The 71,742-nt window shown below is 53.0% G+C and overlaps 5 long non-coding RNA genes across 6 annotated transcripts; all 5 read right to left on the reverse strand.

Annotated features, from left to right (window-relative positions):
- Positions 1 to 286: 286 nt before the first annotated feature.
- On the reverse strand, positions 287 to 6,492 carry LOC142077146 (uncharacterized). Its single transcript, XR_012671577.1, has 4 exons — positions 4,679 to 6,492; positions 2,386 to 2,629; positions 1,454 to 1,569; positions 287 to 1,337 (listed from the first exon to the last, which is right to left on the reverse strand). It is a non-coding gene; the product is annotated as an uncharacterized LOC142077146 (long non-coding RNA).
- Positions 6,493 to 15,229: 8,737 nt separating this feature from the next.
- On the reverse strand, positions 15,230 to 15,598 carry LOC142077147 (uncharacterized). The gene is made up of 3 exons (XR_012671578.1): positions 15,542 to 15,598; positions 15,382 to 15,444; positions 15,230 to 15,292 (listed from the first exon to the last, which is right to left on the reverse strand). It is a non-coding gene; the product is annotated as an uncharacterized LOC142077147 (long non-coding RNA).
- A 3,805-nt stretch (positions 15,599 to 19,403) lies between these two features.
- On the reverse strand, positions 19,404 to 20,027 carry LOC142077145 (uncharacterized). Its single transcript, XR_012671576.1, has 3 exons — positions 19,967 to 20,027; positions 19,831 to 19,883; positions 19,404 to 19,445 (listed from the first exon to the last, which is right to left on the reverse strand). It is a non-coding gene; the product is annotated as an uncharacterized LOC142077145 (long non-coding RNA).
- Positions 20,028 to 21,195: 1,168 nt separating this feature from the next.
- On the reverse strand, positions 21,196 to 22,553 carry LOC142077148 (uncharacterized). 2 transcript variants are annotated; one of them, XR_012671580.1, is made up of 5 exons: positions 22,478 to 22,553; positions 21,611 to 21,666; positions 21,486 to 21,526; positions 21,349 to 21,402; positions 21,196 to 21,241 (listed from the first exon to the last, which is right to left on the reverse strand). It is a non-coding gene; the product is annotated as an uncharacterized LOC142077148 (long non-coding RNA). The 2 variants fall into 2 exon arrangements; XR_012671579.1 differs by lacking the exon at positions 22,478 to 22,553 and having other exon boundaries at positions 21,611 to 22,430.
- A 119-nt stretch (positions 22,554 to 22,672) lies between these two features.
- Positions 22,673 to 24,664, reverse strand: LOC142077143 (uncharacterized). The gene is made up of 3 exons (XR_012671575.1): positions 24,498 to 24,664; positions 23,867 to 23,988; positions 22,673 to 23,165 (listed from the first exon to the last, which is right to left on the reverse strand). It is a non-coding gene; the product is annotated as an uncharacterized LOC142077143 (long non-coding RNA).
- Positions 24,665 to 71,742: the final 47,078 nt, after the last annotated feature.

The raw sequence follows: 71,742 nt of genomic DNA on the forward strand, positions 1-71,742 counted from the left end.
CAATGCATGCAAAAAAAAAACCACCCACACAACCCCCCAAGGCCAATACAGAAAATTCCCTCCTCCAACCCCACAGGAAACTCAAAAAAAACACCACACCAAGACACAAACAGAGAGAGACAACAAAATCAAAGACCAAAACAAAGCAAAACAACATCAATGACAAAAACCAGAGAGACAACATCAAAAGACACCAGACAGACACACAAAAAAACCCCCTAGAGACAGAGAAAAAAAAAACCACCAGAGACAAACACAGACATTAAAAAAACACAGGAGACACAAAACAGATCAAAGAAAATTTTATTTAAACTTTATTGCAAAATCATTTTCTTTTAAGATACCTTAGAACCCTATTAAGGAGTGGTTTAACTACCATAATTAGCTCTTTCTGCAATTAAGGTAATTGAACACAGCCATATTACCATTCCATCTTTACTGCCTAGTTTGATATTTTCCTTATGATACTACTCAGATACAATTCATGCCTGCTAGTGTCTTACTAAGATCAGTGTTTCAATTGCACATCATTTATGCCGAAGTAGTATTCTACATTTCTTTAAAACTACTCAAAGTAATTAAAAAACTTTACACAATTACTAATAGTTTAAATATACTTAGGAGCCAGTAATGCACATGCTTTCTTTTAACCTGTCAATAGCTACATTTATCTATAGGTATTGACAACTCTCCCTCTAATGACTAATTCTCATTTAAATTATCACATACAAACATTATTGCCATAATAGTCCTCAAGCAAGAGCTGTCAATGCCTGTAACAATTCCCCACCACCACCACCACCACCACCCTCCAATTGGCAATTTTGGTTAATAGGTATTAACAACACCCACTTAGTTTTGTACTTTCATTTGTTATTTCAGTTTTTACTGTGATTCCAATAGGGATACATTACTGCCTGTATTTTGTTTTTATAATTTTCAATTTAAAATTGGTCCATTGCTAATTCCAGTAGATTTTCCCATATTATTTTTTACATTTCAATTCTACAATATACTTGTACTACAGAGACAAAAATTACTCTCAGGTTGATCAAATACTTGCTACAATTACATTTATTCACTTCTCACTCTTTGAAATTCACTCTTTGAAATGCATTTGACCTCTAAAAATTCATCATTACCTTTACAGTCGGCGCAAGTATTTAGTGCCTGTGATTCTATACCTAGTAGTCTTTTCCACGTTTCTCCCTCCCATTACATTCTCAGTCTATTGCTTTACATCTCTGTTTGCCTCTTCGAGGCGACATCGTCTCCACAATTGGGATTCCTAGGCAGAAAGTGACCGAGCTCCGCTCATCTCAATGGGCGCCCTACTTCTGTGCTTGCGCACAAAAATAAAAAAAAAAAATCATAAAGTGTCATTACATCAGAAACTACAAAGCCCCTCAAAAGAATTTACAATCCTAACAGTAAACAATAAAGTTTAGCCCACCTGCTTCACAAGCTGGTCCTCTTCAACACTGACAACCTGCTCCAATTTCCCCACACCCTTCAACTGCAAGATCATCAATCATCTTCCCATGACCATTCGCTACACAACATACCCCCCTTTGCAATGACAGGCAAATGCCACATTCCAGCACAGCGCTCCCCAGGAATGGTGTTCCCAGAGGCCTTGAAAAAACCACCCTCTCTGCAAAAACTTCAGCCCGAGCCCAACCTCCACCCAAACATTGGCAATCAACTCCCTTACAGAGTTGCTGGGACCGGGGCAGGGGGGGAACACAACACACACACCCAACATACACACCCCTAGACGGGGGGGCAGGAGGGGTGGTGTGGAAATCCCTTGTCTAGGTTTTCATATAATTTTTTTTGTAACTCTCTGAACACAAAAAAACCACTCAACTCCACACACAACCTGCAAAGAAACATAAAAAAACACCACATAATGAAACAAGGTTATATACATTCAAAACACACCGCTCATTCAGCTACCACACAAGCTACCCCTCACTCTTGCCGATCCATTCTGCGACCAGCCTGCCACAATGGGACATCACCCCGTGTCTGCGCCGCTCCCCAGGAACAGCATTCCCAGAGGCCTCAAAAATCACCCTGCCTGCAAAAACCCCGGCCCAAGCCTGACGTCTGCCCAGACATTGGCGATGAACGTCACCTTGCAGAGCAGCCGGGACCGGGGGAAAAAAAAACCCAGCTGGGGGGGTAAAAAAAAGAAAAATCCCCCAGCCGGGGTTTTTTTTTTATTATAATTTAAAAAAAAAAAATACTACTCTCAACATTAAATACAACCTGCGATAAAATACTTCACACATACAAGATTAGGCACATTGAAAAACTAACACTCATTCAACAACCACTTGCTTCACCCCTCACTCAAAACACCATTGTTTCACCACCCACCTGCCACGATGGCATATTGCCCCCATTCTAGACCCATCCCCGGAACTGTCTCGCCACACACTTCAAAGCAACGTTGCCGTTCCGTACAACTCCAAAGTTTCAGCCTTCTTAACAGCAAGCCGAGGAAGACGCTTCGCTACATTCACCGGGCCTGCTCCTTCTTCACTTAATTTGGACGCTCTGGCAAGATGCGCTCGAGAATTTTCTCCACGGATCCAAATCACCCTGGGGCACCTGCAAAAAACTACAAAAGGGACTGTACACCCTGCTTAGCAATACCTACTGGCTATACAAAAAAACATCCCAGACAACCTCCATCCAAACAGCCTGTGCTAATCAAAGCATGTAAAGCAAGTCACCTGGATGCTGACCGATAGCTTGACATGACTAAAAGCCTGTCTTGTTTTGCATATGCCTTCTAACTGCAGATGGAAAAAAAACCACACCAGATATTAAGCCCTACATAGACAAGTTAAGGCAAGTTCAAGATACAGTCCACTCGACTACCTTGCAAACTGCCACTCCCAAGAGGCCAGAGTGCAGCCTCTAGCACCCACAAAACACAACGAAAGTAACTGTGGCCGCTCTCTAGAGCTACTTGCCCAGAGATGGACTGTACAGTCTTTGCCTAAAGAATCTGGCCAGATCAACATATAACCATATCACCATAAAGCTATAATATATTTATTATTGCTACGCTCCCAGGCAGCGCAGCTCCAACCCTGACACACAGACAGAGACTGCACGCAGACGCCACAATGTGATCGTGAGACACGAGAAGACCACAAGCGAGAATGACTGCCGTAGGGAAGATGCCTCCAGCACAGAAGCCCTAAGGTGCCACAATGGCACAAATGCTCTATAGCGCCCCAGGAAAGAGAGTCAACTGCCACAGCCCATGAGAGAAAACTACCATCAAACCCAGAACGATGGATGCATGAGAAGCTGGGCTTTAAGACCGTTAAGGACACGGGGGTGAAACCTCTAAAGACAACTGTGGAAACAGAACTCCTGAGAGCAGAGCTGCTGGCACCACCTGGCTCACCGCCGCAAGAGATACCCCTCAGAAACATCTATGATGCAATGCTGACCAGGCATGTCCATGCTTGAAGCTACAACGGCAAGATAAGAAGGGCTCAACAGGCACTATGCTGATGAGACAATGCATTTGAGACCCTGGGGAGGGCTACCGAGGCGCCTGCTGATCTTAAAGAGCTATGGAGACATCAAGGCCTGAGAAAACTACGGTAGAAGACACAGAAGAGAGTCCTCAGAAACTACACAACACCACAGACGCAGGCTGGAACTGCCAAGCCCGGCACACACCAGCATCATGCTGAAGAATAACCCGCTCCCTTTACACCTTCCCAAAAGGGACTGTTGCTGGACAGTTCTCTCCCCTACGCTAACTTCATAACTCCTTCCTGCAATTCCCAACCTTGTTCCCTCCCCAGCCCTGGTCCCTCAACTTAGTTTTCAGAGGGCCAGGGATCTCAATCCATCTTAAAAAAAAAAAAAGAAAACAAACCCAAAACACTAACTAGGATGTTGCTGCACTCACCTGGTTCCTCTTTATATGCAAAAAAAAAAGCCACACCCACACCAAAAAAAACCCCACCAAACCACAAGAGTACTAGTATTCAGCATCACACTAGCCTCCTCCTCAAAAGCACCATAGTGCTCTGCTTACCTGCTCCACACTAATTCCAAAGTCAGATGCTGCAACTGTCACTCGTCGCACCCAAGATGTCAAGAGACACAAAGTTACCGTTGCGCTTGGGCGAAGTCACCAGCCCCACGCTCCTCCTCGCCAGCACAGCTCCCGCAAAACCAAAAGGTAAATGGTTAACCGAGATGCCATGTCATACTTGCTTATTAAATGGTGACCCAGCCGACAACCTCCTCACCTTCTCCGACCGCTTCTCAGTGGGCAGCTATGCCCCTCTGAGGCTACCTGCGGCATGTGGAAAAACCCAAACTAAAAGCACAGCCTGCCTGCAGCAATTCTCATCTTCCCCACCTTTACCTTGGCCTTTACCTGCACACCCAGCCCCCATCATTTGGGGCTGCCATGTTGAAGCTTGTGTACCACCTGTAAAGCCCAAACAGCAGGTAAAGCTTATAACTTCACCGACAATACACACCTGAAAAGTAACTGCTACTTCAGCCCACGAGTCATTGTTCAACTTGCCTGAGTCAACTCCCACGCCCATATCCCACTTGCCTCATTGCTTTGCATCTTTGGGAAAAAAAAACCACAACATTATGCAGTCATACAACCAACAAGACTCACCTTCCCTCCAACACCAAAGGCTGACGCGCTTTAATCACAGAATCACAGAATACCAAGTTGCAAGGGACCTCAAGGATCATCCGGTCCAGCCTTTCTTGGCAAAAGCACGGTCTAGACGAGATAGCCCAGCACCCCGTCTGGCCAAATCTTACAAGTGTCCGATGTTGGGGAATCTGCCGCTTCCCTGGGGAGATTATCCCAATGGCTGATTGTTCTCATTGTGAAAAGTTTTCCTCTTGTGTCCAATCGGAATCTCCTCAAGAGTAACTTGTACCCATTACCACTCATCTTTTCCATGTGACTCCTTGTAAAAGGGGAGTCTCCATCATCTCTGTAACCACGATTTACCTACCGGAACATGGTGATGAGGTCTCCCCTAAGCCTTCTTTTCTCAAGACTACACACAATTCTCTCAGCCTTTCCTCATGTATCAGGGTTCCCAGTCTTTTGATCATATTTGTGGCCCTTCTCTGGACCCTCTCCAGCCTGTTCACATCTTTTTTTGTATAATGGGGACCAACACCACACACAGTATTCCAGGTGTGACCTGGTGAGCGCCGAGTAGAGGGGGATGATGACTTCTATCTCTCTGCTGGTGATGCCCTTGTTGATGCAATCCAGCATCATCTTGGCCTTCTTTGCTGCAGCAGCACACCGTTTGCTCAGATTTAGCTTGTTCTCCACCGGGACCCCCGGGTCCCTTTCCACAGCTGCTCCCCAGCTGGATAGTTCCCAGCCTGTACCGCACTCCTGGATATGCTTTCCTAGGTGCAAGACCTAACTTTTGACTTTGTTGAACTTCATAAGGTTCTCATTAGACCATTCTTCCAGCCTATCCAAGTCTTCCTGCAGAGTGGCTCTCCGCTCCAAAGCGTTCGCTTGCCCACTCAGTTTGGTATCATCATCAAGCTTCATCAGGGTACGCTCGATCCCATCATCCACATCACTTATGAAGATATTTAACAGTGTTGGGCCCAATATCGATCCCTGGGGGATCCCGCTTGTGACAGGTTGCCAGTTTGAAAAGGAGCTATTTACTACCACCCTCTGGGGGTTGCCTGTCAGCAAGTTCCCCACCCACCAAACAGACCGCTTGTCTAGACTGTAACACATCACTTTCTCTAGGAGGCTGTGGGAAACCATATCAAAAGCCTTGGAGAAATCCAGGACCATGTCCACCGCTCGCCCCACATCAACCAAGCAGGTCACTTTGTCATAGAAGGCAATCAGGTTTGTCAAGCATGATCTGCCCTTGGTGAATCCATGCTGGCTTTTCCCAATCATGTGCTTCATTGGACTTGTGGTACCACACAGGAGGATTCAATCCACAGCTTTCCCAGGGACTGAAGTATGACTGATGGGCTTACAATTTCCTGGATCCTCCTTTATGCCCTTCATGTAGATGGCGTGACATTAGCCTTCTTCCAGTCTTCTGGGACATCACCCAATCTCCGCAACTTCTCAAAGATTATGGAAAGCAGCCTTACCACAACCTTCTTACGGTGCTACACTCGCCTCCTCTGTCACTCTTTGGTGTATGGCTCCTTCCTAGGTATCTGCAAAAACAATAATATCAAACAAGTCACCCGGTTGCAGAGCAATAGCTTAACAATTCCAAAAGTCTTGTTTCCATTTAAGAATCAATCTGCTTCACTACCCCTGAACAGCCCCTCCCACACGGCTCGGCTCATCCCCATAAAACACCATTGCAAGAGCTGTCCACACAGCCTGCCAACAGCTACCGAGTCCGAGATGACTGTACAACCGTTGCCTCGACGGTCTAGGCATATCAACATATTAACCATAGACTCTTATGGCTATTCCACCTCCCCCTGACTCTACACTCCCAGGCAGGGCTGCTCCAAGCCACACACACATGCACAGACCAACACTATACAGAACACTACAAACAACGCGCCTCAAAGAGGAGAGAAAACTCTCGGCAAGAAGAATGACACCTAAACGGAAGACGCCGTCGGGCAAGAAGACCTGCAGGGCTGTGACATGACGAGGCTCTATGGCAACACCAGAGAAAGAGTAGAACGTCATGACTCATGACAAGAAGCTGCTTTCAAAACTGAGAAGATGTATGAGCAAGAAGCCTGGCCTCTAGACCTAAGAGCGTAAGGATGCAGGGAAACAATCCCAGTCTGCAAAAATAGATGTCTAGAGAGCAGAGCTGCTCACGCAGCCGGGAAGGCTGCCGCAAAAGAGGACCGTCGAGAAACTTCGAGACACGAGACCGATCCACGCTTTCAGCTTGTAACGCAAGAAAAAAAGCGCCCTATTGGCCCTATGCCAATGAGTACAGGCGTTCAAGATCCTAGGGATGGCGCCTGAGGCATGTGCTGTGCTCCTCGAGCGCAAAGAGGACATCGAGACTCGAGGAAGGCCTAGGACACAGAAGACAGACCACACAAACTGCACAACAACAGACACAGGCTGGAACTGCCCTGCCCGGCTCATACTAACATCATGCTGATAAGTAACCTGCTCCCTTTAACTGCCCAAGAGGGACTGTCCCTGGACAGTCCCCTGCCCTACACTGTCTTTAAAACCCCTTCATACAATTGCCAACCCGGTCCCCTCCCTCCCTCGACCGATCTCCAGCACCAGTGCCTCAACTTAGCTTTCAGAGGACCGGGAGTCTGAATCCATCCTCTACAGGAAAAACCACAATCAACCCACTGGGTTAATCCTGCAGTCGCCAGGTTCCTCTTCATCACCTGCAAAAAACAAACACCAATGCATGCACAACAGTGCCGCCAGTCAGCGTCACATCCGTCAACATGGACCTTTCCCACAACATCCTCCACCTCAGACACACCATTGCATTCCACTCACCTGCTCCACGCCGATTCCAGAGGCGGACGCTGCAGCTGTCATCGCTTGTGATGCCTAGGATACCAAGAGACACAAAGTTACCATTGCACTTGCCAGAAACCCCCAGCCCCATACTCCTCCTCTCTACTACCCAGCTCACCTCAAATGCTCATCCAATTCCAAAGGCAGCCCGCACGGCACCTGCAAAACCACAGAGAAACACTTCAGTTGCCATGTAACACTTTGCTATTAGACGCCAACCCGGCCCACAATCGCCTCACCTTCTCGGACCCCTTCGTCAGCATGCGGCAGAGGCACCCCTTTGAGCCTGCGTGCGACACCTGCAAAAACCCAAGCGTAAAGGCACGTGCTGAGATACTGCCCGAAACTGCAGCCTGCCCACAGTGATTCCTATCTCCCTCTCCTTTACCTTGGCCGCTCAGCTGAGCGGCCTCCATCAGCTTGGGTTGCCACATTGAAGCTTGCGCACCACCTGTAAGACACAAACAACAAGGCTTGCTTATAACTTCACCAGCAATACAACACCTGAAACATAACCGCTACTTCAGCCCACCAATCACCGGTCACCTTGCCCGAGTCAGCTCTGGTGCCCATATCCCACATTGCTCTTTGCTTTACACCTTCAAATTAAAAGAAAAATAGAAATACCATAATGTAGTCGTATAGCCACCAGTCACATCTTCCCTCTAATACCACCCACCAACCCACCTTCTTCTAGTGCTCCGCTCGCCTCTTGACCATCGCCCTGCACTGCTCATCCCTCTGCATCTGCAAAAACAATATTGAATGAGTCAGCCGGATGCAGAGCAATAGTTTAATAATTCCAGAGGACTTATTTCCGTGTAGGAATACTATCTAGAATCTAACTATACATCCTATCATTAAACAAAATTTAGAAGTCAAACATTTAGCCCTACACATACAAGCCTTAACACCTTTGAGACTCAATTTCCTTCACTACCCCTGAACAGCCCCTCCCACACGGCTCGGCTCATCCCCATAAAACACCATTGCAAGAGCTGTCCACACAGCCTGCCAACAGCTACTGAGTCCGAGATGACTGTACAACCGTTGCCTCGACGGTCTAGGCATATCAACATATTAGCCATAGACTTTTATGGCTATTCCACCTATCCCTGACTCTACACCCTCGGGCAGGGCAGCTCCTAGCCACACACACATGCACAGACCAACACTACATGGAACCCTGTTGGAGAAAGTTAGCCAGACTAGGCCGCGGTGGGAAAATTCTGAGTCATGCTGACAAGGGAGAAAAGAAAGTCATGCTGACCTTGCTCTGTGCAGATAAGCAACTTTGAGGAAGTACAGTATAAGAAAAACAGGATGGAACCCGGACCACGTAGCAGTAACCGAAAGTAGGAGGAATATGATAATGTAATTTTTAGAGCTAAGCCAATGATTGTGAGACAAGTATGCATAAGGTAGAACTTAGTGTATAAATATGTGTAGGGTTTTACAATAAAGTTGAAGCTGGCCTTATCACTCACATTGAGTCGACTGCCTGCCTTCCCTCGCTCGTCGCAAGTGGCGCCCGAACAGGGACCCCCCATCCCTGTTTTCCACCGGACAGCGAGATCGGAGAAGCACTGGTAGCAGCGACCAGGGAGCAGAAGATCAGTAGACGCTGTCGCGGCGTGCCTGATCCGTGCTTGAACCCAGGATGATTAAAAGGGGTTCGCCGTCCGATAGAAGGCTACCCGTGGGAAAAGGCTGCAAACGACCGGATAATTAAGAGGGTCAAGAGAAGCGCGCAATGGAAGTAGAGGTAGCCTTCGATATTTTAAAATGCTTTTTAGAAGAGCGGGGAGTAAGCCAATTAAAAGACCTGGCTGGGTTAATTGCATTAGGGAAAGCGAAAGGGTTTTTTAAAGACCCTGAAAGCATGTTTGAAGTAGACGAGTGGCGTTCTTATGGAGATTGTTTGTGGGATCTAGTAATTGATGATGATAAATCAGCAAGAAAATTAATGAAATCTTGGAGAGATGTTATTAATTGTATAAAAAGATATAAAACTGAAAGGCGAATAGCTACAGCCACCTCAGATCGGCTTGAGCAGTCCGATCCTGCCGCTGGACGTCTCACAGCAGAGGGTGAGCAGGGGGTGACTACTTTTCACCTCGGCCTTCGGGAATTCCTGTTCCCGTTGTTTGCCGACCCTCTCGTCCCCCTCCTGATCCGCCGACAGAAAGGGAGGGGGAGAGGGAGGGTCCAAGTGAAAATGAGAGGGTAGACAGTAGCGGACAGGAGACTGCTCAAGCTGAAAGTCTTCTAAAGGCCCCACCCCCCCCTCCCGTCCCAAGCTCATCAACAGCCGCGTTTAGTGCGGGTTAGTTGGGACAAAATAGCACGAGAAGCTGTTGAACAAAAAGATTTTGATTTATTAGATCAAATTAGCCCTCAAGCCTTCCCGGTAATCTACCAGGTAGATAACGCGGGGGCTATGACTGGGGTGCATCAGGCCCTAGATTGGAAAATATTAAATCAATTGCAAAACACAGTTAATGTGCAAGGCAAATGCTAAACTATATCTGGGGTAGCGGAATGCTATGTCCAGAAGATATTAAGAACATAATGAGGCCTATTTTGAAGCAATCACAACAATTACTTTGGCAAGCTCACTGGCAAAGACTTTGTGAAATATCTGCGCACTTGCCCCGAGCCCCAAATGATCATTTAGCTGGAGTAACTGTAGAACAACTAATGGGTATAGGTCCTTTTGCCTCTGTAGAAATGCAGATGCAAACTGGTCCAGACGTGTTGTTAGAATCTATGAAATTAGCACGAGAAGCCTTGCAGAAAGTTAAAACTACACCAGCTCCTCCCTCATATATATCAATTAAACAAGGAAGAGAGGAGCCTTTTGCATCTTTTGTAGATAGAGTCACAGACGCTATTGACCACGCAGATATGGCAGATTTTATGAAAGGACCTTTGCTGAGACAGTGTGTATTAGAGAATTGTAATACTTATACGAAGGGCATCCTTGTCACCTTACCCTTAGACGCCACCATAGAAGTCATGTTAGAGCGAATGAGTAGAGTTCCTGTAGGAGCTCAAGCCATGTTAGTTGAAACAACCAGAGAACTAGGGGAAAAATTAGTCAAGGCGCAGGGACAGGCGTTTGCAGCTCTTGCCCCACTGAAGCCTCCGGATGCCCACCAAAGTAAGACGACTGGCCGACGACAGTATAAGTGCTTCCGATGTGGCTACCCAGGACATCTGCGTCGACAATGTCGGGAGCTGCCAGAACTGTCAAATGAATAATCATAATACTACGGTCTGCCGGCGTTCGGGAAACGGGAAACCGAGCGCCAAGAGCCGCAGCGCACCGACACCAATCGCGGCTCCGGTCACCTTCAGGCCAACGGCAGCCCCCAACCAAACGACAGTGCAGAGATACCAGACGCCATTGCCCAGCTTCGACCAGCAACCCAACTTCGACCAGCAACCAGGGGGAGCCTCGGATTGGATCTGGCAACAGCAGTAGATGTCACGCTAATTGACGACCGGCCGCGAAAAATTGCTACAGGAATTAAAGGGCCCATAGTTATCAATGGACAATCTCATGGAGCGTTGTTGTTGGGGCGATCATCCAGTGGTCTCCAAGGACTTTTTATATTACGAGGACTTATCGATTGTGATTCAAAAACTCAGTACCCACATCGTTGACCGAGCAGTGGATCGTATTGACCCTGACTTACCTGTGGACTTAACCGTTTTGCACGGCCCCACACATTTTATTGGTGCACTCACGCAGTGCAAAAAGAAAAAGGGGGAGACTGTGAGAGTATTAGAATGGATATTTACCGGAATGCAACCAAAGACTACAATTCAAGATAACGACACGTTTGATTGAAATGTGCTAGATTGAATTTATAGCTGTTACTGCTGTTTAGCTATTAATTCGCAGGCTCTTTTGCTTGCCATGGGCCTTGCTTGCCTTAATGTGTATTAGAGTCTTGTGCTCGTTAGTGGCTGCTTTTTTGCTCTCGCTGCTTGCTGTACTGCTGCACTGCTTATCGTCTTACTGTGCTGTGCCTGGGAACATTCTGATAACAGCAATAGGGATGCGCCTGGGCCGGCAGATGGCCAGGGCATCGCTGCTGCTTCTGTGCTGCTGTGCTGGACAGGCTGGAACTGCAGCGTGAACTCGAATCAAAGGGACTGTGACCTGTGGCTGAGTCCATGCGGGACAGGACACCCCGAGGTGTCTGTGACTGTGGATAAGCCCATGCCCAAGCAGCAGGAACCACCTGAACCAACAGAGGACAAACTTTACAAGGAGCAGCGCAAGTGCAGCAGTGACCCGACCTGAGCCGGCTTTGGTGCCCAGTAACTCCATGCAACGCACCACCTCTGCTGACCTGAGTGACCACCATAACAGATGGAGCCCAAAGTCATGGACTAAATGAATGCAGTGGACATTTTGTGTACATTTATGGATATTTTATGGACATTTTACAGGGGATTGTGTGGGCCTGTCCTACGTGTAGCCACCATGGGCCTGGTCTCGGAATCGGCGTGAATCCCAGGGGACTCGAGGCCAGAGAATTGTGGCAAGTGGATGTGACTCACGTTGCTGACTTTGGCAGACTGAGATATATACATGTTACGATTGACACCTATAGCAAATTTATATGGGCCACGGCACAAACAGGAGAACGAGCACTCCACGTAATGCGACATTTGACTAGTTGTTTTGCAGTTATGGGAGTGCCACAAACGATAAAAACTGACAATGGCCCTGCATACACAAGCGCCAAAGTGAAACGTTTTTTCCAAACGTGGGGAGTGCGACATACTACTGGTATTCCACACTCACCCACGGGACAAGCTATCATTGAAAGGGCGCATCAAACGCTGAAACAATATTTGCAAAAATTTAGGGAAATCTCAGATGTACAAGAAAGACTTGTTAAGACTCTTTTTGTGCTAAATCATTTATGTATTTTTGCAGACCAGAAAGAGCCACCAGCATGGGTGCATGGTTATCCTAAAGAAAATAAGGATGACAAGCCAGTTTTCGTTATGTATAGAGATCCAGCAACCGGACTGTGGAAAGGTCCAGCAGAAGTGAAGTATATGGGTAGAGGTTATATGTGTGTACTTACTCCCACAGGGCCGAAGTGGATTCCAAGCCGCTGGACCAAAGCTGCTGTTGCTGATGATGATCAATGCAGCTCTGTCTGTACTGATCCCAGCGATGCCGTTGCCCAGCCGTGCGAACTTATGGGTGGCGTGGGCGAATAAAACTGGGACGACAGACTTTTGCCTGAGTTCAGCTACGGCAACTGAGCCCTTTAAAACATGTCTGATAGGCTTTCCTGAAATTATTGCCAGAGATTTTGATAATTGGACGTCTGTAACAGTTAATTGTATAAATGTTACTGTAGCAAATTGCTCGGTACAACTAATAAGAGCCCTAAATCACACTCTCCCTTGGGACCCCCAAGAAATTGACCTTTTGGGGTCAGAAAAAATTGGAAATGCAACTGATAACGTTACTACTCAGACATGTTTTGTGTTTGGCAGCTTTAGCCGCTTTGCCGCACAGGCCCAGACCTTTCAGTCATTGATCGGCATAAGCAGCCGCACTGATGATAACAACCCTTTTGTTAATACCACCGGTTGGACTGTTGTTTCACCTTTTACGAAAGGATTCGAAATAGGCCAATATTGTGGGAATTATAACGCTTCCAAAACACTCAGTGCCTATGGACGGAGTATGAAGGGAACCAATAACTCTTTGTGGAACAATGATACGGCCAAAGCTCTTCCCCCCGGATATTTTTTGATCTGTGGGGATCGAGCATGGCCTGGCATTCCAAAGAACGCCTTTGGAGGGCCTTGTTATGTAGGTAAATTAACTCTGCTCACAGTTAGCTGACAAAGTTGGCTCAATATAACTACAGTAGCGACAAATCGACACAAAAGGTCTATACATCAATTGCAAGCAGATTGTAACAACAATATAGAATTATGGTCAACCACAGCCAAGGTATTTGCTTCCCTAGTGCCCAACATAGGCACTGAGCAAGCGCTGGCTTGGTATTTTATTAACAATTATAGTTATAGTAAAAATAGCATATCACTGTATTTTAAATAATGTTGTAAAAATGAACCACAATGTACTGGTGGTCCAAAAAGAAAAAGGGGGAAATGTTGGAGAAAGTTAGCCAGACTAGGCCGCGGTGGGAAAATTCTGAGTCATGCTGACAAGGGAGAAAAGAAAGTCATGCTGACCTTGCTCTGTGCAGATAAGCAACTTTGAGGAAGTACAGTATAAGAAAAACAGGATGGAACCCGGACCACGTAGCAGTAACCGAAAGTAGGAGGAATATGATAATGTAATTTTTAGAGCTAAGCCAATGATTGTGAGACAAGTATGCATAAGGTAGAACTTAGTGTATAAATATGTGTAGGGTTTTACAATAAAGTTGAAGCTGGCCTTATCACTCACATTGAGTCGACTGCCTGCCTTCCCTCGCTCGTCGCAGAACCCTACAAACAACATGGCTTAAAGAGGAGAGAAAACTCTTGGCAAGAAGAATGACACCCGGATGGAAGACACCGCTTGGCAAGACGACGCATGGGACTGCGACAGTGATGTGAGGAGGCTCTGAGGCAACCCCAGAAAGAGTAGAACGTCATGGCCCGTGACAAGAAGTTATTCTCAAAACTGAGAGGATGTACAAGCAAGAAGCCTGGCCTCAAGACCTAAGAGCGTAAGGATGCAGGGAAGAAATCCCAGTCCATGAAAAGAGACTGCTAGAGAGCAGAGCTGCTCACGCAGCCGGGAAGGATGCCGCAAAAGAGGACCGTCTGGAAACTTCAAGACACAAGACCGATCCACGCTTTCAGCTTGTAACGCAAGGAAAAAGGGCCCTATTGGCGCTATGCCAACGAGTACAGGCATTCAAGATCCTAGAGATGGCGCTGGAGGCTTGTGCTGTGCTCCTCGAGCACAAAGAGGACATCGAGACTTAAGGAAGGCCTAAGACACAGAAGACAGACCACACAAACTACACAACAACAGACACAGGCTGGAACTGCCCTGCCCGGCTCACGCTAACGTCATGCTGATAAGTAACCTGCTCCCTTTATCTGCCCAAGGGGGACTGTCCCTGGACAGCCCTTTGCCCTAACTAACTTTAAATGCACCTTCCTGCCGTTGCCAATCTTGTGTCTCCCTGCCCCCTCCCCAGCCATCGTCCCTCAACTCAGCTTTCAGAGGGCCGGGAGGTCTGAATCCATCCTTGACAAAAAACACATTGGCTAGCTGATATTTTCCTGCAGTCACCAGGTTCCTCTTCAGGATCTGGAAAAAAAAACACCAACCAACACACACACCAGCAGTAAGCATCATGACAGTAGACGCCACTCTCTTCCACAACACCCTCATCCTCACAAGAGCCCTGGCATTGCACTTGCCTCTTCCACGCCGATTCCAGAGTGGGACACTGCGGCCGCCATTACTTGTGACACCTAAGATACCAAGACACACAAAGTTAACATTGCGTTTGTGAGAAATCACCAGTCCCATGCTCCTCCTCTCTACCCCCCAGCTCACCTCAAATGCTCATCCAATTCCAAAGGCGGCCCACACGGCACCTGCAAAACCACAGAGAAACACTTTGCTGAGTTGCCGTCTAATACTTTAGACGCCAACCTGGCCCACAACTGCCTCACCTTCTCGGACCCCTTCGTCAGCATGTGGCGGCGGCGTCCCTCCAAGCCTGCGTGCGGCACCTGCAGAAACCCAAGCGAAAAGGCACGTGCTGAGATACTGCCTGAAACTGCAGCCTGCCCACAGTGTTTCCTATCACCCTCTCATTGACCTTGGCCACTCAGCTGTCCAGCCTCTATCATTTTGGGTTGCAACATTGAGGTTTGTGCACCACCTGTAAGAGACCCAAAGAACATGGGTTGCTTATAACTTCACCAGCAATACAACACCTGAAGCATAACCGCTCCTTCAGCTCACCAATCACCGCCCACCTTGGCCGAGTCAGCTCCAGTGCCCATATCCCACGGTCCTCCTCCCTTTGCACCTTCAAATAAAAAAAAAATACAGTAGTGTAGTCATATAGCCACCAGTCACATCTTCCCTCTAATACCACCCATCAATCCTCCTTCTTTTAGTGCTCTGCTCATCCCTCTACATCTGCAAAAACAATACTGAATGAGTCACTCGGATGCAGAGCAATAGCTTAACAATTGCAGACGACTTGTTTCCATGCAGGAATACTATCTAGAATCCAACTATACTTCCTGCCATTAAACAAATTTTATAACTCAAACATTAAGTCATACACATGCAAGCCTTAACGCCTTTGAGATTCAATTTCCTTCACTAACCCTGCACAGCACCTCACACATGGCTCAGCTCATCCCCATAAAACGTTATCAAAAGAGCTGTCCATGCAGCCTGCCAACAGCTACTGAGTCTGAGATGACTGTACAGCCTTTGCCTCAACAGTCTAGGCATATCAACATATTAACCATAGACTATTATGGCTATTCCACCTACCCCCGACTCTACACCCCCAGGCATAGCAGCTCCAAGCCACACACACACACACGCACAGACCAACACTACATGGAACCCTACAAAAAATGCACCTCAAAGAGGAGAGAAAACTCTCGGCAAGAAGAATGACACCCAGATAGAAGATACTGTCGGGCAAGACGACCTGTGGGACCATAACGGTGACGTGAGGAGGCTCTGTGGCAACCCCAGAAAAAGGAGTAGAACCTCACGGCCCGTGACAAGAAGATACTCTCAAAACTGAGAGGATGGATGTGCAAGAAGCCTGGCCTCAAGGCCTAAGAACCTAAGGATGCAGGGAAGAAATCCCAGTCCGTGAAAATGGACAGCTGGAGAGCAGAGCTGCTCACGCAGCCAGGAAGGATGCTGCAAAAGATGACCATCCGGAAAGTTTGAGACACGAGACTGATCCACACTTTCAGCTTGTAATGCAAGAAAAGAAGTGCCTATCAGGTGCTATGCTGATGAGTGAAGGCATTCAAGGCCTTAGGGATGGCACCCATGCCCCTCAAGCGCAAAGAGCAATGAGGACATCGAGACCTGAGGAAGGCCTAAGACACAGAAGACAGACCACACAAACTACACAACAGACAGGCTGGAACTGCCCTGCCCAGCGTCATAGTGAAGAGTGGCCAGCTCCCTTTATCTGCCCAAAGCAGACTGTTCCTGGACAGCCCCCTGCCCTACACTACCTTTAAAACCCCTTCATGCAATTGCCAACCTTGTCCACTAAGCCTTATCCACTAGCTCCCCCTGATTCCTCTCCAGCACCAGTGCCTCAAAACTTAGCTTTCAGATGGCCAGGAGACGGAATCCATCCTCAACATGGAAAACCAGTCAGCCCACTGGATTAATCTTGCAGTCGCCAGGTTCCTCTTCATCACCTGCAAAAAACAAACACCAATGCATGCACAACAATGCCATCAGTCAGCATCACATCAGTCAACATGGACCTTTCCCCCAACATCCCTCACCTCAGACATGCTGTGGCATTCCGCTCACCTGCTCCACGCTGATTCTAGTATCAGAGGCTGCAGCTGTCATCGCTTGTGGCGCATATGGTACCAAGAGACACGAAAGCACCTGTCCTGTGCTCCTCCTTTCTGCTACTCAGCTCACCTCAAACACTCATCCAGTTCCAAAGGCAGCCCGCTCAGCACCTGCAAGATCAGGGAGAAGCATCATGGAGAAGATTCACAGAGTTGCTATGTAATACTTTGCTACGAGATGCCAACCCGGCCCACAATTGCCTCACCTTCTCAGGCCCCTTGTCAGCACACAGCAGCAGAACCCCTCCAAGTCTGCATGCAGCACCTGCAGAAACCCAAGCAAAAAGGCACATGCTGAGATACTGCCCGAAACTGCAGCCTGCCCACACCAATTCGTGTCTCACACTCCTTTACCTTGACAGCCCTCCCACCTGGCCTCTGTCAGCTTTGGTTGCCACGTTGATGTTTGTGCACCACCTGTAGACCCAAACAACATGCATTGCTTATAACTTCACCAGCAATACAACACCTGAAAAATAACCGCTAATTCAGCCCACCAATCACCACTCACCCGCTCGCCTTACCCAAGTCAGCTCCGGTGCCTATATCCCACATTGCTCTTCACTTTGTCCCTTCAAATTAAAAAAAAAAACCACTGTAATGTAATCATATAGCCACCAGTCACATCTTCCCTCTAATACCACACACCAACCCATCTAGTTACAGCACTCTGCTCCGCTCTCCTCTGTCGCCCTGTGGTGCGCAGCTCGTCCCTCTGCATCTGCCAAAAACATAATGATCGAACAAGTCACAGGGTTGCAGAGCAATAGCTTAACAATTCCAGAGGACCTGTTTCCTGTTAAGAACACCATCTAGAATCCAAACAAACATACATCCTGCCGTTAAAAAAAAAAACAAACCCAACCGACAACGTTGAAGCCCCACACATACAACACCTTTGAGATTCAATCTGTTTCACTACCCCTGAACAGCCCCTCCGACACAACCCTGCTCATCCCCATAAAAGCTATTGAAAAAGCTGACCAAGCAGCCTGCCGATGGCTACTTGATCTGAGATGACTGCACAACCTTGGCCTCAACAGTCTAGGCATATCTACATATTAGCCATAGACTCTTGTCGCTATTCCACCTACCCCTGACTCTACACCCACGGGCAGGGCGGCTCCAAGCCAAACGCACACACGCACAGACCAACAGTACACGGAATGCTACAGACAACATGCCTCAAAAGGCGAGAGAAAACTCTTGGCAAGAATGACAACACCCGGACAGAAGACGCCATCAGGCGAGACGACCCGCAGGACCATGACGGTGATGTGAGGAGGCTCTATGGCAACCCCAGAGAAAGTATAACGTCGTGGCCCGTGACAAAAAGTTGCTCTCAAAACTGATAAGATGTACGTGCAAGAAGCCTGGCCTCAAGACCTAAGAGCGTAAGGATGCGGGGAAGAAATCCCAGTTCGCAAAAAAAGTGGATGGCTAGAGAGCAGAGCCGCTCAAGCAGCTGGGTAGGATGCCACAGAAGAGGACCATTGGGAAATTTCCCAGATGGGAGACGAATCCGCGCTTTAAGCTAGTAATGCAAGAAAACAGGCACCTGATTGTCACTATGCTGATGAGTACAGGCGTTCGAGACGCTCGGGATGGTGCCCAGGCACGTGCCGTGCTCCTCGAGCGCAAAGAGTAACATGGACACCAAGACCCGAAGAAGGCCTAAGGCGCAGAAGACAGACCACACAAACTACACAACAACAGACACAGGCTGGAACTGCCCTGCCTGGCCCACGCTAGTGTCATGCTGAAGAGTAGCCGTCTGCCTTTAACTGCCTGAAGCAGACTGTTCCTGGACAGCTCTCTGCCCTACACTGTCCTTAAAACCCCTTCATGCAATTGCCAACCCAGTCCCCTCCCTCACCCAGCGCCAGTGGCCCAACTTAGCTTTCAGACGGCCAGGAGTATCGATCCGTCCTCAACAAGGAAAACCACAATCATCCCACTGGATTAATCCTGCAGTCACCAGGTTCCTCTTCAGTATCTGAAAAAAAAAAACCAACCAAACAAAAATCAATGCATGCACAACAGTGCCGTCAGTCAGCATCACGACGGCCAACATCAACCTTCCCACAACACCCGCCACCTCAGATGCGTGTGGCATTCCACTCACCTGCTCTGTGCTGATTCCAGAGTCAGACGATGCGGCTGTAGTCGCTTATGATGCCTAGGGTACCAAAAGACACAAAATTACCGTTGCACTTGCCAGAAATCACCAGCCCCATGCTCCTCCTCTCTACTACCCAGCTCACCTCAAACGCTCAGCCAATTCCAAAGGCAGCCCCCACAGAACCTGCAAAACCAGAGAGAAACACTTCGCTGACTTGCCATATAATACTTTGCTATTAGACGCCAGCCCGGCCCACAACTGCCTCGCCTTCTTGGACCGCTTGTCAGCACACGGTGTCACCCCTCCGAGCCCGTGTGCGGCGCCTGCAAAAACACAAGCTAGAAGGCACATGCCGAGATACTGCTGGAAACCGCAGCCCATGCCGATCTCTGTGTCTTCCGCTCCTTTACCTGGACAGCTCGCCCATCCAGCCTCTGTCAGCTTGGGTTGCCACCCTGAGGTTTCTGCACCGCATGCAAGACACAAACAACACAGATTGCTTATAATTACATCAGGAATAGAACACCTGAAGAATAACTGCTACTTCAGCTCACCAACCGCTGCTCACCTTGCCCAAGTAAGCTCCGGTGCCTATATCCCATGTTGCTCCTCGCTTCGCACCTTCCAATTAAAAAAAACTTTACTATAATGTGGTCATATAGCCACCAGTCACATTTTCCTCCTAAAACCACACGCCAACCCACCTCGTTACAGCGCTCCGCTCTTCCATCACCCTTGGGTGTGCAGCTTGTCCCTCTGCATCTGCAAAACCAATATCATCAAACAAGTAACCCGGATGCACAGTGATAGCTTAACAATTCCAGAGGACTTGCTTCCTGTTAGGAATACCATCTAGAATCAAACTACAGCCTGCCATTAAACGAAAGATATAAATCAAACATTAAGCCCTATGCATACAAGCCTTAACACCTTGGAGGTTCCATCTGCTCAACTACCACTATAGCTCACTCTCCCACACAGCTCCAGTCATCCCCTCTGCACCTGCAAAACACTACAGAAATTGCTTTCCTCACCTGCTGCTGACAGCTACTCAGTCAAGATGACTGCACAACCTTTGCCTCGATAGTCTAGGCATATCAACATATTAACCGTAGACTCTTATCGCTGTTCTAACTACCCCTGACTCTACACCCACGGGCAGGGCGGCTCCAAGCCAAACGCACACACACACAGACCGACACTACACGGAACGTTACAAACAACACACCTCAAAGGTAAGAGAAAACTCTTGGCGAGAAGAATGACACCCAGACGGAAGATGTTGTCAGGCAAGACTACCCATCTCACGGTGACGTGAGGAGGCTCTACGGCAACCCCAGAGAAAGAGTAGAACGTCGTGACCCATGACAAGAAGTTACTCTCAAAACTGAGAAGACGTACACACAATAAGCCTGGCTTCGAGACCCAAGAAAGGTAAGGATGGAGGGAAATTATCCCAGTCAGCAAAAATGGACAACTATACAGTAGAGGTGCTCACACAGCCAGGAAGAACGCTGCAAAAGATGACCATCTGGAAAAATCCAGGATGCGAGAGCGATCCACGCTTTAAGCTAGGAACGCAAGAAAACAAGCACCCGATCGGCGCTACGGCGGTAAGTACAGGCATTCGAGGCCCTAGGAATAGCGCTCGAGACCTGAGGACGATCTAAGACACAGAAGACAGACCACACAAACTACACAACAGGCTAGAACTGCCCTGCCCGGCACATGCTGGTGTCATGCTGAAGAGTAACCCGCTCCCTTTACCTGCCCAAAGGAGACTGTTCCTGGACAGCCCTTTGCCCTACAGGAAATGTAAATCCCCATTCCTGCAATTGCCAACCTTGGCCCCTGCCCCCTCGCCAGTGCCAGTCCCTCAACTTAGCTTTCAGAGAACTGGGAGGTCTGAATCTATCCTTGACAAAAAACAACTCATCTGGCTGATACTTTCCTGCAGTTACCAGGTTCCTCTTCATCATCTGCAGAAAAGAAATACCCGCAACACCAGCAGTAAGCATCATGACAGTAGACGCCAACCTCTTCCACAACAACCTCATCCTCAGAAGCGCCGTGTTGTTCCGCTCACCTGCTCCATGTCGATGGCAGAGTCCGAGGCTGCGGCCGCTGTTATTTGTGGCACCTAAGATACCAAGAGACAAAATTACCATCGCACTTGTGCGAAATCACCGGTCCTGTGCTCCTCCTCTCTACTGCCCAGCTCACCTCAAATGCTCATCCAGTTCCAAAGGTGGCCTGCACGGCACCTACAAAACCAAAGACAAAAGCTTCATGGAGCTGCCGCAGGATACTTTCCTCTCGGACACTGACTGGGCTGACGCTCGCCTCACCTTCTCAGACCACTTGTCAAGGTGCCGCTTTGCTCCTCGGACGCTATGTGCGTCACCTGCAAAAATCAAAGCAACAAAGCAAATAACGCATGCCTCACTTGACTATCCTGCTTATCCTAGACCCGTTACTTAACTGCAAGAATAACTCAAACCACCCACCGACATACAAAAATTACAGTTACTGCCAGATGACTCAAATATAAATAAAGACCGATTGGCCAAATGGCTAAAGAAGTACGGATAGCAAATGACCGTGGCTGGTGTAAGACAGACTCTTCCTTTATGGATAAATAACTCTGTGAGCTACAGCATGGAGAACCCCTCAGTAGACAGCATGCTCAAATGAGAACACTGACATATACGGGACAGTAGATTGGGCTGCCAGAAGCTACTTGCAGACAGAATGCTACTACTAGATAACATTCCACTATAAAGTCTTAAACCAAAACTGCATAGTAGTTACAGGAGAGCTGAGTGCAGACAGATGCCAAATATGACTTGATGGTCACAAAATCTAATGAAGACAGGCACCAAAAGTCTAATAGAGACCGCTCAGAGCCAAATGCTTGATGAGAGATGCTTCTTGCAAAAATATGAGCTCGATGAGGAAAAGCCAAAGGTGATGCAGACCGAGCTATTAAAATCTCAATACAGAAGTACGCATTACTTCAGGTGGCGGGATGGTTCTGCCAGGTTGGTCTGACCCAAGCACTGGGTTCTAACACCTGTCCAGTGGTATACGTGATATCTCACAGCCTCCCATCTAATAGACAGCTCCCCAGTCCAGGACCCTGTTATACATGTCCCAGCCCCCCTCAGCCCCATGATGAAAATCAAACAGTGAAAATAAGGACTCTGCTTCATCACCTTGGCCTCCGAAAAAAGCTTGCTTCCTCTGCTGATGGTCGACACCAATATCCTCGAGCTGTTCCTTGAATGTGGGCTGTACTGCCTTGGGTGCCTGTACTGCCAAAGGAAGAGAAAATAATTATGCTCTTTGAACATGCTCCATCATCCTCTTGTTCTTCAAGAAATCAAAAGAAAACTATCCCGATTGCTACATTATAGAAGTTTGTGCAGGAGATGGCTGAGGCCATCCCCATAAATGGAAAACTCTGCTATGGCCCTGCTTTGCCTGTCAGCGACAGTGTCCACCATCGGGGTGCCACAAACCCCTTCATGAGTCGCTAAGAAAATCATACAATTAGTTAAAAACATCTGGCAAATAAGATATGACCTAAAACCATGTGTACCCCACCTTACCCCAAAACCAGTCAGACAGCTGGCTTCCTCCCACACAAAACTCAAATCTTCAACAAATAGACAGAACAGAACAACATTACATCAAACAGAACAAAATCCTTACCCTCTGACACGCTCCGAAAGGGATTAGTGCACCCACATAATATGTACTCACACTCCCCACCCACGTACCGGCTTCCTCAGGGTCAGCCCTGTAAAGACGGGAGGAAGCCCGACTCTACCTCCCCGGGTGCCCCGGCATGCCACACCCCTCTCTGCCACTCCCATTGAGCGAAAACACTGGTGATGATATCTGGCAAAAAAAGAAGAGCAAAGACAGTCACAGGGACCTGCATGTCAAAAAATGACCTGACTTAACCTGCAGGAATAAACAAAAGAAGTCCTACAAAAAAAATTCTAACTAAAAAACCAGAAAATATTAAAAACCCATGAAGCTCAAAAAGACAGGACATTGTACCACACAGCAACCAAGACTGCTAGACAGATGAAGCCGTGAGGACAAGATGTCTGCCACAAAAACAGCTTGAGCCCAATTACCTATAAAGCCCTTTAGGGAATTACAGCAGCAGTCGGCCAATGGAAAAACCACGACGGTGTGATGTGGTGACTCAGAGATCTAAAATGGACACCCTTTCGCTACAGAAACTGATACTAAAACAAGAACAAGAGAACTGACGACTGACTAGAGCAAACTTCATTGGATGCTTGAGGAAAAAGGCACAACTGGGAAAACAAAAAAAGCTTGTGTGTCCAGGACTGCAGTAAAGGAAACACCCTTGTCTGGAGATTGTTATGAGCACAAACACCACACATCTCCAAGAAATTCTAGGGAAGACAGCAACGCAAGCCTGTGCTGAAAATAAATGCCTAGCCAATACCACAAAGTAACAATGACTGTGACATCCAGAAGGATGCAAAAAATAAGTAAGTAAAAGGTACAGAAGTAAAGACCTCAGAGTTCTGGAGGATATATTTTGATGTACCTTAACATACCTAATGCTTTCCGAGATGAGACTTCTCTGACGTTCAGCCCTCTATGTTGTAATGCGGAGGCCCGGATGGTTTACTCTGCATCTCCCGTGACTTTGTTGTATCTCCCATCAGCTGCAGACAGACTAAAACAGAACAGACCTCATCAACACCCAAATCCAACTGCAAAACCCACCTCAGTAAGGCTCGTGAACACACCTCCCTTTCCCAACCATCCCCTGGTCCCAGAATTTTAGAAACCCCTTCTCTTCTCCTCAACTGTCAGGGAAGGAACTCCACTCCTTCCTGACAGCTCCTGCTCTGTATTTGCACCCCTGAACCCCCTGTGTCGGCCGCTCCTCGGGAGCTGCTCTTCCCAGCTATGCCCAGTCTTCTGCAAGCACCTCCTGTCTTCCATCTTCCCACAGACTCTGACCTCTGCTACAGCCCCACAAAATAAGTGAAGTCCTGACGCTTATAATCTACGAGGGGCTGGCCGCAAGCTGCATTGGTTCTAGAGACAACATGATACCCTGTGGGCAATTGGGAAAGGCCATAAGCCGTTCCATACGCTGAAAGACACTATGTCTTATGTCCCTGCTACTTTCTTGAACAATGCTAGAACTCCATATGCAGATGCATACAAGATGCTCACCTCAACCCCTGCTAAATACTCTCACCATTGCTCCTATCAAGAGATGATGTCAACAGCTTCTGCAACATACAGCAAAGCTGGTGAAAAACAAGGTTCCATCTTCAATAAAGTCAGGAATTCTAAAACAATACAATGCACCTGGAATAAAATAAAAACCAAAACCATATTATTAAACCATCTTTCCACCTCTGAACACCAAATACAAACCTACTGACCTGGAAAAAAAACCCCAACACATACAAGTGTACTTTCTTCTACACATGTAGCTGAACCTTGACTTGTCCTGAAGCCCTTAGCTTAAACAGACACCTCTGCTTCTCTAAATATCAAAACATGACTACCCAAATAGCTTAGACAGCTCAAAAGCTACTTCCAAAGTGGCAATCAGCTGAAGGAACAGCAGACCACCAGCTCCAGAGAAGCCCAGCAGCAGAATGAGCTGCCTGAGGAGAGGCTGTACCTCATATACCCCAGGCCCCGCCCACCACCCTTCCCACAATCACCTGGCAAGGGGGAGGAGCGAACCACCAGAAGGGATAAAGGCAGCCAGAGGAGCAGCAGGGAGTTTTCTCACCTGCCTGAAGTTTACAGCATACAAAGCACCAAACAGAGGAAGCCCCCCTTACAGCAAACGACCATACCTGCTCTTTTACTACAACTGCATCTATTGCATCAGCAATGTGACCAGGTAGGGACTTAAACTTAATTTTTCTGGGGCGCAGATAGAAAAAGATAGATGTCATACTAAGCTATGCAGGAAAGTAGATCATTCAATGCAATAAAAATATCATTATTAAGAATTATGTGCTTTGGTTTCCTCTGAAAAACCCAAAATGCTATGGGGTTAGACTTAATTTCTAGCAACACCATGCATGCTACCTAACTTTCAACATACCTGTATTCTGGATAGGACTGAACGACAAAGCAGAATTAGATCCTGTAAGAACCCCTTCTCAAAAATATCTCTAGATGCAAAGCAAATTATTTGATGTAAATCACCAACAATTCAGAGACCCCCCAGGGGCACCTAGAGACGCCCTGGAGCAAACCAAGAACCCCCAGAAGCACCCCAAGACCCTCAGGAGCATCCTGTGGGCACCCAGGACACCCAGGAGCACCCCAAAAACACCAGAAGCACCCCATGAGCACCCAGAGATCCCCAGGGGATCCACGAGGGCACTCAAGAGACACAAGTACTCTCCAAAGACCCCCCAGGAGCACCCCATGGGCATCCAGAGACCCCCAGGAGCAATCAAAGACCCTAGAAGCATCCCACAGGCACTCAGAGACCACCAGGACTGCCCCAAGGGCACCCAGAGATCCCCAGGAGCAGCCCAAGGGCACTCAGGAGACACAAGGACTCCCCAAAGACACCCCAGAGGAACCCTAAGGATACCCAGAGACACCTAGAACACCCCAAGACCCCCAGGAGCACCACAAGATCTCCAGGAGCATCCTGTGGGCACTCAGAGACCCCAGGTACCCCTAAAATGCCCAGGAGCACCCCAAGACCCCCTGGAGCATCCTGTGGGCACCCAGAGACCTCCAGGAGCACCCTAGGAACCCTAGAAGCATCCTGTGGGCACCCAGAGACGCCCAGGAGCACCCCAAGCCGCCTAGGAGCACTCCAGGGGCACCCAGAAATCCCCAGAAACACCCAGATGGCACGCAGGAGCACCCCAGGGGCAACCCAAGGCTACCCAGAGCCACGTAGAACAACCCAAGACCCCCAGGAACACCCCATGAGCACCCAGAGACCCCCAGGAGCACAACAGGAATGCCCAGAAGCACCCCAAGACCCCCGGAAACACCCCATGGGCACCTAGAGAACCCCAGGAGTACCCCAAGACCCCCCGGAAACACCCCAAGAGCACCTACACACTCCCAGGAGCATGAAGAACTCCCAGAAGCACCCCAAGACCCCTGGAAACACCCCATGGGCACCTGGAGAACCCCAGGAGTACCCCAAGGCCCCCCGGAACACCCCAGGAGCACCTAGACACTCCCAGGAGCACGAAGAACTCCCAGAAGCACCCCAAGACCCTCAGGAGCATCCTGTGGGCATCCAGAACCCCCAAGAGCACCCTAAGAGCAACGCAAGAACACGAGGAACATCTTGTGGGCACTCAGAGACACCCAGGAGCACCCCAAGTCTCCCAAAGAATCATATGGGCACACAGAGACCTCCAGGAACACCTTAGGAGCATTCTAAGGGTACCCAGAAACACCTAGAACGCCCCAAGACCCCAAGGAACAACCCATGGGCACCCAGAGACCCCCAGAAGCACAATAAGAACCCCAAGAAGCACACCAAGACCACCAGGAGTGCCCCCGGCGCGCAACCAGAGCGCCCCATGAGCACCCCAAGGACAGCCAGGAGCCCCTTAGGAGACCCGAAGACACCCCAAAGACCCCCCAGCAGCACCCCAAGACCTCCCAGGAGCATCCCAGGGGCACCCCAAGGCTACCTAGACATGCCTAGAACAACCAAAGACCCCCAGGAACACCCCATGGGCACCCAGAAACCACCAGGAGCACAACAAGAACATCCAGCAGCATCCCAAGACCCCCAGAAGCATCCTGTGGGCACCCAGAGACCCCCAGGAGCATCCCAAGAGCCCCAGGAGCACCCCATGGTTGCCTAAAGACTCCCAGGACCACACCAAGACCCACAGAGCATCCTATGGGCACCCAGAGACCCCCACGATCACCCCAGGAGCAGTCCAAGGGTAGCCGGAGACACCTAGAAGACCCCAAGAAACAACCCATGGGAACCCAAAGACCCCCAGGAGTACAAGAAGAACACCGAGAAGCACACCAAGACCACCAGGAGTGCCACAGGAGCAGAATCAGAGCCCGAGGAGTGGAACCAGAGCCCAAGAAGCAAAACCAGAGCCCCAGGAGCGGAATTAGCGTCCCAGGAGTGGAACCAGAGCTCGAGGATTAAAACCAGAGCCCGAGAAGCAGAACCCGAGCCCGAGGGATGGAACCAGAGCCTGAGCAGTGCAATCAGAGACCCAGGAGCGGGACCAGAGCCCAAGCACCAGAACCAGGACCCGAGGATCAAAACCAGAGCCCCAGGAGCGGAACCAGAGCCCCAGGAGTGGAACTAGAACCCAGGCAAAAAACCAGAGCCCGAGCAGCGGAACCAGAGCGCCAGAAGTGGAACCAGAGGCCTAAGAGCGGAAACATAGCCTCAGGAGCAGAACCATAGCCTGAAGAGCACAACCAGAGCCCAGGCAGTGCAACCAGAGCCCGAGCAGCGGAAATAGAGCCCCAGGAGCGCAACCAGAGCCTGACCAGCACAACCAGAGGCCAAGCAGCGGAATCAGAGCCCGAGCACTGCAACCAGAGCCCCAGGAGTGCAACCAGAGCCCGAGATGCAGAGCCAGAGCCCCAGCAGCGGAGCCAGAGCCCCAGCAGTGGAAATAGACACCCAGGAGCAGAACAAGAGCCCGAGCAGAGCAACCAGAGCCCGAGCAGGGCAACCAGACCTCAAGAAGTGCAACAGAGGCCCAGCAGTTGAACCACAGTCCAAGGAACAAATCCAGAGCACGCGGAACAAAACCAGGGACAGATGAAAAAAACAGGGCCTGAGCAACAAAACCAGAGCCCATGGAACAAAACCAGGGCCCGAGGAACAAAACCAGAGCCGGCGGGAGAAAACCAGAGCCCGAGGAAGAAAACCAGATCCGAGGAAGAAAACCAGATCCCAGGAAAAAAACCAGGGCCCGCGGGAGAAAAGCAGAGTCCGCGGGAGAAAAGCAGGGCCCGAGGAACAAAACCAGAGACCGAGGAAGAAAACCAGAACCCCAGGGACAAAACCAGAGCCCGCGGGAGAAAACCAGAGCCCGCAGGAGAAAACCAGGGCCCCAGGAACAAAACCAGGGCCCCAGGAACAAAACCAGGCTTCCGTAGAACAGAACCAGGCTTCCGTGGAACAGAACCAGGGCCCGCGGAAGAAAAGCAGGGCCCGTGGGAGAAAAGCAGGGCCCCAGGAACAGAACCAGGCTTCCGTGGAACAGAACCAGGCTTCCGTGGAACAGAACCAGGCTTCCGCGGGAGACAACCAGAGCCCGCGGGAGACAACCAGGGCCCGCGGGAGAAAAAACAGAGCCCGCGGGAGAAAAAACAGAGCCCGAGGAACAAAACCAGGGCCCCAGGAACAAAACCAGGGCCCGCGGGAGAAAAACAGGGCCCGCGGGAGAAAAACCAGAGCCCGCAGGAAAAAAACAGAGCCCGCGGGAACAAAAAGATTTGACGTGCTTGACCTTGACGGCACATTTGTGCAAGACAGGGTCAAGGAATGGGGCATCCTCGGGGTCGCTGAGCCATGGCTGTGCTGGGGACACGCCAAAAACATGCCTCAGCACCAGAAAAACACACTTCAACACACAAAAACACACCTCAATGCGCTTAAAACACACATTTCTGCATCTCAATGCACTTGAAGTATGTCTTTACAGGCCAAAACATGCCTTGATATGCTTAAAATGTGTCTACACATTAAAAACATGCCTTGACACACTTACAACATGCCTTCACTTGTTAAAACATGAATCAATGCACTTAAAACATGCCTTTACATATTTAAGACATGTTTACATGCTAAAACATGCCTCGGTGCACTGTAAAAATGCTTTTACATGCTGAAACACGCCTCAATGTGCCTAAAACACGTTTACAAACTAAAAACATAGCCTGACATGCTTAAAATAGGCCTTTACATGTTAAATACATGCCTTGATGCACTTAAAACATGCCTTTACATGCTAAAGCATGCCTCCACATGCTAAAAACATGCATTTACATGCTAAAAGCATGCTTTGATGTGTTTAAAACATCTTTACATGCTAAAACATGCTTCAGTGAGCTTAAAACACACCTTTTCAAGCTAAAAACATGCCTCTGCACAAAAACATGCCTTGACATGCAAAAATGTGCTTTGACATAATTAAAACACGACTCTGACACACTAAAAACACGCCTTGACATGGTAAACGTATGCCCCAACATGATAAAACCAGCCTCAAAACACCCTAACATCCAGAAAACATGCCCCAACACCAAAACCACAGCCCAACATGCTATAATCACACCTTGACACACTAATAACACACCAGTAGGCACCATGTTGTGACATGGGGATATTGCAGGGTGACCTGGGGGCCCTGGACCAGGATTTGGGGCATTTTAGGGTAATTCGGGGGGGGGCTTAGGGGTCCCAAGGCAAATTAGAGCCATTTTGGGACAATTCAGGAGGGGATTTGGGGTCCCCAGAGCAGAATTTGGAGATATGTGGGGCAAATCTGGTGGGATTTGGAGTCCCTGGGCTGCAATTAGGGACAATTCTGGAGGGATATGGGGTCCCAAGGCAGAATTTGGGGCATTTAGGGGCAATTCTAAGGGGATTTGGGGTCCCCAGCACAGTATTTGGGGCATTTTGGGAATACTCTGGGATGATTTGGGGACCCTAGCACAGAATTTGGGGCATTCTGGGGCAATTCTGGCAGGATTTGGGGTCCCTGGAACAGATATTGGGGCATTTAGGGCCTCGGGGACGCACTTAGGAGCATTTTAGGGCCATTCGGGGGGGATTTGGGGGCCCCAGACTTGAATTTGGGGCTTTTGAGGGGCAATTTTGGAGGAATTTGAGGTATTTGGGGGCAATTCTGGGGGGAATTGATATCCCCAGGGCAAATCAGGGGCATTTGGGGGCAATTCTGGGGGGCTTTGGAGTCCCTAGGACACATTTTGGGGTTCTTCTGGTGGGATTTGGCTTCCCTGGGCTGCAATTAGGAGCAATTCTGGGGAGATTTAGGGCCCCTGGAACAGAATCTGGGGCATTTTGGAGGAATTTGAGGTGATTCTGGAGAATCTGGGGCATTGTGGGGCCGTTCCAAGGGAATTTGGGGTCCCCAGGGCAAGTTATGCGCATCTGGGGGCAATTCTAGGGGGATTTAGGGCACCTGGAGTCAATTTTGGAGTATTTCGGGGCAATTCTGGGGGGATTTGGAGTCCTGGGATCCCGTTGGGGTGATTCCAGGGGGATTTAGAGTCCTTGAAGTTCATTTGGGGGGATTTTGGAGCAATTCTGGGGGGATTTAAGGCATTTGGGGGCAATTCTGGCGGAATTTGGGGTCCCTGGATCAGAATTTTGAGCATTTTGGAGCGATTCTAGGGGGACTTTATGTCCCCATCACAAATTAGGGGCATTTTTTGGCAATTCTGGGGGATTTAGGGCCCCTGGAGTCCATTTTGGGGTATTTTGGGGCAATTCTGAGTGGATTTGGGGTCCCTGGAGTGCATGTTGGGGGTATTTATGGGGGGATTTAGAGCCCCCGAGGTCCATTTGGGGGGATTTTGGGGCAATTCCAAGGGGATTTGTGGCTTCTGGGGTGCATTTAGGAGCATTTTAGGGACATTCTCAGGGGATTTGGTGTCCCCAGACCAGAATTTTGGACTTTATGGGGCAATTCTGGGGGGATTTGAGGCATTTTGGGGCAATCCTGGGAGGATTTGGGGTCCATGCATCAGAATTTTGGGCATTTTGGGGCAATTCTGGGGGGAATTGGTGTTCCCAGAGCAAATTAGGGACATTTGTGGGCAATCCTGGGGGGATTTGGGTACCCCAGCACAGAATTTGGGGCATTTTGGGGCAATTCTGGGGGGATTTGGGATCTGCAGAGCAGATCTAGGGCCATTTTGTGGTAATTCTGAATGGATTTGGAGTCCCCAGCCCAGAATTTGGGGCATTTGGGGGCTATTCCAAGGGATTTAGGACCTGGGAGGGGACCCAAGCATCCAGCTCCCCACTCACACCAACCCAACACCTCCCTGGATGCCTGGGTCCCACCTTGGCCACCCGTCCTTGCTCCAGCACCAGCTCCTGGGTCTTGATGTTCTTGTGTTCCTGCTCCTTCTCCTGTCATTTCTTGTGCCAGTAACAGATGTCCAGCGTGGGGCCCTTCTCTGGGGGAGAAGGGGGTCACAGGGAGACCCAGGCATCTAGGAGAAACCCCTGCCCCCACCCTGTCACCCCTCTGGTTCTGGGATCCCCCTCACCAAGGAGTCCGGGCATCTGGGCACACACCCCCAGAAAGGGACCCAGGCGTCCGGGACCCCTATTTCTCCCCCCTCAATCTCAACCAGAGCCCCAACAACCCCCTAAAAGGGGACCCAGGCTCCCAGGCCCCCCGGTCCCCCAAGAAGGGATCCCAACACCCACCCCTCCCCGCCAAAAGGGGACCCAGGCATCCCCATAGAAGCCACTCAGGTATCCCAGACCCCCTATTTCTCCTTCTCAAGATCAACCCAGGCCCCTCAAAACCCCTCCCCAAGAGGGACCCAGGCATCTGGGACCCCCCAAAAAGGGACCCAGGTGTCCAGGGACCCCCCCAAAAAAGGGACCCCAGCACCTAGGCTCACCCCGGCCCCGCAGGCAGTACCACTCCCGAATGGCCTTGGCCGTCTTCTCAGTGATGTTGACGCAGTCGCCTTGGAACCACTCGTTGCAGTTGTTGCACCCGCTGCGGGGGAGGGGAGCACCTCAGCCAAGGGACCCAGACGCCCGGGACCCCCCCACCCTCCCACATAAGGGACCCAGGTGTCTAAGGAAGCCCCATAAAGAGGAACCCAGTAATCCAAGGGGGACCCAGGCATCGAGGACTCCTCCACCCTAACGGACCCAGGCATCCGGGAGCCCCCCACCCTCCCCCATAAGGGACCCAGGCATCCAGTAGAGGCCCCAGGAGTCCGGGGAAGGGACCCAGGCATCCGGGGAAGCCCCATAAGGAGGAACCCAGGAATCAGGGGGACCCAGGCATCTGGGGAGGGGACCCAGGCACCCGAGGCTCACGTGCGCTTCCCACAGGTGTATGCACTCTTCTGTGATGTCCAGACCAGGTCCTCTAGTCTGGTGTACTGTGTAATGGCCCGTATAACGTGGGACTGAAACCAAGAACTTCTGACAGACTAGCACAGACTTTTGAAAAATGTATCTAACCTTGATCCAGCCAGGATACACAGATTTCATTTCACTTCCATGGTTCACTTTATCAACAAGGGCCAAATTTAAATAAAATGCAGAAGTCACAAGAATTCAGTCCTCAGGCAGTGAAAAGAAATCTGAGAAACTGTTCAGGAAACTATTCTCTTGAAACAAATGCATTTTTCATGAAGCAAAATGAGAAAATAGTATTTGCTGTTGGGAACTTTGAACTGTCTTTGCCCTTATCCTCAGAATATTCAAAGAAGCAGATGCATTCACCCAACAGCATCATCAATTTCGGGCACTGGAATAAAAACGCTGTAGAACATTTCTAAAGGGACTCAATGTTTTTTCTCTCTTGGAAGAGCTCGGCTCTGCAGCATAAGCAAACATTTTCATTTCAGGTCACTGTATCTGACTTACTCTTCTTCATATCTTAGGCATTGTAGGAAGCAATAATCATCACGAACAGTGCCTACCCACACTCAAATTATTAATTGCAATCATAGATGAATTTTCCTATATTGCTTCAAATAAAGTGTGAATACATTTCACATTAATCTATGTCTGAAAAATAGCTCATGAATAATTCATTCAATGATAATTCCTCCAATCAATCAGAGAGTGATTTAAATACATTTTATTAGAGTTGGACTAACTGTTCATTATTGCTTCACTGAATTGCATGTGAGAAAATGTCAAAATTGTTCCAAACTCTTCTATTACTAGCAACTAAAATTATTCTTGCACCAGAATTTCCTACTCAAGGAAAAAAAAATCAGACTGGCTGCATAAAAATTCCCTACCGCTATCCAAATACACACACACATATATATATAAAAAAAAATAAATAAATACCTATCTCTGAGGAAGAATAGGAGGTCTGTCCCACTTAGAGATGCAAACTCAGTGAGAGAAAGAAGCATCCCAAATCTAATCTCATCCAAACAAACCCCAAGCTTTTGTACGCACATCTTCTGGCTGTGGTTTTGAAAGTTTACCCCTTGGAGCATACCTGGCAGCAGGTGAAAGTGGTAAGTGCTCCAAATCCATTTCATGTAATTGCAACTGTGACCTCCCTGCCGCTGTCCTCTAGGAAAGAGTCTGAGACATGCCACGTGAGGAAAGTTGAAACCAATTGATTATTCATTTGTGTTATAATCATCCCCTCCTGGATTAAATAAGAGGCTTCCATTGCATAGCAGATTTCCACTTCACTAAATCCTGGGGTTTACTTTGCTTTTTCAGATTCATTTTTATCCTTCTTCCCCCCTCTTGCGCAAGCCTCACTGTCTTCCTTTTCAACTGCAATTATCACTTTTCAATACTAATACTTTCCCAAGCAGCCTAGATTTTCACCCCTTTGTACTGAACCAGATTCCTCAACATTTGATCCAGTAAGTGGCTTATTTTACCCTCTAATCTCTCATTTGCCACCTCTGCACACAACCTGGATCTTTCCCTACCTAAACAAGCCATTTTCCACACTCTCATTACCTCTTCCTTTGTACTTCTCACCTTCCTTCCCTAGTGCATAGGATTACCAATTCCGTTTCTCTCCAATAAACCTTGTTCTTTTCTTGGTTTACCTCTAATCTTATTTTCTCAAAATATATTTCAAGTCTTTTTTTTCCTATTTAATTCATGTTTAATGCTCAGGCTTTAGATGAGTTCTTTGAGCTGTTGCTTTATATAGTGTAACAAAGAAAATCAGTGATAATGAAAAAGCGTACCGAAATACACAAAACAGAAGTATAAAAGATTTGTTCCAATCTTTGCATGCACACATATAGTGTAGTTAAGCTATACTATCTCCCTACTGAGCTCTGATGAACCTCCATCTGTAGCGGTACACAAAATAGAAAAAGGCTTCCTTCCTTCTGGCCTTACAGAGAGAGGGAGGGAAGTTCTTAATGCCTCACGTTGAGTTAAAATTACCAGCTATTTGTAAGGTTAGAACCATTTTTATTTCGCAAATAAAGCGAAATTAGACCGCTTTGGATTAGACAGCCAGCATCACCAGACACAGACAGCCTGAATCCTACCACAGCCAAGTTTATTAAACTCCAAAGACAACTTGATGTGTTCCTTTAGACTTCACTGATTTTTCCCCCGTGCACAGCCCCCCCACAGTACCACCTCTCGGCCCCTCCGGGGCTCTGCAGCCCCCCCCAGGCCAAACTCCCCAGATGCTCACAGCCCCTCCCCAGCCTGGAGCCCCCCCAGTCCCCTTCCCCGGGGCCTGCAAGTCCCCCCCCGCCTGCCCCACTCCTCAGCCCCCCATGCCCATGGCCCCTCAGACTCACTACCACCACCACCACGATGATTGATGATGAGGATGAGGATGCCGATGCCGCCGCCGCTGCTGCCTGGCTGCAGACCCTGCCGCGAGCCCCGTTGAAATAGCCTCCGCAGCCAATCAGCACACGGCTCCACCAGGCTGCCCACGCGGGGCACACGGGGAGTTGTAGTCCCCGCCCCAGAAGCACACATGCACGGTGTTTCATGCAGCGCGGGTGGCTGTGCAGGGACCTCTGTGCCATGGTGGTGATTGTGCAGGACCCTCGTGCGACAGTGGTGGTTGTGCAGGACCCTCATGCAATGGCGGTGGTTATTTTTCTCAGCAGTAGCCTTGGGTTCAGGAGCAAAACAGCTGGTGTCTGATACCGCCACAGTGTACCGCCTCAAGGCCACCTCCAGTTCCTACGTGGCTCCCACAATGTGCGTGGACCCCCCCTGCAACAGGTGCAGATGTGCAAGGACCCCCGTGCAATGGGGACTGGGATTGTTATAAAGAAGTCTGATTCACTGTGTTCTTCTCTCTGCAGAGCCTCGTTCCGCAGGAGCAGCTCTGCGCCAGCAGCTGAAGGAGCTGGAGCCTCAGGCTGCAGGAGCTGACCCAGCCTGAACGTTCTGATAAATCTAACGCTGCAAACACAGAACTCACTGAATCCAGCAGATGGGAGCGGGACAAAGAAGAGAAGGACCAAGGAAACAATTCCTGGAATCACAGAAGGGTTTGGGTGGGAAGGGACCTCTAAAGCTCATCTAGTCCAACCCCTAGCCGTAAGTAGGGACACACTCACCTGGACCAGGTTGCTCAGAGCCCCATCCAGCCTGACCTTGAACGTGTCCAGGGATGGGGCATCCACCACCTCTCTGGGCAACCTGCGCCAGTATCTCACCGCCCTCACCGTAAAACATTTCTTCCTAATACCTAGTCTGAATGCCGCTGGCAGGCAGGCACAAGCTGACCCTCGATGGCAGAGAGAAAGATAAAGGAGCACTGTGTAGCAAAGAAAGACGGGAGGCTCTGACGGAACAAGAAAGATGGAAAGGGAGATAAAGTGGAATATCTACCAGATATTGAAACTAAACGAAACCTTACAGATTGGGTGGGATCAAATGGACTGTTACGAACCTATATGAAACAATTTAGAGGAAAACGGAATGCTAATCCATTAATAGAAAGAAATACTGGATTCCATAGTTTTGCTAGGTGGTTTCTCCCCTGGTTAGGAGTAAGTGAATTAGAGAAGGCTTTAGTAAATATATCGGCCGCTCTAGAAATTTTAAGTAATAGCACCGCTGAAGCTATCAAAGCCCTCCAGGAAGAGGTTTCCTCCCTGAGTAAGGTAACTCTCCAAAATAGGTTAGGTTTGGATATGTTGTTCGCTCAGCAAGGAGGGTTGTGTACGGTTATAGGAGAGCGATGTTGTACATATAACAATCATGAGCGACAAGTGGAAAAGGACCTATCTCAAATTTGGAAGCAAGCTAAACTTTTCCATGAAGTAACTAGAGATGATACATCTTGGGGCCTTCAGGAACTATGGGAGAAACTTACCTCTTGGTTACCGAATTTAACATGGCTTAGACAACTGTTTATTATAATAATAATTATTATTGTTATGTTTATAGCTCTCTGTATTACAGTTCGATGTAGTCTCTGGTGTTTCAAAAACACAGGAGACTCTTACAGTGAATGGAAGAAAAATCAACTACGACGTAGACTGGAGTCCAATAAATATTTCGAAAAGACACTAGATAAAGAAACATTATGTTAAACCGAACATAGTAAAAGAATTTACTAACTCTTCAGAAAAGGGGGGAATGAAAGGGTGAACGAGAAGGGATGAGTGATTAAAGAATTGAAACTATGGGCGAAATGACTTAGTACATTAGTTGCAACATTTTTGTAAGGCTCAGCGGAGGAATCGCAACAACAGCTCCTGATAAGAACCAGGAGTTTGTTCGAAGCCAGTTGAAACCAACCCTGTGATTTGGGTAAAGGCCAAGGAACAACTGAGTCTGCGCAAAGACGGGGGTTATTAGCGGTGACGAAGAGGAACCACTAACCTTCATCCCCACGACCCCCGACGACCACCACCAGGAGGCAATGCGCAAGCGTAGATAGGAGGGGCTCATGGAAATAACGTCTTGAAGCTTATTTTAATACAAAGCGGGGATAGGTCATGCATATGTATAGGCGTATTATGTATATGCAACATTTCGCTGTATATATTTCTGGCAAGTACTATGTTGAGGCGCGCACGACTTTGGTGGGGTTACCCCCCGTGCTGCCCAGCGCTGAATAAACATACCTACTTTACAATCTCACAGATTGTGGAGTCTGTTTTCCGCAAGTCAATGTGTAGTCATGGTATAAGAAACAATTAAAAATAATAAATCTGGTGCAACAGTAGAAAATGGCACACACCCTGGGAGTAATTTTTTAAAAATACTATTATTTTGTAATCTATTTGTGTTAGTTACTCCCAGGAAGCATGCCATTTTCTACTGCTACTATTTACATTTTAAATAGCAAACACACACAAAAAAAAAACCACCACAAAAGCCCAAACACCAAGACTGATGTGCACAAAAAAAAACCCACAACCGCCAAAGACCAAGACTGACACACACAAAAAAACCAAAACCCCCAAAGACCAAGACCAATGCATGCAAAAAAACCCACACCCACACAACCCCCCAACGCCAATACAGAAAATTCCCTCCTCCAACCCCACAGGAAACTCAAAAAAAAAAACACACCAAGACACAAACAGAGAGAGACAACAAAATCAAAGACCAAAACAAAGCAAAACAACATCAATGACAAAAACCAGAGAGACAATATCAAAAGACACCAGACAGACACACAAAAAAAAACCCTACAGACAGAGAAAAAAAAAACCACCAGAGACAAACACAGACATAAAAAAAACACAGGAGACACAAAACAGATCAAAGAAAATTTTATTTAAACTTTATTGCAAAATCATTTTCTTTTAAGATACCTTAGAACCCTATTAAGGAGTGGTTTAACTACCATAATTAGCTCTTTCTGCAATTAAGGTAATTGAACACAGCCATATTACCATTCCATCTTTACTGCCTAGTTTGATATTTTCCTTATGATACTACTCAGATACAATTCATGTCTGCTAGCGTCTTACTAAGATCAGTGTTTCAATTGGACATCATTTATGCCGAAGTAGTATTCTACATTTCTTTTAAACTACTCAAAGTAATTAAAAAAACTTTACACAATTACTAATAGTTTAAATATACTTAGGAGCCAGTAATGCACATGCTTTCTTTTAACCTGTCAATAGCTACATTTATCTATAGGTATTGACAACTCTCCCTCTAATGACTAATTCTCATTTAAATTATCACATACAAACATTATTGCCATAATAGTCCTCAAGCAAGAGCTGTCAATGCCTGTAACAATTCCCCACCACCACCACCACCACCCTCCAATTGGCAATTTTTAACCACAGGTATTAACAACACCCACTTAGTTTTGTACTTTCATTTGTTATTTCAGTTTTTACTGTGATTCCAATAGGGATACATTACTGCCTGTATTTTGTTTTTATAATTTTCAATTTAAAATTGGTCCATTGCTAATTCCAGTAGATTTTCCCATATTATTTTTTACATTTCAATTCTACAATATACTTGTACTACAGAGACAAAAATTACTCTCAGGTTGATCAAATACTTGCTACAATTAGATTTATTCACTTCTCACTCTTTGAAATTCACTCTTTGAAATGCATTTGACCTCTAAAAATTCATCATTACCTTTACAGTCGGCGCAAGTATTTAGTGCCTGTGATTCTATACCTAGTAGTCTTTTCCACGTTTCTCCCTCCCAAGAAAGATGGAAAGGGAGATAAAGTGCTACAAGGTGCTGTGGAAAACAAGGAAGGTCTCAGGAGGCATCGTGACTGTGAGAAGCGGGGTGTTGAGGGGGGCTGACGGATAGGCTTGGGGATGACAAGAAGGAACTCGGGTGATCATCTGAGCAGAATACAGATGGTCTAGGGTGGCCGGGGACTGAACACAGGAATCCTAGATAGTGTAGAGGAACCAATGAGTGCTCTACGGCTCAAAGTGCTACAAGATAGATGTGGAGCACAAAGGAGGTCTCAAGAGGCATCATAACCAGGAGAAAAAATGTCACGAGGCAGCCAGAGAGACAGAAAAAGGATTGGGGACATGCTGATTAAATCCAGAGGGAATTTGAACCGAGTAAACGTCATCAGAGGGCCAGAGAACAAAAGAGGCACAGCTAGAGGGAAGAGTGGACCCAAATGACTGGGCTGGGTCACAGATATGGACTCAAGAAGTCTTCTGAGGGAACAAGAGGGGTGCAAGGTCCACTACAAAGCTAAAAGTATACTAAGGGCAACCTCAAAGGCATCAATAGGCATCATGACACCATTAGAAGGGTCCTGATTGGGCCAGAGAGACCAAAGGCGGCTCAGGAACACAAGGAGGAAGTCTGGAGGGGATTTGAACAGAGTACAGATGTCCTCAGGAGGCCGGGGACCAAATGGAGGCACCCTGGATGGCAGACAGGATGATAAGAACGCTCCAAGGCACAAACAAACTCGAGGACAAGGTTTGGAGGTAATAAGAGGGGATCAAAGGTGGCTACAGAGCTAAAACAGGGCTGTGGGACACAAAGGCGGCTTCAGGAGCCACAGTGTCCGGGAGCGGAGGGGTCATGAAAGGCTCGGAGGGATAAGAGAGATTGAAAGGGAGGTAAAGCCCTACCAAAATGCTGTGAAGCGCAAGGAAGGTCTCAAGAGGCACCCTAGATGGCATAGAGAAGAAAGAGAATGCTCATTTTTGGGAACAGAGATCTTGGGCGTAATTGCGACAAAAATAGTCCAAAGGGGCCTTACGGAGCTAAAAGTGGAACATCTTGGACCTCGGGAGGCATCATGATGGTAGCAGAGGGTTCTGAGAGGGACAGACAAAAGAAAGCTCGAGGACATGATGAAGAAGTCCAGAGGGGACTTGAAAAGACTATAGCTGTCCTCAGGGATCAGGGACTGAACAGAGGTATCCTAGCTAGCATAGAGGACAACCTGAGTGTTCTGGAGATGACAGATGGCATCAGGAAAGGTTCTCAGGGAGCAAGAAGGTTGCAAAGTGCGCTACAGAGCCAAAACACAGCTGTGGGGCACAAGGACAGTCTCAGGAGGCATGATGACGGGAAAAGGGTGCTGAGAGTGAAAGAGGGACAGAAGGTGGCTCTGGGACACAATGCAAAACTCAAGAAGGTGTTCCAGCAACGTACAGATGTCCTCAGGGGATGAGCGACTGAATGGAGACATCCTAGATAGCAGTGAATAAGGTGAGAGCGCTCTGGGGAACAGAGAAAGCCTGAGGAAGGGTTTTGTCTGAATAAGAGAGACACCAAGAGGGCTGCACAGCTCAAAGGGTGCCATGGGGCATGAGGACGGTCTTGGGAGGCGTCATGACAGGAACGAGAGGGCTCTGGGGGGCGAGGGGAACATGGACATAGAGACAAACAAAGGATTGCTGACACAGTGAGGTAGTCGGGAGGGGATCTGAACAGAGTACAGATGTCCTCAGGGGACGGGGGACCAAACGGAGGCATCTGACATGGCGGAGGGAAGGTAAGAGTGCTCTGGGACAAAATGAAAGCCTGAGGAAGAGTTGTTTCTGAATAAGAAAGATACAAAGCCTGCTGCAGAACTAAAGGTTGGTGCATGGAACACAAGGACGCTCACAGGAAGCATCGTGACAGCAATAGAGGGGTGCTGAGGTGGCCAGAGAGACAGAAGGCGGCTCGAGGGCACAAAGGTCTGAACAGAGTACAGATGTCGTGAGGGAGACGCTGACCCATGGAGGCAAGCGAGATGGAGGAGAGGACAAAAAGACTGCTCTGAGGAAGAGGGACGCCCCGAGGAGATGTTCTGACAAACCGAGAGGGGTACAAATTACGCTCCAGTGATAAAAGCGTGCCAAGGAGACCCTCTAAAGCCTTGGGATGAACTGAGAGAAGAGGAAAAAAATAAAAGGCATAAAAAGAAAATTTACAAAGTGACAGGCTACAGGACAGATAAGAACAAATTAAAAAATTAACACAGTTAACTTGATAAAAGTAGACATTAAATAAAAATTTTAAAAACAACAGGAAAGAATTAAAAAGTAGCAATAGACAACTTGATAAAAGTAGACATAGAAAGAAAATTTCAAAAGCGATGGGGTACAGAACAGACAGGAAAAAAATTAAAAATAGGGACAGAAAACTAGATAAAAGTACACATAGAAACAAAAATTCAAAATTGAAGGCATTAAGAGAGGAAAAAATTAGAAGATAGGAAAAACAAACTAAATAAATGGACACATGGAAAGCAAATTTCAAAAGCAACATGACAGTGAGAACAGACAAGGAAGAACTAAAAACAGGGACAGGAACCAGATAAAAGCAGACAGAGAAATAGTATCATAAAAGGAACAGGATTAAGAAATTAAAGGAAGAAATTAAAAAATAGGAAAAGCAAGCAAAATTTTAAAAAGAAAAAAAAATTGAAAAGCGACAATATACAGGACAGACAAAATGAATTAAAAATATAGACAGTGACCTGAACTGGATAAAAGTAAAAATAGAAAGAATGTAAAAGCAACAAGATACAGAACAAACAAACAATAAATAAAAAGTAGGGATAGACATCTTGATAAAAGTAGACATGGGAAGAATATTTACAAAGCGACAACAGGACAGAGGAAAAAGTACAAACAAGGACTAGATAAAGAGAAACGTAGCAAGAAAAATTAAAAAGCAATACAATACAGGACAGACAAGAAAGAATTAAAAAATAAAATGAACCACATAAAAGGAGACATAGAAAGAAAGCTTAAAAATCGACATCACTAAGGAAAGAGAAGAAAAAATTAAAAAATAAGGATAGAGTAAAAAAGACAGAAAAATAGAAAGTAAATTTCTAAAACAGCAGAGTACATGATAGAGGAAAAAAATAAAAAATAGAGATAGTGAGTTTGATAAGAGTAGACATAGAAAGAAATTTAATAAAATAATCAGGGTACAGAACAGAGAAGAAAAAAATGAAGAAATAAAGACAGTGAACTGCGTAAAAGTTTACACAGAAAGAAAGCTGAAATACTGGCATCATTAAAGGAAAGAGAAGAAAAATGAGAAAATAAGAATAGGGTGACACATAGAAAATTTAAAAAGCAGGACAAAGGGATAGAGAGAAAAAAAAATAGGGACAGGAAGAAAAGCAGAATAACCAAGAGAAGAAAAAAAAACAGAAAGGGAACTGCACAGAGATGGGCAGCAGGACAGAGAGCTGGAGAAAGAAAAAACAGGAACGAGAACAGGGACAGAGGGATAGAGAGGCAAAGAGAGGGACGGGGACCAGGACAGTGGGATATAAATGGAGAGGGACGGGGAGCAAAACACAAGATTGCAGAGAAAGAGGTCCAGGGAAGTGGAAGGAATGACAGAGAGAAAAAGAAGGGGGCAGGGAGCAGATCAGAGAGCTGGAGGAAGAAAAGATGCTGCTGGGGAGCCGGACAGGATGACAGAGCCAAAAGAAATGAATAGGAAGCAGGGCAGCAGGATGCAGACAGCAAAAATAATTGTAGGCAACAGGACAGAGGGATTGACAGAGAACTAAGGGACAGGGAGCAGGACAGAGGAATGGAAGGAAAAAATATTGATGAGCAACAGGACAAAAGGATGCAGAGAAAAAGAAAGAGGGAAAAGGAAGGAGGGAGAGAGAGAGAGAAAGATGGGGACAGAGCATGGGACATGGAGAGACAAAAAGCAGGACAAGGAACAGCACAGAGGGACTCAGGGCAGGGTGGGGGGAACCAGATGCAGATAAAGACAAAGAGATGGAAAAGGAAAGAAAACAATGATGGGCTGCTGGACAGAGATGGAGGAAGAAAAACTAGGGCCAGAGGAGGGAAGAGAGAAAGGAAAAAAAGGACAGCTAGCTGGACAGGGGGATATAACTAGAAACAAGGAGACAGGCAGCGGGACAGAGGGATAAAGGCAGAATAACCAGGGAGAGGAATCAGGACAGATGGACAGTGAGACCAAAAAAACGGGCAGGGAGCAGGACTGAAAGATGGAGAAAGAACCATTAGGGGCACAGGGGTAGAGAGAGGAAAATACAGGCTGGAGGAAGGACAGAGGGACAGAGAGAGAGTGACAGAACCCGGACAGAGAGTGGGAGAAAGAAAAACCCGTGACAAGCACCAGGCCAGAGGCGGGGGCAGGGGGAAAGGAGTACAGGAGGAAGGAGAGAGGGATACAGGAAACAAGCGAGGGACAGGGAGCAAGAAAATGGGATACAGAGAAAAAGAGAGGGATGGGGAGAAGGACACTGGAATAGAGAGGAAGCAAGAGCAACAGGGAGAATGACAGGGAGATGGAGCCAGAGGAAAAACAGGGACCAAAAGGAGGACAAAGAAATGGCAAAGGAAAATTAGGGATGGGGAGCAGGACAGAGGGGTGGAGAGACAACGAGGGACGCAAGGATAACAACAGAGAAAGAGGGAGGGAGAGAGGGAAGGAAGGATGAGGAGCAGCACAGCAGGATGGAGAAAGAAAGAGAGGGATGGGGAGCAGGGCAGAGAAATGGAGAAAGAAAATACAGTGATGGGGAGCAGGACAGGAGGCTAGAAAGAGAAAAATAAGACAAGAGAGAAGACCGAGGAGCAGAGAGAGAAAGAAAGGTCGAAAGAAAAGGTCAGAGAGGCAGCGAAATCAAGAAAAACAGGGACAAGGAGCCCTGCCGAGAGATGAAGCAAGAAAATGTAGGGTCGGTGAGCAGGACAGAGGGATAGAGAGACGGGGCGGGGGGAGGAGAGGAAGAACAAAGGAGCGACACAGATGGTGACAGGGCGCAGGACATACAAACAAAGAGAGAAAAAGGACAGGGAACAGGACAAAGGGATTGAGAAATAAAGAGAGGGTCAGATCTGTACAAAGAGAGCAAGAAGGGGGAAAAAAAACAGCAATGGGCTAGAGGACAGAGACAGAGGAAGAGAAAAAAGGGCCAGGGAGCAGGACAGAGGAGGAGAGAAAGGAAAAAGGGAGAGCTGGCTGAACGGGGAGGTATAGCAAGAAGCAACTGGACAGGCAGCAGGACAGAGAAATAAAGGCAGAAAAAACGGGGACACGAAGCAGGACAGAGGAAGAGTGAGAGGAAACAAGGGGCAGGGAGCAGGACAGAGGTGGAGAAAGAAGCATTGGAGCAGAAGGATAGAAAGAGAAAAAAGAAAGACAGCAAGAAGGATGGGGGATAGAGGGGAGAAAGAAGGACAAGGAGCAGGACACTGATTATCAGAGAAAGACAGGGACAGGGAGCAAGACAAGGTGATACAGAGAGAGAAAAAAGGGACAGGGAGGCAGGACAAAGTGAAAGGCAGCCAAAAATAAGAGACAGGGAGCAGGACAGAGATGGAGGGGAAAAAGCCTACAATGGGCAGCAGGAGACAGGAAAGGAGAAGAAAAAAACTGCACTGGGCTGCAGGACAGAAATGGAGTGAGAAAAAACAGTGACAGGGAGCAGGATAGAGTGACAGAGAACAAAAAAAACAAAGAGGGAACAGGGCAGAGAAACGGGGGGAAAGGCAAGAAGGACAAAGAAACGGGGGGGGGACAGGAAGCAGGACAGGGAGATGGAACAAGAAAGGAAAAAAGGATGGGGAGGCAGAACAAAGGGAAAGAGAAGCAAGGACAGGGAGCAGGGCAAAGGGATGGAAGATGAAAAAATAGTGATGGGCTGCAGGATAGAGACGGAGGAATTAAAAAATACACACAGGGGGCATGACAGAATGACAGAGAGAGAAAAAAGGGACAGAGAGTAGAACAGCATTGGAGGAAAAAACCAACTATGATGGGCAGTGGGAGAGAGCTACAGAGAAAGAAAAAATACTGAGGAAGAGAGCAAGGAAAGAATGGAGAGCTAGCTGGACAGGAGGATACAGTAAGAAAGGATGGGAGAGGGCATGGGACAGAGAGAGAAAGACAAAAGATAGTGAGAGGAAGCAGGGCAGAGGGACAGCAAGAAAAAAAAGGGACAGGGATCTGCACAGAGATGGAGAAAAAAGCAGCAAAGACAGACGAGAAGAGACAGAAAGAGCAACGGGGAGCAGGGCAGAAAAAGAAAAATCAGGGCAGCAGCGTGATGAGGATGGAGGAAAAAATCTGGGATGGTCAACAGGACAGAGAGGAATATGAATATGGGTAGGGAGTGGGACAAAGGGATATAGCAAGAAACAACAGGACAGAAAGCAAGACAGAGCAACAGACAAGAATAATAACAAGAGAGAGAAAGACAGAGACCATGAGAAGCACAGGGGGTTAGAGAAAGAAAAAGGTATTAGGAGCCCTGCAGAGAGATGGAGAACAAAAAAAAAAAAAAAGAGGCAGGGAGCAGCACAAAGGGTCAGAGAGAGTGAGAGACAAACAGGAAGAAGGACTGGGACAGTGAGATACACAATGAAAAAAACCAGTGATAGTAAGCAAGACAAAGGGATAGAGAAAGAGATGGAAAGAGAAAGAGAGAGAGGAAGGCAGGGACACGGCGCGGCATGTACAGGCGCGGAGAGGAAAAGAATGCAAGGGAACAGGCCAAAGAAATTGTTGGGGAAAAAAAGACGGATGCAGATCAGGACAAAGAGATGGAAAAGCAATGCAGTGATGCCTACAGGACAGAGACAGAGAATGAAAAAAAAAAAAGGGAGAGGGAGCAGGACACAAAAATAGAGAGAAGAGGAGAGGTACAGGGGAAGAGACAAAAAAGAAAAAAAAACTCACAAGAGCATGTGAAAGAGAGGGGGCCAGGAGAGAGGCAGGGAGGGCCCAGGATGCACAAGAGGGGAGACAGGGCCTCGAGGGCCCGGGACTCATCCTCACCGCAGCTCTCGCTCTTGGTGCTGCCAGGAGACTTTGACAGTTCAGACACTTCTTTCTCCTTCTCTCCTCCCTTCCTCTTCTGCAACTCTGGTCGCTTGGCTGTCCTCCACCTAAGAGAATATATGGGTGTCTCACAGCTCTTACGAGATAAGGCTTCCTAGACAAGTATCCTTGCTCACTCATGCAATGGCTCGTGGCCGTACCGCGCTGTTGGTGATGCATACAAACCCTGTGGTCCGTGTTGGCAGCCTGGCCTGCTGTGCACTACAAAGAAGGATCCTTCCTCAGCCGGAGAGGCAGGCTCTTTCTTGCCTGCAGCAGGAGACAGCTGCCAGCCAGATGGCCTTCGATTTCTTCTTCTTTACGTTTCTATGGCATCTCCAGCTTCAGCCGCGGCAGCTCCTGTCCACAGCCGGTAACACTGCTTTTCAAGGAGCAGCTGGAAGCCCGCAGGAAAACACACGAAACCGGCAACAAAACTAGACCACGTGCCGTGCCGCGGGGGCCGCGGCGGTAGGAAGGACTACACCTCGTCGCACACGCCTAAGAGCAGCCCGGCAGCCGAGTCCGCAAGAACTGCACCTGCCGGCACACACTGGCAAACACGGCGCAGCCCCCTCCGCGCGGCTCCCCGCGGCGCCGCCTCCGACCCGCCGCGGCCCCCTCCGCGCGGCTCCCCGCGGCGCCGGCTCCGACACGGCGCGGCCCCCTCCGCGCGGCTCCCCGCGGCGCCGGCTCCGACACGGCGCGGCCCCCCGCGGCGCCGGCTCCGACCCGGCGCGGCCCCCTCCGCGCGGCTCCCCGCGGCGCCGGCTCCGACCCGCCGCGGCCCCCTCCGCGCGGCTCCCCGCGGCGCCGGCTCCGACCCGGCGCGGCCCCATCCGCGCGGCTCCCCGCGGCGCCGGCTCCGACCCGGCGCGGCCCCATCCGCGCGGCTCCCCGCGGCGCCGGCTCCGACCCGCCGCGGCCCCCTCCGCGCGGCTCCCCGCGGCGCCCGCTGCGACCCGGATCGGCCCCCTCCGCGCGGCTCCCGGCGGAGCCCGCTGCGACCCGGCGCGGCCCCCTCCGCGCGGCTCCCCGCGGCTCCCCGCGGCGCCGGCTCCGACCCGGCGCGGCCCCCTCCGCGCGGCTCCCGGCGGCGCCGGCTCCGACCCGCCGCGGCCCCCTCCGCGCGGCTCCCGGCGGCGCCGGCTCCGACCCGCCGCGGCCCCCTCCGCGCGGCTCCCCGCGGCGCCGGCTCCGACCCGGCGCGGCCCGTCCGCGCGGCTCCCGGCGGCGCCGGCTCCGACCCGGCGCGGCCCGTCCGCGCGGCTCCCGGCGGCGCCGGCTCCGACCCGGCGCGGCCCGTCCGCGCGGCTCCCGGCGGCGCCGGCTCCGACCCGGCGCGGCCCGTCCGCGCGGCTCCCGGCGGCGCCGGCTCCGACCCGGCGCGGCCCGTCCGCGCGGCTCCCGGCGGCGCCGGCTCCGACCCGGCGCGGCCCGTCCGCGCGGCTCCCGGCGGCGCCCGCTCCGACCCGGCGCGGCCCCCTCCGCGCGGCTCCCGGCGGCGCCGGCTCCGACCCGCCGCGGCCCCCTCCGCGCGGCTCCCCGCGGCGCCGGCTCCGACCCGCCGCGGCCCCCTCCGCGCGGCTCCCCGCGGCGCCGGCTCCGACCCGCCGCGGCCCCCTCCGCGCGGCTCCCGGCGGCGCCGGCTCCGACCCGGCGCGGCCCCCTCCGCGCGGCTCCCCGCGGCGCCGGCTCCGACCCGCCGCGGCCCCCTCCGCGCGGCTCCCCGCGGCGCCGGCTCCGACCCGGCGCGGCCCCCTCCGCGCGGCTCCCCGCGGCGCGGCTCCGACACGGCGCGGCCCCCTCCGCGCGGCTCCCCGCGGCGCCGGCTCCGACACGGCGCGGCCCCCTCCGCGCGGCTCCCCGCGGCGCCGGCTCCGACCCGGCGCGGCCCCCTCCGCGCGGCTCCCGGCGGCGCCGGCTCCGACCCGGCGCGGCCCCTCCGCGCGGCTCCCGGCGGCGCCGGCTCCGACCCGGCGCGGCCCCTCCGCCCGGCTCCCGGCAGCCCGCCGCTCACCTGTGCGGTGCCGACGCTGCAGTACCTGGCTTCGGCTACGAGACGACAGCAGCAGCGAGCACCCGCCGGACAGCGCTTGCCCAGGGGCGGCAGTGGCGCTGCAGTGCTGCACTTTGCATACGTCTGGCGACAGCGGTATTTCCTTACTGAGGAGCAGCAACGAGCGCGTGGGGAAACACCCCGCAGACACCGCAGCAGGGCATTGCTGTTACGGGTAGAGGCTAGCGTGCATCACAGGGACGCTACCGCGCATGCGCGGCTCCCGAACTGCAGTACCGAATTTTGTTCGCTCGGTGGCAGCAGGGAGCGCAGCAAAGCGCGCCACTGCGCATGCGCGGCATTCGCGCCGCAGTACCGAATTTTGGTCGCACGGTGACAGCAGGGAGCACGGCAAAGCGCGCCACCGCGCACGCGCAAATCCCGAGCTGCAGTACCGAATTTCGGTCGCACGGTGGCAGCAAGGAGCGCGGCAAAGCGCGCCACCGCGCATGCGCGGCTCCAGAGCTTCACTACCGAATTTTGGTCGCATGGTGGCAGCAGCGAGTACGGCAAAGCGCGCCACCGCGCATGCCCGAATCCCGAGCTGCAGTACCGAACTTTGGTCGCACAGTGGCAGCAAGGAGCGCGGCAGAGAGCGCCACCGCGCATCCGCGGCGCCCGAGCTGCAGTACCGAATTTTGGTCGCACGGTGGCAGCAAGGAGCGCGGCAGAAAGCTGTGATTTTGCTCCTCTAGCTCTCGTTGTCTTCCTCGAGCTCTGGTTTTCTTCCTCGAGGGCTGGTTTTGTTCCTCGGGCTCTGGTTTTGTTCTTCCAGCTCTGCTTTAGCTCCTCGGGCACTGGTTTGGTTCCAAGGGTCTAGTTTTGTTCCTCGGACCCTCCATTTATTCCTCAGTCTCTGGTTTTGTTCCTCGGGCTCTAGTTTTGTTCCTCGGGCTCTGGTTCTGTTCCTCGGGCTCTGGTTCTGTTCCTCCAGCTCTGGTTTTTCTACTCGGGCTCTGGTTTTGTTCCTCGGGCTCTGGTTTTTTCCCTCGGGCTCTCGTTTTGTTCCTCAGGCCCTGCTTTTCTTCCTCGGGCCCTGCTTTTCTTCCTCGGGCTCTGGTTTTGTTCCTCGGGCTCTGGTTTTGTTCCTCGGGCTCTAGTTTAGTTCCACAGGCTCTGGTTTTATTCCTCGGGTCCTCCTTTTGTTCCTCGGTCCCTGGTTTTCTTCCTCGGGCTCTGGTTTTCTTCCTCGGACTCTGGTTTTCTTCCTCGGGCTCTGGTTTTGTTCCTCGGGCTCTGGTTTTTTCCCTCGGGCTCTCGTTTTGTTCCTCGGGCCCTCCTTTTCTTCCTCGGGCCCTGCTTTTCTTCCTCGGGCCCTGCTTTTCTTCCTCGGGCTCTGGTTTTGTTCCTCGGGCTCTGGTTTTGTTCCTCGGGCTCTAGTTTAGTTCCACAGGCTCTGGCCTGTGGGCCCTCCTTTTGTTGTGTGATTAGACCTGGTGTGCTTCATTTGTGGCAAGTCCACCGAGCACCCAGGCCTGAATAAAACAATCTCTCTCCTGAGCGTGTGGAATTGGTTCCTTCCACGCCGGGCACGAATCCGCTTTTCGGACAACACCTAGCCCCCAGCACCCGCACCAGCAGCACCAGCAAGCCCAGTGCCCAGTACGCAGCAACCTCAGGGCCCAGCACCCAGCCGTGCCCGCCACCCGGACATGCCCAGCACCCAGCAACCCCAGTGCACAACACCCAGCACCCCCAGCGCCCAGAAACCAACACACGCACACACCCAGCACGCCCACCGCCCAAAACCCAGCAGCCCAACATGCCCAGCACACAGCACCACCACCGCCACCACCCCCACTGCCCAGTACCCAGCACCCACACATGCCCAGCACCCAGACATGCACAGCACACAGCACCACCACCGCCCACCACCCCCACTGCCCAGTACCCAGCACCCACACATGCCCAGCACTCAGACATGCCCAGCAGGCAGCTTCTCTGCTGCCCACCGCCCAGCATCCCGACCACCCAGCACCCAGACATGCCCAGGCCCCGCCACACAGCACCCACACTGCCCAACACCCAGCACTCACACATACCCGGCACAACCAGGGCCCAGCACACAGCACACGCACATGTCAGGAATCCTCACAGCACAGCACCCAGCAACCCCAGCACAGCCACCCAGCACCGCATATGCCCAGCACCTAGCACCGCATATGCTCAACACCCAGCACCCAGTACCTCCAGTACCCAGCATCCAGCACCAAGACATACCCTGCACTCAGTTATGTATAGTAGCCAGCAATACCAGGGCCCAGCACCCCAGTACCTAGAACCCAACACTGCCACTGCCCAACACCCACCACCCGGACGTGCCCAGCACACAGCACCCCCACTGCCCCACACAGCCAGCGCCCAGTACCCAGCACCCAGACATGGCCAGCACCCAAACATGCCCAGCACTCAACACACCACTGCCCAGATCCCAGCAAACCAGCCCCCAACATCTCCAGTGATCAGCACATAGCACCCGGACATGCCCAGCACCCAGCACCCGCAGCGCTCAGCATCCACCACCCCCAGTGCTCTGTACTCAGCACACCAAACACCTACCATCCAGCACGCCCACACGGCTCACACCCAGCATCCCCAGTGCCCAGCAACCAGCATACCCAACACCCACCATCCATCACCCCCACACGTCTCACACCCAGCACCCCCAGTGCTCTGTACTCAGCACACCAAACACCCACCATCCAGCTCCCCCACCACCCAGCACCCCCAGTGCGCAGTACCCCGCACCCAGACATGCCCAGCACCCGGACATACACAGCACTCAGCACTGTCCTGCTTCCGGCTGGGACAGAGTTAACTTTCTTCCCAGTAGCTTGGGGGGTGTGCTGGCTTTTGGGTTTGGTGTGAGAGGAGCGTTGATGGCCCCTTAATGCTTTGGCTGTTGCTGGGCGGTGCTTGCACCGGAAGACTTTTGTTCTCTCTTTTTGGCGTCCCACAGGAAGCTCGGGGGGGGTGGGGGGTGGCGGGGAGGGTGGGGAGCACAGCCGGCGTAGTTGACCTAGCTGGCCAATGGGGTATTCTATAGCATGTGACATCCTGCTCAGTATAAAAAATGGGAGGGGGCGGGGGGGGGAAACGACACCCCCTCCCCCCGCCCCAGTTCATGACATGCGGTCGGCAGCGGTGAGCAGTTGCATTCTGCATTGCCTGCTTTGTATCGTCTGTTGTTGTTGTTGCTCTCATTGTTATTATTACTGTTCTACTTCGTTTTATTTCAACCATTAAACTGTTTTTATCTCAACCCAGGAGTTTTCCTACTTGTGCCCTCCCGATTCTCTTCCCCATCCCACGGGGTGGGGGGGGCAGGAGAGCCAGCGGCTGCGTGGGGTTTTTTTGCAGGCTGGGGTTAAACCACGACATGCACCCATCATACCCTCCACCCAGCACCCCCAGGGCCCAGCACTCATTCCCAGACATGCGCACAACCTAGCACACCCACCGCCAACACACAGCCCCTGGACATGCCCAGCACCCAGCAGCCCCACTGCCCAGCACCGCATTGCCCAGCATCCCCAGCGCCCAGCACCCTCACTGCCCACCACCGAGAACAACAAGTGCCGAGCACACAGCATCCGGACATGCCCAGCACCGGGGCACACCCAGCACCCACAAGACCCAGCACCCGGTCATGACCAGCAACTGGAAATGCCCACAGCCAGCACCTCTAGCTCCCAGCAGCCACCAACCCCAGTCGTGCCAAGCACCCAACACCCCGGTGCTCAGCACCCTGCACCCGGTCGTGTCCAGGGCCCACCACACAGCACCCACACTGCCCAACACCCAGCACCCACACATACCCGGCACAACCAGGGCCCAGCGCACAGCCCACGCACGTGCCAGGAATCCAGCATCCCCAGAGCACAGCACCCAGCAACCCCAGCACAGCCACCCAGCACCGCATATGCCCAGCATGAAGCACCGCATATGCCCACAACCCAGCACCCAGTACCTCCAGCACCAGGCATCCAGCACCAAGACATACCCTGCACTCAGTTATGCAGAGTACCTAGCAATACCGGGCCCAGCACCCCAGTACCTAGCACCCAACACTCCCACTGCCCAACACCCACCACCTGGACATGCCCAGCACACAGCACCCCCACCACCCCACACCGCCAGCGCCCAGTATGCAGCACCCAGAAATGCCCAGCACCCAAACATGCCCAGCACTCAACACACCACTGCCCAGATCCCAGCAAACCAGCCCCCAACATCGCCAGTGATCAGCACATAGCACCCGGAATGCCCAGCACCCGCAGCGCTCAGCACCCAGCACCCCCAGGGCCCAGCAGCCAGCACCGCAGCATCCCCAGCGCCCAGCACCCGGTCATGCCAAGCACCTGGACATGCCCAGCACCAAGCACGCCTGTGCCCAGCACACAATAGCCCCAGCACCCAGTAGCCCCAGCACCCAGCAGCAAGAGATACCCTGCACCCACTTACGCATAGTACCCACAGCGCTCAGCAGCCACCATCCCCAGTGCTCTGTACTCAGCACACCAAACACCCACCATCCAGCACCCCCACACGTCTCACACCCATGACCCCCAGTGCTCTGTACTCAGCACACCAAACACCCACCATCCAGCACCCCCACACGTCTCACACCCAGCACCCCGAGTGCGCAGTACCCCGCACCCAGACATGCCCAGCACCCGGACATACACAGCACTCAGCACTGTCCTGCTTCTGGCTGGGACAGAGTTAACTTTCTTCCCAGTAGCTTGGGGGGTGTGCTGGCTTTTGGGTTTGGTGTGAGAGGAGCGTTGATGGCTTTGGCTGTTGCTGGGCGGTGCTTGCACCGGGAGACTTTTGTTCTCTCTTTTCGGCCTCCCGCAGGAAGCTCGGGGGGGGTGGGGGGTGGCGGGGGGGGGGGGAGCACAGCCGTGGTAGTTGACCTAGCTGGCCAATGGGGTATTCTATAGCATGTGACATCCTGCTCAGTATAAAAAAATGGGAGGGGGCGGGGAGAGGAAACGACTCTCCCTCCCCCCCCCCGCCCCAGTTCATGACACGAGGTCCGCAGCGGTGAGCAGTTGCATTGTGCATTGCCTGCTTTGTATCGTCTGTTGTTGTTGTTGTTCTCATTGTTATTATTACTGTTCTACTTCGTTTTATTTCAACCATTAAACTGTTTTTATCTCAACCCGGGAGTTTTCCTACTTGTGCCCTCCCGATTCTCTCCCCCATCCCACGGGGTGGGGGGGGGAGGAGAGCCAGCGGCTGCGTGGGGTTTTTTTGCAGGCTGGGGTTAAACCACGACATGCACCCATCATACCCTCCACCCAGCACCCCCAGGGCCCAGCACTCATTCTCGGACATGCGCACAACCTAGCACACCCACCACCAACACACAGCCCCTGGATATGCCCAGCACCCAGCAGCCCCACTGCCCAGCACCCCCAGCACCCAGCATCCCCAGCACCCAGCAGCAAGAGATACCCTGCACCCGCTTATGCATGGTACCCAGCACTCCCAGGGCCCAGCAACCAGCACCCCGAGTACTTAGCCTCCAGCACCCACACCAGCCAGCACCCAGCAAGGCCGGTACCCAGCAACCTCAGGGCCCAGAACCCAGCAGCCAGCCATTGCCCAGCACACAGACATGCCCAGCACCCAGCAACCCCAGTGCACACAACCCAGAAGCCCCAGCGCCCAGAAACCAACAGCCCCAGTGCCCAGCACTCCCAGGGCTCAGAAACCAACATTCGCATGCACCCAACACTCCAACCACCCAGCACGCGGACATGCCCAGCATGCAGCACCACCAGGGACCACCACCCCCAGCACCACGCACCCAGCACTACCACTGCCCAGCACCTGGACATGCCCAGCACCCAGATGTGCCCAGCAGGCAGCTTCCCTGCTGCCCACCGCCCAGCATCGCGACCGCCCAGCACCCCGACCGCCCAGCACCTGGACATGCCCAGGCCCCGCCACACAGCACCCACACTGCCCAATACCCAGCACCCACACATACCCAGCACAACCAGGGCCCAGCACACACACATGCCAGGTTAAACCATGACATGCACCCATCATACCCTCCACCCAGCACCCCCATGGCCCAGCGCTCATTCCCAGACATGCGCACAACCTAGCACACCCACTGCCAACACACAGCCCCTGGACATGCCCAGCACCCAGCAGTCCCAGTGCCCAGCACCCAGCAGCCCCAGCATCCAGCAGCAAGAGATACCCTGCACCTGCTTATGCATAATACCCAGCACTCCCAGGGCCCAGCAACCAGCACTTAGCCCCCAGCATCCACACCAGCCAGCACCCAGCAAGGCCGGTGCCCAGCACCCAGCAACCTCAGGGCCCAGAACCCAGCAGCCAGCCATTGCCCAGCACCCAGACATGCCCAGCACCCAGCAACCCCAGTCCACACAACCCAGAAGCCTCAGTGCCCAGAAACCAACCACCCCAGTGTCCAGCACCCAGTACACCCAGGGCCCAGCAACCAACACCCGCACATGCCCAGCACCCCCACCACCCAGCACACCCAAAGACTATCACGCCCAGCGCCAAGCACCCAGCACCGCCATTGCCTAGCACCGGGACATGCCCAGCACCCAGTACCACCACCACCAGTGCACAGTACCAAGCACCCGGATATGCCCAGCACGGAGACATTCCTACCAGGCAGCTTCCCTGCTCCCCATCGCCCAGGACCTCCAGTGCCCATCACCCAGCACCGGGACATGCCCAGCGCCCACCACACAGCACCCATACTGCCCAACACCCAGCACCCACACATACCCAGCACAACCAGGGCACAGCACACGCACATGCCAGGAATCCAGCACCCTCGCAGCACAGCACCCAGCAAACCCAGAGCACACACCTAGCACCGGATATGGCCAGCACCGCATATGGCCAGCACCAAGACATACCCTGCACTCAGTTATGCATAGTACCAAGCAATGCCAGGGCCCAGCATCCCCAGTACTTAGCACCCAGCACTCCCACCGCCCAATACCCACCACCCGGACGTACCCAGCACCCCCACTGCCCGTGCCCAGCACCCAGACATGCCCAGCACCCAAACATGCCCAGCGCCCAACACACCAGAAAGCAGCAAACCAGCCCCCACCATCCCCAGTGATCTGCACATAGCACCCAGCACACGCTGCGCTCAGCACCCACCACCCACAGTGCCCAGAAACCAGCATACCCAATGCCCAGCATCCAGTACCACCACCCCCCCAACTGCCCAGTACCCGCACGCGGATATGCCCAGCACCCGAACATACACAGTACCCCTAGGACCCAGCACTCAGAGCTCCAGTGCACTGCACTGTCCTGCTTCTGGCTGGGACAGAGTTAACTTTCTTCCCAGTAGCTTGGGAGGGTGTGCTGGCTTTTGGGTTTGGTGTGAGAGGAGCGTTGATGGCCCCTTAATGCTTTGGCTGTTGCTGGGCGGTGCTTGCACCGGGAGACTTTTGTTCTCTCTTTTCGGCCTCCCACAGGAAGCTCGGGGGGGGGTGGGGGGGCGGGGGGATGGGGAGCACAGCCGGCGTAGTTGACCCAGCTGGCCAATGGGGTATTCTATAGCATGTGACATCCTGCTCAGTATAAAAAATGGGAGGGGGCGGGGGAGGGGGCTCTCCCCCCCCCCCCGTTCACGACACACGGTCGACAGCGGTGAGCAGTTGCATTGTGCATTGCCTGCTTTGTATCGTCTGTTGTTGTTGTTGTTCTCATTGTTATTATTACTGTTCTACTTCGTTTTATTTCAACCATTAAACTGTTTTTATCTCAACCCGGGAGCTTTCCTACTTGTGCCCTCCCGATTCTCTCCCCAGTCCCACGGGGTGGGGGGGGGAGGTGAGCCAGCGGCTGCGTGGGGTTTATTTGCAGGCTGGGGTTAAACCAACACATGCACCCATCATACCCTCCACCCAGCACTGCCAGGGCCCAGCACTGATTCCCACACATGCACACAACCCAGCACACGCACCACCAATGCACAGCACCTCGACATGCCCAGCAGCCCTGGAGCCCAGCACACAGCACCCAGCAGCCCCAGCACCAGGACATGACAAGAAGCCAGTCCCCGCAGTGCCCAACAACCCACGACTCAGCAACGGAACATGCCTAGCACCAGGCACCACCAATGTGTAGCAAGGAGTGCTAGGTGTGGTGGATATGGCACATTTGGGGTGCTGGAGCTGGCTGGGTGTTGGGCAGCTGAGAAGGGTCTCTCAAGGGAAGGTAAGAGCCACCAACATCTTTCAGTCCTGCCTGTTAGTTTATGGGAGCCCGAAGAGGGGATCGACTGCTTTGCAGTTGGGCTGTGGTAAGGTTGCTGGTTGGGTGGTAGAGCGAGAGCAGCTCCCTCGGAAAGGGCTGCCACGAAAGGCAAGAGCCAGAAACAGCTTTCAATCCTGGTTCTTTCTGTGTTGGAGCGCCCTCTGGTGGGAAGCCGTTTACGAAATGGGCTCGAGAGATGGTAAGGCAAAGGTTGATATTTAGGTTTGAGAATAAGGGAGAGGGGTGGTGGGACCGTGGTGGGTCCATGTGGTGGGTGGCGTTAACTAATGCAGAAGGATCTCGTTATCTACGCAGAACCTCAAACTATCCCTTATCCTCCTCAGAGGCAAGCTCCGAAACGGCCACCCACCTCCTCCGGCTCAGGCACAGAAATAGCCAGGAATCAAGGACGATGCAGGCCCTCACGATCTCTTGGCAGCCACTTCTCAGCCCCATCAACACCGTGGCACTGTACCTCTGCTCGCACCTAACAGCGACCTATCCCTTACCCTCATCAGGGCCAAGCTCCGAAGTGGCCAACCACCACATGGAGCTAGGCACTGAAGTAGCTAGGAACCAAGGCGGATGCTGGCCCTCACGGTCCCTTGGCAGCCCCTTCTCAGCCCCACCAACACCGGGGCTCTGTCGCTGTTCTCCCACTTATCCTCGACATATCCCTGACCCTCACCAGGGCCACCTCCGAAGCGGCCAACCTCCACATGGGGCTTGGCACTGAAGTAGCGAGGAAACAAGGTTGATGCTGGCTCTCACGATCACTTCGCAGCCCCTTCTCAGCCGCACCAATGCCGGGGCTCTGTCTCTGTTCTCCCACCTTACCTCAACCTAGCCCTGACCCTCATCAGGGCCAAGCTCCGAAGCGGCCACCCTCCACGTGGAGCTTGGCACTAAGGTAAGCAGAAATACATCTTGATGCTGGCCCCCACCTTCCCTTGGTAGCCCCACCAAAACCGGGGCTCTGTCTCTGTTCTCCACCTTATCCTCGACATATCCCTTCCCCTCATCGGAGCCAAGCTCCGAAGAGGCCACCCTCAACATGGGGCTCCGGCACTGAAGGGCAGCCCCGTCTCAGCCCCACCAATACCGGGGCTCTGTGTCTCTGCTCGCACCTAACAGCGACCTATCCCTTACCCTCATCGGAGCCAAGCTCCGAAGAGACCACTCCCCACGTGGGGCTTAGGTACTGAAGTAGCCTGGAATCAAGGTTGATGCTGGCCCTCACGATCTCTTTGCAGCCCTTTCTCAGCCCCACCAATACCAGGGCTCTGTATCTGTTCTCCCACTTAGCCTCGACATATCCCTTACCCTCAATAGGGCCAAGCTCCGAAGAGGCCACCCTCGACATGGGGTTCAGGCACTGAAGTAGCTAGGAACCAAGGTTGATGGTGGCCCTCCCCTTCCATTTGCAGTCCCTAGGCAGCCCCACCAACATCGGGGATCTGTGCCTGTTCTCCCTCCTAACCTCAACCAAGCCGAGACCCTCATCAGGGCCAAGATCCGAAGTGGCCACCGGCCACATGGAGCTAGGCACTGAAGTAGCCAGGAACAAAGGCTGATGCTGGCCCTCACGGTCCCTTGGCAGGCCCTTCTCAGCCCCACCAACACCGGGGCTCTGTGCCTGTTCTCCCACCTAACCTCAACCGAGCCCTGACCCTCATCAGGGCCAAGCTCCGAAGCGGCCACCCTCCACGTGGAGCTTGGCACTAAGGTAACCAGAAATCCAGCTTGATGCTGGCCCTCACCTTCCCTTGGTAGCCCCACCAAAACCGGGGCTCTGTCTCTGTTCTCCACCTTATCCTCGACATATCCCTTCCCCTCATCGGAGCCAAGCTCCGAAGAGGCCACCCTCAACATGGGGCTCAGGCACTGAAGGGCAGCCCCGTCTCAGCCCCACCAATTCGGGGCTCTGTGTCTCTGCTCGCACCTAACAGCGACCTATCCCTTACCCTCATCGGAGCCAAGCTCCGAAGCGACCACTCCCCACGTGGGGCTTAGGTACTGAAGTAGCCTGGAATCAAGGTTGATGCTGGCCCTCACGATCTCTTTGCAGCCCCTTCTCAGCCCCACCAATACCAGGGCTCTGTATCTGTTCTCCCACTTAGCCTCGACAGATCCCTTACTCACATCAGGGCAAAGCGCCGCAGCCACCACCGGCCACATGGGGCTTGGCACTGAAGTAGCCAGGAATCAAGGCTGATGCTGGCCCTCACGGTCCCTTGGCAGCCCCTTCTCAGCCCCACCAACACCGGGGCTCTGTGCCTGTTCTCCCACCTAACCTCAACCGAGCCCTGACCCTCATCAGGGCCAAGCTCCGAAGCGGCCACCCTCCACGTGGAGCTTGGCACTGAGGTAAGCAGGAATCCAGCTTGATGCTGGCCCTCACCTTCCCTTGGTAGCCCCACCAAAACCGGGGCTCTGTCTCTGTTCTCCACCTTATCCTCGACATATCCCTTCCCCTCATCGGAGCCAAGCTCCGAAGAGGCCACCCTCAACATGGGGCTCAGGCACTGAAGGGCAGCCCCGTCTCAGCCCCACCAATACCGGGGCTCTGTGTCTCTGCTCGCACCTAACAGCGACCTATCCCTTACCCTCATCGGAGCCAAGCTCCGAAGCGACCACTCCCCACGTGGGGCTTAGGTACTGAAGTAGCCTGGAATCAAGGTTGATGCTGGCCCTCACGATCTCTTTGCAGCCCCTTCTCAGCCCCACCAATACCGGGGCTCTGTAGCTGTTCTCCCACTTAGCCTCGACAGATCCCTTACTCACATCAGGGCAAAGCGCCGCAGCGGCCACACTCCACATGGGGCTTGGCACTGAGATAGCCAGGAATCAAGGGTGGTGCTGGCCCTCACCTTCCATTTGCAGTCCCTAGGCAAGCCCACCAACACCGGGGCTCTGTGCCTGTTCTCCCTCCTAACCTCAACCTAGCCGAGACCCTCATCAGGGCCAAGCTCCGAAGTGGCCACCGGCCACATGGAGCTAGGCACTGAAGTAGCCAGGAGCCAAGGCTGATGCTGGCCCTCACGGGCTCTTGGCAGCTCCTTCTCAGGCCCACCAACACCGGGGCTCTGTGTCTCTGCTTCACGTAACATCGACCTATCCCTTACCCTCATCGGAGCCAAGCTCCGAAGCGACCGCTCCCCACGTGGGGCTTAGCTACTGAAGTAGCCTGGAACCAAGGTTGATGCTGGCCCTCACGATCTCTTGGCAGCTCCTTCTCACCCCCACCAACACCGTGTTTCTGTGCCTGTTCTCCCACCTAACCTCAACCTAGCCCTGACCCTCATCAGGGCAAAGCTTCGAAGCGGCCACACTCCACATGGGGCTTGGCATTGAGATAGCCAGGAATCAAGGCTGATGCCGGACCTCGCCTTCCGTTTGCAGTCCCTAGGCAGCCCCACCAACGCCGGCGCTCTGTGTCTGTTCCCCCAGTTATCCTCGACATATCCCTTCTCCTCATCAGGGCCAAGCTCCGAAGCGGCCATCCACCACGTGGGGCTCTGGGGCAGACGTGGCCAGGAATGAAGGCTGATGCTGGCCCTCACGATCTCTTGTCAGCCCCTCCTCAGCCCCACCAAGCCCTGCTCCCTTCTCTTTGGTCTCCCACCTAAACATCAACCTACATCTTACCTTCAGCAGAGCCAGGCTCTGAAACGTCTACCCACCAGATGGCGCTCCAACACAGAGGGAACCAAGATGACTGGCGTTCGTTGCACTCGCCTGCCCCGGCAGCCCTTTGAGGTCCCCACCACCACCGGGGCTAGGCGCTTGCCGTAGCACTCAACCGTCAACCTTGCCGCAGCCCAACTGCAAAGCAGACAAGAGCCCCGTCGAGCTCCCACACACGTTTTGCCAGGACTGAAATATGTTCGCAGTGCTCACCTTCCCTTTACAGCCCCTTCTCAGCTGCCCAGCACCCAGCCATCTCCAGCACCGCAAATGCGCAACATCCAGCACACCTAGCACCCCTTGGGATCTTTGGCAGTGCTTGGTGCTGGGCATGTGTTGGTGCTGGGTCGTGGGGGTACTGTGTGCTAGGCCCTGAGTGTAGTGGGTTCTGGACAGATCTGGGTGCTGCGGTTGCTGGGTGTTGGGCATATCTGGGTGCTCGCCATGTCCCTGTGCTGGGCACTGGGAGGATTTGGTGCTGGGAATGGGCAGGCGATGATCGTGCCTGGGTGGTGGATGCGGGCTACAGGCAGTGCTGGGCGCTGGCTGCGCTGGGTGCTGGTCATTGGGGGTACTGGGTTCTAGGCACTGGGCATGCGGGGTGCTGGACATCTCTGGGTGCTGAGCATGTCCAAGTGATGGGTCCGGGGCACTGGGACTGCTGGGCAGTGGGGGTGCTGGGGACTATGCATATCAGGGTGCTGGGCATGCCTGTGTACTGAGTGCTTGGCGCTGGGTTCTGGATGCTGGCTGGTGGGCATTGTCTGTGTGCTGGTTATTGGGCACTGGCGGTGGTAGGCATGGCAGTGCTTGTTGCTGGGCATTTTCTGATCCTGGCTGTTGGGGGCGCTGAGCACTGGGCATGTCTGGGTGATGGATGGAGGGAGTTTTGGGTGCTGGGCACTAGGGGTGCTGGCTAGTGGGTATGTCCGTGTGCTGGGTATGTCCATATGCCGGATGCTGTGCGCTGGGGACGCTGGGCACTGGGGTTAGTGGGTGCTGGGCACTGGGGTTGCTGGGTGCTGGGCAGCGCGACTGCTGGGGTCTGGGAGTGCTGGGTACTATGCATAAGCGGGTGCAGGGTATGTCTTGCTGCTGGATGGTGGGTTCTGGGGCTACTGGGAGCTGGGGGTATTGGGTGCTGGGCACTGGGGTTGCTGGGTGCTAAGTCCTGTGGGTGCTGGTTGCTGGGCCCTGGGAGTGCTGGGTACTATGCATAAGCGGGTGCAGGGTATGTCTTGCTGCTGGGTGCTGGGGGTATTGGGTGTTGGCCACTGGGGTGTTGGGTGCTGGGCATGTCCTCGTCCTTGGCATGACTGATGCTGGGCACTGGGGGTACTGGCTGCTGGGAGCTAGGGGTGCAGGCTTTGGGCATTTCAGTTGCTGGACATGACCAGGTGCTGGGCTTCTCCAGGTGCTGGGCATGTGCGGATGCTGTGTGCTCGGCACTTGGGGTTCTGGGTGGTCGGCGGTGAGGGTGCTGGACGCTGGGGATGCTGGCTGTTGCGGTGCTGGGTGCTGGGCACTGGGGCTGCTGAGTGGTGGGCATGTCCAGGTGCTGTTTGTTGGCGGTTGGGGTGCTGGGTTGTGCGCCTGTCCAGGAGTTAGTGCTGGGCCCTGGGGGTGCTGTGTATGTCCGAGTGCTGGGCATGTCTGGATGCTGGGTAAACGGGTTCTTGGGCTGTGGGGGTGTTGGGTATGCTGGTTTCTGGGCACTGGGGAGGTGCTGGCTGCGAGACCTGTATGGTGGTGGGTGTTTGGTGTACTGGGTGCAGGGCGCTGGGCGTGCTGGGCATGTCCGGGTGCTACGTGCTGATCACTGGGGATGTTGGGGGCTGGTTTGCTGTGTTCTGGTGTGTAGCGTGCTGGGCATGTTTGGGTGCTGGGCATGTCCAGGTGCTGGGTACTGGGCGCTGGGGGCGGTGGTCCCTGGGGGTGCTGTGTGCTGGGCATGTCCGGGGGGTGGGTTGGGCAGTGGGGTTGCTGGGTGCTGGGAATGTGCGGGTGCTGGGGGCTGGGCCCTGAGGTTGATGGGGGCTGGGCACTCGGGTTGCTGGGTGCTGGCTGGTGCGGTTGCGGGGCCCTGGTGTTGCTGGGTACTATGCATAACTGAGTGCAGGGTATCTCTTGGTGCTGGAGGTACTGGGTGCTGGGCATATCCGGTGCTGGGCCTGTGCTCTGGAGTTGCTGGGTTCTGTGCTCTGGGGGTGCTTGTTTCTTGGCACGTGCGTGTGCTGTGTGCTCTTCCCTGGTTGTGCTGGGTATGTGTGGGTGTTGGGCAGTGTGGGTGCTGTGTGGTGGGCGCTGGGCATGTCTGGGTGCTGGGTGATGGGCACTGGAGGTTCTGGGCGATGGGGAGCAGGGAAGCTGCCTGCTAGGCATGTCTGAGTGCTGGGCATGTCCGGGTGCTGGGTACTGTGCGCTGGCAGTGATGGGCGGTGGTGGTGCTGGGTGCTGGGCATGTCCGGGTGCTAGGCAATTGCTGTGCTGGGTGCTTGGCGCTGGGGGTGATGGTCTTTGGGTGTGCTGGGTGCTGGGCATGTCCCTGTGCTGGGTGGTGGGGGTGCTGGGCATGTGCGGGTGTTGGTTGCCGGGCCCTGGGTGTACTGGGTGCTGGACGCTGGGGTGGTTGGTTTCTGGGCGCTGGGGCTGCTGGGTTCTGTGCCCCTGTGTTGCTGGGTGCTGAGCATGTCCGGGTACTGGCCATGTCTAAGTGCAGCGTGCTGGGCACTGGGTGCTGGGGGTGCTGGATGCTGAGTGTTGGGTATGCTGGTTTCCGGGCACTGGGCGGAAGTGTGTGAGACCTGTGGGGGTGTTGTATGGTGGGTGTTTGGGGTGCTGAGTGCTGCAGGTGCTGGGCATGTCCAGGTGCTATGTGCTGATCACTGGGGTTCTTGGGGGCTGGTTTGCTGTGTTCTGGTGTGTTGGGCGCTGGGCATGTTTGTCTGGGTGCTGGGCATGTCTGGGTGCTGGGTACTGGGAACTGGCAGTGCGGGGCGGTGCGGGTGCTGTGTGCTGGGCATGTCGGGGTGCTGGGTGCTGGGCAGTGGGAGTGCTGGGTGCTAGGTACTGGGGGTGCTGGGCCTTGGCATTGCTGGCTACTATACATAACTGAGTGCAGGGTATGTCTTGGTGCTGGATGCTTGGTGCTGGAGGTACCGGGTGCTGGGCATATGCAGTGCTGGGTGTTGGGCATATCCGGTGCTGGGTGGCTGTGCTGGGGTTGCTGGGTGCTGTGCTGTGAGGGTGCTGGATTCCTGGCATGTGCGTGTACTGTGTGCTGGGCCCTGGTTGTGCTGGGTATGTGTGGGTGCTGGGTGTTGGGCACTGGGGGAGGGTGGTGCTAGGTGCTGGGCATGTCCAGGTGCTGAGCAATGGTGGTGCTGGGTGCTTGGCGCTGGGGGTGGTGGTACCTGGGGCTGCTGTGTGCTGGGCACGTCGGGGTGCTGGGTTTTGGGCGGTGGGGGTGCTGGGTGCTGGGCGTGTGCCTGTGTTGGTTGCTGGACCCTGGCGTGCTGGGCGCTGGGGCTATCGGTTACCGGGTGCTGGGGGTGCTGGGTTCAATGCAGCGTATGCAGGTCCTGGGCAGTGGGTGTGCTGGAAGCTGGGTGTTGGGTATGCTGGTTCCTGCCACTGCGGGTGCTGGGTGTGAGACTTGTGGGCGTGCTGGATGGTGGGTGTTTGGTGTGCACCCTCACTGCCCACCACCCAGAACCCCAAGTGCCGAGCACACAGCATCCGGACGTGCCCAGCACCTGCACACGCCCAGCACCCACAAGACCCAACAACCAGCACTGGTCATGACCAGTACCTGGAAATGCCCACAGCCAGCACCCCTAGCTCCCCACACCCAGCACTCCCAGGGCCCAGCACGAATTCCCGGACATGCGCACAACCCAGCACACCCACCGCCAACACACAGCATCGAGACATGCCCAGCAGCCCCAGTGCCCAGCATCCACCAGCAAGACATACCCTGCACCCAATTATGCATGGTATCCAGCACTCCCAGGGCCTAGCAACCAGTAGCCCCAGTACCTCGGCTCGCTTCTGTAATTCTACACAATGAAGACTTGTGGCTTAGAAGTTAGGGAACCAGCAGGTGTGGTGTTTGCAGGTGTGTAGAATTGTAGTCTAAATCGTGTCTCCTGGAAGCAGTGTTAGACTCTAGTGAAGAGTAACCTTGGAAACGAGAACCGTAAACAAAGGTAGTCCAGACGTGGCTCGGAGACAAACCTCGACCTTATAAGGAAAGAAAGGAACAGGTTCACAAAGAGTTCACGACCCCGCCGACCACCACAGACCACCCGAGACCCTCAAGGAGACCCTAAAGGTTTTAGTGCGCACGTGTCTAGGATGATGTAATATTATAATCGGTTCTCGGAAATTTAAGGAATATGTAAAAGAGAAACTGAAAATATGTATGAGAAGCATGGATACAAACAGAAAGGTGATTAGACCTGGTGTGCTTCATTTGTGGCAAGTCCACCGAGCACCCAGGCCTGAATAAAACAATCTCTCTCCTGAGCATGTGGAATTGGTTCCTTGTGGAGGGATTTTTATTAAATAACGGTCATCCTATGAACATTCCAAGCACTGAGGATTTGTTAGTAATAGTAGAAGGCTGCTAAAGAGCAATTGTAGTTTTAGAGTCTCTGAAGTGATAGTAGAGCAGGAAAAACAGGCTGAGGAATGTAAATATCAGTAGATTATGTAACGGAATGCAGGCGCAGGAAGCGTTCGCGTGGACACCTGCTTTTGACCAATCTGTGTATGTTAAGATTCGTGTGCTTGCTGACTGTAAACCAATAGAGGATTCGGAGGTGAGCGTGTTACTGTGGCTAGCTTATAAAAGTAGCACAATATCTTGAAATAAAGGAGAATGACCATACCCACATTGGGACTCCTCATTACTCCGGGAACGCGCTCCTATTCCGACCCATGGTCACTCCAACAGTTCCTTCCACGCCGGGCACGAATCCGCTTTTCGGACAACACCTAGCCCCCAGCACCCGCACCAGCAGCACCAGCAAGCCCAGTGCCCAGCACGCAGCAACCTCAGGGCCCAGCACCCAGCCGTGCCCGCCACCCGGACATGCCCAGCACCCAGCAACCCCAGTGCACAACACCCAGCACCCCCAGCGCCCAGAAACCAACACACGCACACACCCAGCACGCCCACCGCCCAAAACCCAGCAGCCCAACATGCCCAGCACACAGCACCACCACCGCCACCACCCCCACTGCCCAGTACCCAGCACCCACACGTGCCCAGCACCCAGACATGCCCAGCACACAGCACCAGCACCGCCCACCACCCCCACTGCCCAGTACCCAGCACCCACACATGCCCAGCACTCAGACATGCCCAGCAGGCAGCTTCTCTGCTGCCCACCGCCCAGCATCCCGACCGCCCAGCGCCCAGACATGCCCAGGCCCCGCCACACAGCACCCACACTGCCCAACACCCAGCACTCACACATACCCGGCACAACCAGGGCCCAGCACACAGCATACGCACATGTCAGGAATCCAGCACCCTCACAGCACAGCACCCAGCAACCCCAGCACAGCCACCCAGCACCGCATATGCCCAGCACCTAGCACCGCATATGCCCAACACCCAGCACCCAGTACCTCCAGTACCCAGCATCCAGCACCAAGACATACCCTGCACTCAGTTATGTATAGTAGCCAGCAATACCAGGGCCCAGCACCCCAGTATCTAGAACCCAACACTGCCACTGCCCAACACCCACCTCCCGGACGTGCCCAGCACACAGCACCCCCACTGCCCCACACAGCCAGCGCCCAGTACCCAGCACCCAGACATGGCCAGCACCCAAACATGCCCAGCACTCAACACACCACTGCCCAGATCCCAGCAAACCAGCCCCCAACATCTCCAGTGATCAGCACATAGCACCCGGACATGCCCAGCACCCAGCACCCGCAGCGCTCAGCATCCACCACCCCCAGTGCTCTGTACTCAGCACACCAAACACCTACCATCCAGCACGCCCACACGGCTCACACCCAGCATCCCCAGTGCCCAGCAACCAGCATACCCAACACCCACCATCCATCACCCCCACACGTCTCACACCCATGACCCCCAGTGCTCTGTACGCAGCACACCAAACACCCACCATCCAGCACCCCCACACGTCTCACACCCAGCACCCCCAGTGCGCAGTACCCCGCACCCAGACATGCCCAGCACCCGGACATACACAGCACTCAGCACTGTCCTGCTTCCGGCTGGGACAGAGTTAACTTTCTTCCCAGTAGCTTGGGGGGTGTGCTGGCTTTTGGGTTTGGTGTGAGAGGAGCGTTGATGGCCCCTTAATGCTTTGGCTGTTGCTGGGCGGTGCTTGCACCGGGAGACTTTTGTTCTCTCTTTTCGGCCTCCCACAGGAGGCTCGGGGGGGGGGGGGAGGGAGGGGAGGTGGCGGGGGGGGGGGGAGCACAGCCGGGGTAGTTGACCTAGCTGGCCAATGGGGTATTCTATAACATGTGACATCCTGCTCAGTATAAAAAAATGGGAGGGGGCGGGGAGAGGAAACGACTCTCCCTCCCCCCCCCCCAGTTCATGACACGAGGTCCGCAGCGGTGAGCAGTTGCATTGTGCATTGCCTGCTTTGTATCGTCTGTTGTTGTTGTTGTTCTCATTGTTATTATTACTGTTCTACTTCGTTTTATTTCAACCATTAAACTGTTTTTATCTCAACCCGGGAGTTTTCCTACTTGTGCCCTCCCGATTCTCTCCCCCATCCCACGGGGTGGGGGGGGGAGGAGAGCCAGCGGCTGCGTGGGGTTTTTTTGCAGGCTGGGGTTAAACCACGACATGCACCCATCATACCCTCCACCCAGCACCCCCAGGGCCCAGCACTCATTCTCGGACATGCGCACAACCTAGCACACCCACCACCAACACACAGCCCCTGGATATGCCCAGCACCCAGCAGCCCCACTGCCCAGCACCCCCAGCACCCAGCATCCCCAGCACCCAGCAGCAAGAGATACCCTGCACCCGCTTATGCATGGTACCCAGCACTCCCAGGGCCCAGCAACCAGCACCCCGAGTACTTAGCCTCCAGCACCCACACCAGCCAGCACCCAGCAAGGCCGGTACCCAGCAACCTCAGGGCCCAGAACCCAGCAGCCAGCCATTGCCCAGCACACAGACATGCCCAGCACCCAGCAACCCCAGTGCACACAACCCAGAAGCCCCAGCGCCCAGAAACCAACAGCCCCAGTGCCCAGCACTCCCAGGGCTCAGAAACCAACATTCGCATGCACCCAACACTCCAACCACCCAGCACGCGGACATGCCCAGCATGCAGCACCACCAGGGACCACCACCCCCAGCACCACGCACCCAGCACTACCACTGCCCAGCACCTGGACATGCCCAGCACCCAGATGTGCCCAGCAGGCAGCTTCCCTGCTGCCCACCGCCCAGCATCGCGACCGCCCAGCACCCCGACCGCCCAGCACCTGGACATGCCCAGGCCCCGCCACACAGCACCCACACTGCCCAATACCCAGCACCCACACATACCCAGCACAACCAGGGCCCAGCACACACACATGCCAGGTTAAACCATGACATGCACCCATCATACCCTCCACCCAGCACCCCCATGGCCCAGCGCTCATTCCCAGACATGCGCACAACCTAGCACACCCACTGCCAACACACAGCCCCTGGACATGCCCAGCACCCAGCAGTCCCAGTGCCCAGCACCCAGCAGCCCCAGCATCCAGCAGCAAGAGATACCCTGCACCTGCTTATGCATAATACCCAGCACTCCCAGGGCCCAGCAACCAGCACTTAGCCCCCAGCATCCACACCAGCCAGCACCCAGCAAGGCCGGTGCCCAGCACCCAGCAACCTCAGGGCCCAGAACCCAGCAGCCAGCCATTGCCCAGCACCCAGACATGCCCAGCACCCAGCAACCCCAGTCCACACAACCCAGAAGCCCCAGTGCCCAGAAACCAACCACCCCAGTGTCCAGCACCCAGTACACCCAGGGCCCAGCAACCAACACCCGCACATGCCCAGCACCCCCACCACCCAGCACACCCAAAGACTATCACGCCCAGCGCCAAGCACCCAGCACCGCCATTGCCTAGCACCGGGACATGCCCAGCACCCAGTACCACCACCACCAGTGCACAGTACCAAGCACCCGGATATGCCCAGCACGGAGACATTCCTACCAGGCAGCTTCCCTGCTCCCCATCGCCCAGGACCTCCAGTGCCCATCACCCAGCACCGGGACATGCCCAGCGCCCACCACACAGCACCCATACTGCCCAACACCCAGCACCCACACATACCCAGCACAACCAGGGCACAGCACACGCACATGCCAGGAATCCAGCACCCTCGCAGCACAGCACCCAGCAAACCCAGAGCACACACCTAGCACCGGATATGGCCAGCACCGCATATGGCCAGCACCAAGACATACCCTGCACTCAGTTATGCATAGTACCAAGCAATGCCAGGGCCCAGCATCCCCAGTACTTAGCACCCAGCACTCCCACCGCCCAATACCCACCACCCGGACGTACCCAGCACCCCCACTGCCCGTGCCCAGCACCCAGACATGCCCAGCACCCAAACATGCCCAGCGCCCAACACACCAGAAAGCAGCAAACCAGCCCCCACCATCCCCAGTGATCTGCACATAGCACCCAGCACACGCTGCGCTCAGCACCCACCACCCACAGTGCCCAGAAACCAGCATACCCAATGCCCAGCATCCAGTACCACCACCCCCCCAACTGCCCAGTACCCGCACGCGGATATGCCCAGCACCCGAACATACACAGTACCCCTAGGACCCAGCACTCAGAACTCCAGTGCACTGCACTGTCCTGCTTCTGGCTGGGACAGAGTTAACTTTCTTCCCAGTAGCTTGGGAGGGTGTGCTGGCTTTTGGGTTTGGTGTGAGAGGAGCGTTGATGGCCCCTTAATGCTTTGGCTGTTGCTGGGCGGTGCTTGCACCGGGAGACTTTTGTTCTCTCTTTTCGGCCTCCCACAGGAAGCTCGGGGGGGGGTGGGGGGGCGGGGGGATGGGGAGCACAGCCGGGGTAGTTGACCCAGCTGGCCAATGGGGTATTCTATAGCATGTGACATCCTGCTCAGTATAAAAAATGGGAGGGGGCGGGGGAGGGGGCTCTCCCCCCCCCCCCCGTTCACGACACACGGTCGACAGCGGTGAGCAGTTGCATTGTGCATTGCCTGCTTTGTATCGTCTGTTGTTGTTGTTGTTCTCATTGTTATTATTACTGTTCTACTTCGTTTTATTTCAACCATTAAACTGTTTTTATCTCAACCCGGGAGCTTTCCTACTTGTGCCCTCCCGATTCTCTCCCCAGTCCCACGGGGTGGGGGGGGGAGGTGAGCCAGCGGCTGCGTGGGGTTTATTTGCAGGCTGGGGTTAAACCACGACATGCACCCATCATACCCTCCACCCAGCACTGCCAGGGCCCAGCACTGATCCCCACACATGCACACAACCCAGCACACGCACCACCAATGCACAGCACCTCGACATGCCCAGCAGCCCTGGAGCCCAGCACACAGCACCCAGCAGCCCCAGCACCAGGACATGACAAGAAGCCAGTCCCCGCAGTGCCCAACAACCCACGACTCAGCAACGGAACATGCCTAGCACCAGGCACCACCAATGTGTAGCAAGGAGTGCTAGGTGTGGTGGATATGGCACATTTGGGGTGCTGGAGCTGGCTGGGTGTTGGGCAGCTGAGAAGGGTCTCTCAAGGGAAGGTGAGAGCCACCAACATCTTTCAGTCCTGCCTGTTAGTTTATGGGAGCCCGAAGAGGGGATCGACTGCTTTGCAGTTGGGCTGTGGTAAGGTTGCTGGTTGGGTGGTAGAGCGAGAGCAGCTCCCTCGGAAAGGGCTGCCACGAAAGGCAAGAGCCAGAAACAGCTTTCAATCCTGGTTCTTTCTGTGTTGGAGCGCCCTCTGGTGGGAAGCCGTTTACGAAATGGGCTCGAGAGATGGTAAGGCAAAGGTTGATATTTAGGTTTGAGAATAAGGGAGAGGGGTGGTGGGACCGTGGTGGGTCCATGTGGTGGGTGGCGTTAACTAATGCAGAAGGATCTCGTTATCTACGCAGAACCTCAAACTATCCCTTATCCTCCTCAGAGGCAAGCTCCGAAACGGCCACCCACCTCCTCCGGCTCAGGCACAGAAATAGCCAGGAATCAAGGACGATGCAGGCCCTCACGATCTCTTGGCAGCCACTTCTCAGCCCCATCAACACCGTGGCACTGTACCTCTGCTCGCACCTAACAGCGACCTATCCCTTACCCTCATCAGGGCCAAGCTCCGAAGTGGCCAACCACCACATGGAGCTAGGCACTGAAGTAGCTAGGAACCAAGGCGGATGCTGGCCCTCACGGTCCCTTGGCAGCCCCTTCTCAGCCCCACCAACACCGGGGCTCTGTCGCTGTTCTCCCACTTATCCTCGACATATCCCTGACCCTCACCAGGGCCACCTCCGAAGCGGCCAACCTCCACATGGGGCTTGGCACTGAAGTAGCGAGGAAACAAGGTTGATGCTGGCTCTCACGATCACTTCGCAGCCCCTTCTCAGCCGCACCAATGCCGGGGCTCTGTCTCTGTTCTCCCACCTTACCTCAACCTAGCCCTGACCCTCATCAGGGCCAAGCTCCGAAGCGGCCACCCTCCACGTGGAGCTTGGCACTAAGGTAAGCAGAAATACATCTTGATGCTGGCCCCCACCTTCCCTTGGTAGCCCCACCAAAACCGGGGCTCTGTCTCTGTTCTCCACCTTATCCTCGACATATCCCTTCCCCTCATCGGAGCCAAGCTCCGAAGAGGCCACCCTCAACATGGGGCTCCGGCACTGAAGGGCAGCCCCGTCTCAGCCCCACCAATACCGGGGCTCTGTGTCTCTGCTCGCACCTAACAGCGACCTATCCCTTACCCTCATCGGAGCCAAGCTCCGAAGAGACCACTCCCCACGTGGGGCTTAGGTACTGAAGTAGCCTGGAATCAAGGTTGATGCTGGCCCTCACGATCTCTTTGCAGCCCTTTCTCAGCCCCACCAATACCAGGGCTCTGTATCTGTTCTCCCACTTAGCCTCGACATATCCCTTACCCTCAATAGGGCCAAGCTCCGAAGAGGCCACCCTCGACATGGGGTTCAGGCACTGAAGTAGCTAGGAACCAAGGTTGATGGTGGCCCTCCCCTTCCATTTGCAGTCCCTAGGCAGCCCCACCAACATCGGGGATCTGTGCCTGTTCTCCCTCCTAACCTCAACCAAGCCGAGACCCTCATCAGGGCCAAGATCCGAAGTGGCCACCGGCCACATGGAGCTAGGCACTGAAGTAGCCAGGAACAAAGGCTGATGCTGGCCCTCACGGTCCCTTGGCAGGCCCTTCTCAGCCCCACCAACACCGGGGCTCTGTGCCTGTTCTCCCACCTAACCTCAACCGAGCCCTGACCCTCATCAGGGCCAAGCTCCGAAGCGGCCACCCTCCACGTGGAGCTTGGCACTAAGGTAACCAGAAATCCAGCTTGATGCTGGCCCTCACCTTCCCTTTGTAGCCCCACCAAAACCGGGGCTCTGTCTCTGTTCTCCACCTTATCCTCGACATATCCCTTCCCCTCATCGGAGCCAAGCTCCGAAGAGGCCACCCTCAACATGGGGCTCAGGCACTGAAGGGCAGCCCCGTCTCAGCCCCACCAATTCGGGGGTCTGTGTCTCTGCTCGCACCTAACAGCGACCTATCCCTTACCCTCATCGGAGCCAAGCTCCGAAGCGACCACTCCCCACGTGGGGCTTAGGTACTGAAGTAGCCTGGAATCAAGGTTGATGCTGGCCCTCACGATCTCTTTGCAGCCCCTTCTCAGCCCCACCAATACCAGGGCTCTGTATCTGTTCTCCCACTTAGC

The sequence above is a fragment of the Calonectris borealis genome, unplaced genomic scaffold (assembly GCF_964195595.1).
Source record: "Calonectris borealis unplaced genomic scaffold, bCalBor7.hap1.2 HAP1_SCAFFOLD_162, whole genome shotgun sequence".
NCBI lineage: Eukaryota > Metazoa > Chordata > Aves > Procellariiformes > Procellariidae > Calonectris > Calonectris borealis.